Here is a 72,089-nt window from a genome sequence, read left to right on the forward strand (position 1 = left end):
CAATACAGCCCAGCTGGTCTCAAAATTTGATCCTCCTGCCTCAGTCTTCTAAGGTGGGATGGATGATAGCTGGGTGCCACCACACCTGGTGATAGTCGTTTTCTACTTTGCTGATGAATGATATTAAAAGGACATTTGGGGGAAGTTCAGGTGACAAGTACACAGCTAGAAATAATGGAATTGGAAGGGTCTTATCTCTATAATCTCTGTGTATGTTCACTCACCATCCTCTGTCAGAAGAGTTACAGGGTTCCTACAAAACTTTGAAGGAGCATTTGAACCTCTGCATAGACCCATGGTAGCAGTAGAGTTCAATCCTCTGGGTCAGTGAGTTCCAAAGTTTTTATATTGTGCTAGTCTCAGTTCATGGATCCTGCTGTTCATTTATTTGTAAATTGTATGGCTAACCTCTTTATGTTTGTATAGCATGCAAACAAATGGAAAGAGAAAAATGACGAAAATGGAATACTCTGTCTTTTAGAAGTCACTTTTGTTTTATGGTACTTAGGTTTGAACTTAGGGCCTTGTACATGATACACAGGCGCTCTACCACTTGAGCCATGCCTCTAGCCTTTTTGACCTTAGGTAATTTTTCAGATAGGGTCTTGCATTTTTCCCCACCTTAGTCTTGAGCCACAATCCTACCTACACCTCCTGCATAGCTGGGATAACAGGTGTGCACTACTGCACCCAGTTTTTGTTCTTGTTGTGATGGGGTCTCACTATCTTTTTGCCTGGGCTGGTTTTGAACCACATGATCCTTTGAATCTCTGATCTCTGTCTCCTCATTATCTGGGATTGCAGGTTTGAGTTACCACTCCCCATCCTAGAAATCATTTAAAAAATAGTAGAATATAATTGATTAGGGTAGACATAAATCTATCACTCAAGTAGTCTTATAACATTGGATGCTTCAGGCTGGTGTTTGAGCAGATGGGATTAGTGTTGTTTTAAGTTTGTAATGACTGATAGGGAGTTTGCAATAGGAGTAAAGGTGCCGGCCTAATCCTTACTTGTTCACTTGAGATTGTAGTGTTCTTAATCTGTAGTTGGATGTATGAATCATTTTAATCCATATGACAATTTTATGATGCTTGACTGTTTTATGATACATAATCAAAGTAACAAGGCATGTGTAAACTACAATTTGTCATAATACTATAAAAAGATATAAAAAAGGGCAGGTAGTACTATCACATTTTCCACATGTTAGAACTATGTTTTCCTGAGAGCACTTAACCTATCCTTTTGATATATGGTCCAAGGGAAGATACCTATACTAGTATGGTTGATAAAGATAAATATACCTTGGAATACTAATATTAATTTTCCCACCATTTAATTAATTAATCCTTTTGGACACATCTTGATGATTGCATACCAATTTTGGAGACTATTACTCAGTGCTACAGAGTGTCAGTTACATTGGTAATACTTGAACTTCTAAAAGAAATAAAATCATGTATTTATGCCAAAAGAAGGAACAGGGATAGAGGGTGAGATTTTGAAATGTATATGTCTCTGCATAATGCATAAGTTTATTTTGCTATTCATGAATTTCAGATCTGACTTTTGAAAAGATGCATCGTTTCTGTTTTGTGTTTGTCTTAAAAGACTGGTTACACTGCTGCTTACAACCAGCAATGAATTGACTTCTGCTGTGTTTCCAAAGGGAGGCAAGGTAAAAATTTGAGGAGTATTGTAGTTTAAAATATGTTTTAAAAACCTGGTTTCTAGAAGCTATGCAGCTTATGATTTCAAAAGTTTATAAAAGCTCTCCAGGAATCAAAAAGCCAGTAAATATCAATAACTCTGTGATAGAATTATAATACCTGTGCTGGCACGCAAGGCACCAGTCCATGGTAGGAAATGCTAAATACTTGTTGGATAAAAGAAGGAATAGGTTGTATTAATGAAAACTAATTAGTAAATTTCTGAAAATATGTGGCAGTCTAAGAAATTAAGTAAGATTAATTTTAGTTGAAGAAATATTGGCCAATGATGAGAAGTCTTTTTTGAGTAATTGAGAAAATGTAGGCTAAAGTATAAAACTTTTTAAACCATGAGACAGAAGATATAATTGTGTGTTAAAGCTAAACAATCAAGACAAACCACATTCTGTGAAGCAATGTCATATGACAAGATTAATGCATCTTTTTAGAAAAATGGAAGAAATAGAAAATACATGCATTTTATTTTATATAATAGATTTTTATGTGCATCAAACTGTTTCTTATACTGTTCTTGCAAAGTATTTTCAATTTTGCAGACTTCTAGAATTTGAATTTCTCATGTTGAAGTTAGATTAGAAGTATGTTTGTGGGGTGAGAAGAATGGAGTGGAGTTAGAGATCAACAGGCAGGAGGTGGCTAGTGGGTATGGCTTTATCTTTCATCCAGCAATGTAAACTAGTACAACCACTCTGGAAAAAAATTTGGAGGCTTCTTAAAAATCTAAACGTTGATCTACCAAGTGATCCAGCATTACCACTCTTGGGGATATACCCAAAAAGAATGTGACACAGGTTACTCCAGAGGCACCTGCACAGCCATGTTTATTGCAGCACTAGTCACAATAGCCAAGTTATGGAAACAGCCAAGATGCCCCACTACTGACAAATGGATTAAGAAAATCTGGTATTTATGCACAATGGAATTTTATGCAGCCATGAAGAAGAATGAAATGTTATCATTTGCAGGTAAATGGATGGAACTAGAGAACATCATTCTGAGTGAGGTTAGCCTGGCCCAAAAGACCAAAAATTGTATGTTCTCCCTTATATGTGGACATTAGATCAAGGCAAACACAGCAAGGGGATTGGACTTTGATCACATGATAAAGCGAGAACATACAAGGAAGGTATGAGGATAGGTAAAACATCCAAAAAACTAGATAGCATTTGTTGCCCTCAATGCAGAGAAACTAAAGCAGCTACTTTAAAGCAGCTGAGGCCAATAGGAGAAGGGGACCAGGAACTAAAGAAAAGGTTAGTTTAAGAAGAATTAACTTAGAAGGTAACACACATGCACAGGAAATTAATGTGAGTCAACTCCCTGTATAGCTATCCTTATCTCAACTAGCAGAAACACTTGGTCCTTCCTATTATTGCATATACTCTCTCTTCAACAAAACTAGAGATAAGGGCAAAATAGTTTCTACCTGGTAGCGAGGGGTTGGGGGCGTAAGGCGGGGGGAAGGGGGGAGAAATGACCCAAACATTGTATGCACACATGAATATAATAAAAAAAAAGAAAAGAAAACCACAGGACTTCTCAGAGTTCTGAGATGACAAAGTGAGCTCCATTTGTACATTGAATAACTTACCTGTTTTTACTAGTACATATGCTCACTCATTCATTCACACATTTAGCATTAATGAATCTATCCAACCATAAATTCATTTGGGTAGCATTTATTTTGTGTCCTTTGTGTTACAGATGCTGCATCAGACCTTGGGGAATCATAGAGTGATTATATAGGGTCTCTGAACTCAAAGGACCTACAGTATAATGGCTGATTGCTGCAAGGGGAGATCAATTACAGAACCTTGTTCTATATTGTGTTGTTATGTGAATTGGATCTCTTTATAATCAAGTTTTTGCAAACTGGCTGAAATGAAGCATATCTATTTAAAGTCAACTACAAAATAGTTCATTGGCAGGTAGGAGAGTTTGTTTTCTTTTTCTTTTTCTTTTTTTTTTTTTATTTTTGAGGCAAAGTCTCACTGGCAAAGGCTGGCCTGGAACCCATGTTCTTCCTACCTTAGTCTCCTGAGGGCTGGAATCGCAGGTGTGTGCCAGGTCAGAATATTTTGTTATACATTTGTTTAGTTACTTTTTAATTATTTCAATCCACAAATTGCCCATATTTAATGCATTCACATCTACAGAGATTTTTTTTACCACTGACTTTCACACATGCATTCTTCTCAGTGTATTTATTTAAATTATTCATTAAAATATATTGCACATTAGCAGAAGTGCAGATAATGGCAGGATTATTTGAGGGTTTGCTGTATTCTTCTCTGTTAAATCTTTACTAAAGTATTTGTATATGAGGAAGTTCTGTTTGGTGAGACATTTCCATAGTTCAGTCACAGTTTCTTAAATTTTTAAGTTCTCGTAAAATGTAGTTTAAGTCTTTAAATATTATGTATGATTCTTTATGACATCTAATTCCTTCCCTCTTTCACCCTAGGGTATAACTATAAATAGCCATAACATTTAGCCCTGGCTATTGAGCAAGCATGAAGAAATTTAGCTCCAAATGGGAGTCATTGCTTCACATTTCATGATTCTGCATGCAATCTATGTTTTAAAATGGCTCTTTTATTATTATAAATATACCTCTTTCTGCCTAATTATGACATCCTCAAGAACAATTATTGCCAATTGAATTCATGACACTTTAAAATAAGTAGCTCCTATGGTCTGAAATGAGTGAAATAGTAATTATATGTAGATGGGATAATAAAAAACTTTTTAAAGTTCAGTTCAGCCTCTATTGATCAGTCGTGTAGGGATTATTATGACTTTATTATTAATGCTGGTTGATAAAAGTTCATCTTGAGATGTAAAATTTAGAAAAATAGAATCAAGTTATATTTTTATTCTAAAGATATTATTAAAAGAGAAAATTAAAAGTATATTTGAAAGGAAGCCCTTAAATCTTACTATTTAAATAGTGGAGTTCTATTCATATTGTATTCTGCCATTGTTTTAAGAAATTTTAAGATGGATTGTAAACATTGGCTTGTGAAATCTTTGCCTCCTGTACTAGTGAAATTAGAGAAGCACAAACAGAACTAGTATGAGGATTAAATGAGAAACATGAAAAGCATGCTGACTTCAGCAAATGTTGATGGAATGAATGATTGCATGATAAAAAAAATGAGGTAAACTTTTAACTCTGCTGTGTGAGCTTAATTGATAGTGGGAGATCAAGGGTCTAAATCAGTGATAATTACAATGACAGGCAAGACTTGGTTCCAACACTTCATTAAACTTCTATTTTTATGGGGATTTCTTCATTTCCACTGGAATGAACAAGTCAGTATGCATGACTTATTCTGCAATGAACTTCGATTAATTTTTCTAAGTACATTAAAAATGAGTTGCATCCTTCTCTTAATCCGAGAAACCCCTATACCTACACTGAGAAGTCCTCTGATGCACATGTAAGAAGGCAGGATAATGGGCATGAAGCACAATCATCTATATGTATACATAAAATACATTTTTGCTTGTCAGTAATAACTCGGAACTGCCTACAGCATTCATTGTACCTCTTAAAAGTCAGGTATTGTATTGAATTCAAAAATTCTCTTATGCTGAGCAGGGAAAGGGAAAAAAAAATCAAACACTTTCTGAATTGGGCCCAAATATCCAAGGTTAATTTTCTGAGAAAGCTGCAGTGGCTAGATAAGGCCATCCCCTGCAAATTAGTTTTGCCTGCCTGGATTACAGCTAAATTTATGCAGCTTGCCTTATCCTTTCGGAAGCGTCTCTGAAGTGTCGTAATTAACTGGCACACATAAAGTGAGCACATTTTCTGCTTGGTGGCGGCCATTCCTCATTTCATCTCAGTTCTAACCCAAATGGAAAGGTAGTTTCTTATTTTTACTGTTAAAAACACACATGAATGCACTCGTGTGTGTGCAGATGCACACACACACACAAATACACCCTCCAATACTTTACCAGAAGCCTTTGAAAACAATCATAAAACAGCTTCAGAACAGAGTCTGGAAATTTAAAGGACCAAAGAATACTGCTGAGAGAGCAGAGGGAAATTTTTGCACAAAACTGAAATAAAGAGAATAGGTACCCTTTATGAAGTGGCTGGGCTTTTTTTTTTTTTTAACTACAAGACGTCTTGTTTCCATATTTCTTGGTCTAAGTGGTAACTTAAAATGGATCAGGAAATGGTGAAAACTATATATTGAACATCTCTTTCCTTTGTATTTTTATTGTTGTTTCTTTTTGTTTTTTATCTCTTATTTTTAAATGTTAATACTTCCATTAAAATTCTCCCTCAAAGAAACCCCAAAGGAAACTGTAACTAGACACCTTTCTCAGATTTGTGTGTGTGATTGGGGTGTCTGTGTGTGTGTGTCTGTGTGTGTGATTGTGTGTGTGTGTCTCTGTGTGTGCATGTGTGATTGTGTGTGTGTGTGTGTGTGTATTTTGCCTGAACAACTTTTTTTCTAAATACAGGCTGAGGCAGTCAGTTTATTGGACATCAGTATAAGCTTTTATCAGAGTTGTCCTTGGCATCATGTGTGACTGTGGACAGCTCCTAGAAAATATACTAGATAGTCTACTGCTCCTTGTTTAGCATTCTTCATTAAGGAGTATTTTGTTTTAGAATACAAAACATTGGGTTTTCTGCCTTCAGAAGGTGAGGAGTTCAACATTGAGAGTGACACCAGATCAGTCATAATCCATAATCTTGAGGATTCAGGAGAGATTTTCTGTCTTCTACCCCATTCTCTGTTCCCAGATTTTCTTTGGCTTCAGTTGTTATTAGGAGGATTAAGTGAGTTAATACGTTTAAAGTGTTCAGAACTGTGCCTGGCACATAGCGAGTGTTCAGTAAATGTTAGCTGCCATTATCCAGCTCTCAGCAGGATGCAGCTCTAAACTTGGCTTCTGACTGAGTTCTCTCTTACTCATTCAAATAGCAGTTAATTCTTTCCTGGATGAGTTCTCATTTTTAGCAGGTGAACTCTTATCAAAATTTCATTTCTCTTGTTTCTTGAAACGTCTTAGACTTTCTAAATCAGAAATAAAACACTTAGTGACCTTTCAAGTGATTTTTTTTTTCCTTTCAATCTTCCTTTTTCTTCCCACAGTAAGTCCTACCCTCTTTTTTGATGTCTGCCATGTTGCCTTCTAGGACTTTTCCTTTATTATTTATCATTCTCATAACCCTTTTGATTCTCCTGTCTAGAAATGTTTCTTTCAAGTAATTACCCATGAGAAACAGACATGTGCATATGGCATGCACTTAGTGGTGCCTGAAGAAGGATGTTATCTAACTACAGAAGTCAGTAGGGTTTAGAATATGCTTTCCTTCTTTGATTATTACTTCCTGTGGAAAATGGCCATACTGAGATTGACTTTATGTGAAATAGATTTTTCACTTTCCCAATTCTATTACACACTTAAAGGACAGCCAACACTTTGTATAATTCATCACTGAAATCTACAGATTGATAGTCTACTCTATTTACATTCAAGATGCTTTCCTAGGGCTGGTGGAGTAGCTCACATGGTAGAGTGCCTGCCTAGCAAGTATGAGTCCCTGGGTTCAAGCCCTAGTGCCACCAAAAAAAAAAAAAAAAAAATAGAAAAAAGAAAGAAAGCTGCTTTCCTAGAGTCTGCAGAATTTTCTAGGAAAGAATATGCCTGTATTCTTTTGGGGAGGGATGGGGTGTGTGGAAGGGGTAGGGGCAGGCATCACCTTTTGATAACAGAAGTGAAGAAGTAAATCAGACAAAATGTTTCACCATAGGAAGTATTTCAGTTATTTAGGAGAACTGAGTTTTGATCCTGGTTCTAATTCAAACCATTAATTACCTAAGTGATTGGAAAGTAAATGAAATAGGATCATCACTAAGACTGAGACTAAATAGGATGCTCACTTTGAGGATACTCCAAATGCCATTCTCTCCAATGTCTTGGAAGTAGGTTTCAAGTCACTTGGCATAGACGTTGCTGTTGAATAGTATTTGAATGACTTGTCATTCAAAGGTAGAGTCTTGAGGCATCCACAGTTGTGAGACTAAGACACTATCTGATGTTTATTGACTTTACTATGGCAGCTGCTCCTTGATACTTCTTTATGATTATGAACACTAGGCATGGGTTAACTCAGAGCTGAGGAACCGTATTTCAACCTCTGCTCCTGGGAAGGCCTGGGGTGGGCAGAGTACAGCTTTATCATAACACCATGAAGCATCAACAGTGGCACTAACAGGATTGTTTCTTTCTCCCACTGGGGGAAGGGGATGGACTTCTTTTAGATTTTTTTTTAATGTATTTACCATATTTTTATTATAAGGCCCAAACAATTTTATTTCCAAAAATATTTAATAATGAAACATTCTTATATCTAAAATACATGAAATTAAAAATATACACATAAACATATGCAAATATGTTATATATAGTGATGCTATTATATTAAAAAATAAGATGAGGAAGTGATCACAGCAGTTAATGATTTCCTGATGATTTGATTCTCAGACATCCAACTTTCTAAGACAAACATTCAAATGTACAAATAAGAGAAATAATTGGTGAAATTAGTAATGGAAATATGATCATTTTAGTACTTTATTTAATGATTTGCATTGTTCCCTGGTAGTTTTAGGATAAAAACTCAACTATTTAACCTTTGATATGGGATTTTTGGCAATGTGATGACTCCTTATAGTTCTAGTAACCTGTTACCACTTTTTTCACTGATTTACCTACTCTGAATATTATGCTATATGCCATATGCTAAATTCATTTTTCCTTGATGGCTAGATTTTGAATAATAAGATTTTTCTTATTTAACTCATTAAATGATAACACAACTTAAATTTATTCATTGTAAACAAATATGGGTTTTTTATTTTCAAATGATGCATGTTTATTGTTTAAAATTTGAAAAATAATTTTAAAAAACCCATATAAATATTAAAAAAATTATAAGAATATTTTAAAATATTCTTTGCTGTAGTTTTACTACTTTAAATATTTAGTGTGTAACTTCAGTTACTTTATGACTAAAATTGGTTTTTGGCTCTATCTTAGATGTTTTATAATCCACATATAACAATGCCATATAAAGAGCCCAGACCAAATCTTACTTCATATATTCTCAGCTCAAACATCAAAAGACAATGAAAAAATGTGACAATTATGCATAGAGTCTTACATTTACTGGGTACATTAGCATAGTGGAATGATGACCTAGATTGATCTACAGCAAGATTTATGTATGATATCTCAAGTCAGTGATCACTAACAAATTTTAAGCAATGCAGAATTCTACTATCCATACAAGAAGTGGATCTCAATTGCTTCTCTACAAAATCTTATTAACACTTATAGGTAGGAATGAGAAGAGGAATAATCCAGTGATGTATCTTGAAGGTTGTATGACCCCCTTGACTTGAATCAGGATCTTACCTGAGCAGAGAAAGAATATATCTTAATCAAATAGCTCTCATCTTACTTTAAAAGTATTTCCATAATGTTTGCTTCAAAGAACCACCATTGCTTTTTTGTATTTGAAAATATAGATTTAAGCTAATTTCTTAGAATTATGCTGCAAGCTTTCATGTGAAACAAATTCTGACTCTCAGTCATATTAAAACACATTTTAATATAAGTTGTCTGCTCATATTTCTTGCTTGGAAAAATGTCTTATCATGGGCTGGGATTGTAGCTTGAAACTTGCATAGCATGTGAAGCCCTGGGTTCTATCCCTAGCACCATTAGAAAAACAACCACCACCACCAACAAAACTCAAAATACCAAATTTGGTCATTTGTGGGTTGACTTGAATACTGGTTTCAGATTTGCTTGATTTTTAGTTGACAAAACTAAAGCTCTCTGAAAACTGAGTGAAAATTTCCAACAGAGGTCATACCCTGTGAATCCTAGGAATACATTTTTAAAAAATCTATAAAAATTTTAGTCAGTTTGTTTAAAGTGTATTAAATTTAATAAAGCCAGGACTGATTGAAACCAGAAAGCAAAGACCTATATTTTAGAAACCTGAAGAAAGAAAAAAAGTTAATTATTTACATAAATAATCCAGGATGGATTAATTTTTTGTGATACTGGTGATACAACTCAGGGCCTCATAATATACTACTGAGCTACACCTTTACCCCTATTAATGACATTTAACACCAATAATGACAACAATGACAAGATCACCACTACCTGTGGCAAAGATTGAGAATTAGTTTTTGTGTTCTCTAGAATTAGATACAACTGACTACAGTCAGTGGTTTAGAAAAACAATGATGCTTAAAAACCTCCAGTTGTTGTGAGCAATGCTGGTGGCAAGGGATCTTGCTGTGTTCCCCTCAGCAGTTGCCCTTCAGTAGTGACCCTGCTAGAAACTGCTCCTTCCAGTGGTGGCTCTCATGTCTGGGGTTCAGCATCCAATGGTTGCTTTCAGTGGCGGGGTACATTCAAGTAGAGCTTTGATTATGACTTCCTGGTCTCTCACTCTTTAGACAATCTGTGGTTTATCTTGAATGTTCCTCCTTGTCCTTGTGGTACTTAACTACTTGTTAAGTCTATTTACCCACATACTTCTCTCCCCTCCCCACCACAGGCTGGGTGCTGCTTCATGCTTTGGAAACATCACCACTCAATGACCCGGGGAGGGAGGGAATTCAGTGCAGTATTCTGATGACTCAGAATCATCTAAAGCTTGTGTTTGTGCCCGTTTCCAGAGTCAGGGGTCTTGCTCTGTTTATGACGTAATCACTTACCTCTTCCCTTTTCTGTCCTCCTGCTTAGATAATACCTTGCTCTAGTTCCTGGCTCCTTGACCAATTTATGATCCCTAAATTCTGTGTTGAAACCCCGTGAAATGTTCTTGCCCTTTCTTGTTCTTATTATCCTTCTTTTAGGGTGAAGACTTCTTTGTCTGATCCTCAGAACATAGGGAGAATTCCACCATGTGTTTAGATCCAGGCCTTCCTTTTATAAGTAGTTATTCCCTAAGGCAGAGAAAAGCAGGAATATTACTAATGACTGAGGGTTTTGGAGCCTTTTTTCCATTGCAATACATGAGGTTTGCTTTATGTTTTTATAACCATCAGAACTTTTCACAGTGTTCCCAGAGAGAGCATGTTATCCTAAAGGTAAATTCTCTTTCTGTGTTTCTGAAATAGAAAATATCCAGAGGCTTTCACAGTTAATTCTCGAGGTAGCTTAGGTGTTCTAACCCTCTGTCCTCTGAAATCTCAGCAGTAAGGTCATATCCTCCAAGCCCTGGGTCTTGGGTAGGCACTCTGTTCTTGCAGAATGAGAAGATGGATAATACCATTCATACGAATGATGGCGTCTCCTTTTAGAAGCATGTTATTTCACTTAACTGAAACACGGAGGGCTAGACAGTTTCTAAACTCTGCTATAAAAGAATTGGAAACAATCTTTCCATTTTTTAATGTATAGATATATTTCTTCAGGGATATACTGGGTCAAAATGTAAATTAAATTCCCTGAGAAAAGTTCTCCAAGTTAAATATGCAAATATACCCTAATTAAGACCATGCATTACATATGAATATGCCCTTCCCTGTAACAGAATTTGTTTCTGTTGTTAGATATTTCCATGTATTAAATATTTATCCTTGCTTTGATAAGTTAACATGTTACCAGATTTTTGACCCTTTCTTTTACAAGTTTTTAAACTAACCTTAATAGTGTGAAACCTGCATGATTTGATCACCTAAGCTATATTTGATTGAAAAGAAGTTTTAGTTACATGTAAGCTATTAGTGTTCAAAATATGCACTGGGTGACATGAAATATTAATAAATGAATAACATGGAAGATGAATAGCAAAAATTATATAAATATATGAATTTGAAAACAACAGTAATCAGGATTACAGGGCTGTTAAGTTCAAGGATGGTGGCTTTATATATTCTACAGGTGTTTTGAAAGGGTCATACAAAGCAAAAATTCATGCCAGAAAGTAATGCTGTAGTGAAAATCATGAAATTGTGTAAGCATTATTAACAGCACATGGGAAGGGTATGGATTTAAAAAATAAAATAGAGGCTTGAGTTCCAATTCTTATTTCTTACTTTTCACTATATCTGGGTCTTTGGGAAATTTTCTTACTTTAGTAATTTCTCATTTTTCCTAATTTTATTAAATGAGACTAATACTGATAATATTTATGTCACAAGTTATTGTGAAGCAAAAATATATAAAAGTGCTTTATAAACTAAAGCATCTCACACATACATCCTATATATAAATATATATAGCATCCTATACATCCTGTATATAAATAGTTTTACTTATTTATGCATTCATTTTGTTATTTGCAAAGAGGTGGTCTAGGCAGGTGGAGACTACAATGGAATATTGAATACAATAGAAAGCTATCCCTAGCACAAAGAGCTTGCATTTAGCTCAAGGCAAGCATGTTAAGGCTAAGTTTTGCTTTGTATTAGAATTCATTAGAGTTTATTTCTTAGCTTAGTTCCTCTAAGCTTGAGGAAAGGTTTAAAAGTTGAAGATAGTTGTGTTGTGCTTACTTAGCCAAATTCTGACACGAAATATTCCTCAATGTTTACCCTTCAGTTGATTTGGCTTATGTAGATAAGGGGGAGATAAGGATTGGATTTGGGTATTTATAAATTAAGATTGTAGAGCCATGGAGAAGTATTAACTAGAGCTGTTTATTTCTTTGCTTCTGTATATAAACTGTAGTTAAGAAATTACTGCTTTAAAATATGGTATCTTAAAAAAAGACTTAGTGGTGACAACACAGTGTTCTCCAGTTCTTTAAGATTTGTTTGAAAACCTCTCAAAAAATCACCATTAATGTAATTGAGAAATACTGATGATGTCATGGAGTGGTTGACTGTTATCAACAATGTGTGTTATTAGCATTGCTGGGATCACATTTTTTATTATTCCCTCTTTGAACAGAGAAGGGATTTTTGATTGCCTTCATGAACAGAATGAAGTAGAAGTGATTTCTAAGCCTAGGTGGGACATGTTGTTATGAGGAGTACAGCTCCTTCAGATTCAGCATGCTGGAGAGACTATGGAGATAGCATGCAGAGACAGAGACACCTTGAAGAGGAAGATAGCCTTGAAACAGGGTTGTAAAACATGGTAAACTGTCAATTAAAAGCTGTAACCTCAGACAGAGCTGTGAGGAATTGCCCATTAGAGCCATGAAAAAGTTTGGGACCAAGATGAAAGGCACCATGCAGAGATAAGCACCCATTCCTGCCTTCCTTTGTCTCCACTTGTAAATAAACTTTCCAAAGCAGGCCTCCCCCACTGGCTGCTCTTATCTAAACCTTAGGTCTCTAATCCACTACTAGCCCTACTTTATGGGAGAGCACATTCCTTGTAACCTGATACCCTGCACTGCCTTTTAAATATCCTGTGAATCCTTTGTTCGGGGCTCAGACACTGGTACACGTCTGGGCCCGCTAGCGTAAAAATTAAAATCTGAGTTCTCCACTCCTCTGAGTGTTGCTTGGTTTCTCCTCTGACAATATTGCCACAACAAATGGAGGCCCCAGCGAGATTCCAACCGACTGGCCCCTTGTGCCACTAGCTGGCGGCTGGGCTGCATCAGAGTAGGGAGGGACACAGGACTGAATGAGGTGGCACGCCACCCGATGGTATTCCGGGTTCTCCTTCACCCTGGTGCCCCAACTCTCTGAGCAGTCTTGACCCGGCTTGGACTCCAAGGAGAAGTGGACCAACTCATCTGGCAGTCTTGTCTGGACTTGGTAAGCACCACCCCCGGGAAATCAGTCCTAAGTCAGGTCCTGTCCCACTGGACGGAAGGGGAGCTTGATCCACTCCCAGGAACCTCCGAGAGGAGTTCCACAGGTCTGCAGTCAGGTCCCGTCCTACTGGATGGAAGGGGAGCTTAATCCACTCCCAGGAACCTCCAAGAGCAGTTCCACAGGTCAGGCACTTCTCCCAGAGGGGGGGAAGGAAGGTGTTATAACTTTGGTGTGAATGTGTGTGTGTGTGTGTGTGTGTGTGTGTGTGAATTTGTTTAAAGCATGGGCAAAATTTAATTTGCTCCTGGAATTCCAGCTCATTTTATGCACGCTTAAATTGACAGTTTTTCTGGCATGCTTAATTTATAAAACTTTTTGTGTGTGCATGTAAACATCTTAAAAATGGTTCTTAAATTGATACTATAAGGTTAATATGATATTCAAGGAAAAAAAACAGGATATTTGTTTTAAAGATCTTTGTTATAAACTGCTTAGACCTTTACATTTAAATATGTAAACACCTTAAGGACGATTCTTATTGTAGAGTAAACATAAAAGTTATTACTCTGTTTTACTGCTACCTTAAACAACAACAACAACAAAAAAAAAAAAAACAAGCTTTCAAACTTATTTCAGTCAGGCCTCACTAGGTTGCAGACACTCAGGGGTTAACACTCTGGCTTAGCTAGGAAGAAAAAAAAAGAGGCTACAGTCTGCAACAAAGTCCTGGAATTTAGGTAGTTAAAATGCCCTTAGCCTGTTTCATTCTGTCATAAATAAAATCTGGGATATGATTTCTTATCAACATCTGAGCCATGGTTCTTGGCCACTATGTTTCCTAACTTCACACTTAGTCCCCATAAATATTTACCTGTGTTCTCTGGTGATTTTTGTCAGGGTTTTAACTACTAAGGTAACTGAGTCATGTTCATTTAAGAGTTGGTTTATGTTGGGGTTAACAATGAGGACAGCCATGTTAGGACTAGACCCCCCCCCCCTTGCAGCTGGCTCACCTTTGTCATCCTGGATATATGCCAGGAACAGCTGGGCAGACAGTGACTTTCCTGGTACTTTTCCACTAGCCCCCTATGTCTAGCCCAAGCCTATATGGCAATGGGCTCTTGCTGTCTTGCTGGGGTCCCCCTCCACAAGGCTCCTGCCTAAATAATAAACCCTGTACCAGTGTTTCAGCTGTCTCTGTGCCTATCCCATGCCTCTTATTTTCTAACAGTTATGTAAAACTTTCTAGATGACCTCATGATTAAACAACTGTTGTCTTAGATGATTCTAATACAGTTTGTACCCTATGCTAATTTGTGACTGGGCTGTTTGGGTTTGCTAAAACTGTTCTTTCCCCCTACAACTGATAAAAATCTAAAGTTTTACTTCAAGAGCAACAACTAAATTAATATGTGTATTAACCTCTATAGAGTTGTGATGCTGTTGCTGGTTCCTGTGTATTAAGTATATTTGTATTTTCAAGTATATCAAGTCTTCTACAATACAAAATTTAGATAAACATGGTAACAAAAAGCTAGTGGTACTGATGTACTGTTCTGTTGGTTGCTAAATTGTCCATCAAAATTTTAACCATGGCTCTTCTAAGTTTTTGTCATTTCAGTTCTGATCCTCCTGGGACATTTATAATCAAGTCCATAAAAATGACTAATGAGTGCCTATGTGTCAACCAAGGTAACTACTTAGACATCTGCTTTTGTTAGATTTTGTTTTGTATTGTCCTTGTCTAAAAGTGCACTGCCTAAGAGCCATTCCTTCTAAGCCTCTTTGTTGCTTAAATTTGGCCAAAAAGGGTCTAGTTGGCACTGACTCCCACCTGATCTGCTCATTATTCCCTCCCAACATGGGACTGAAACCAAACAAACAGAATCCATGAAAAAGCAGCCAATCAAGAAAGATCTTCAGTCTGCAGCCATACCACCCTGAATGCACCTGATCTTGTCTGATCTTGGAAGCTAAACAGGGTCAGGCCTGGTTAGTACTTGGATGGAAGACAGATCTTCAGAAGAGACTGTTCGGAGACTAACAATTTGGAGACAAAGGGGGGAATGCCATCAAAGTTCCAATGGAGTCATTGGTGCCAGACCTCTCAAAGATAACCAAGGCCAAGGGGATTAAAGAAATGGTTCTTATGCATGTGTGGCTATCTGACATTAAAGCTTTTCCAGACACAAACTCACATTTTTAGACAGGGTCTTCTACTTAAATAGAGACAAAATAACTATTTTTACTGGATCTAAACATGTCCTTTAATACTTAAAGATGGTGTTTTTAACTTTAAAAAAAAAGTTTTCTTGGACATATATACTGACAGTATATTGTTGCCAAGGTAATTCTACTCAGTTAAAAAAAAAAAAAGGAGAGATATGATATATAAAAAAATTAAAAAGAAACTACTCCAACCCAGTTGTATGGGTCCCCATCTAGTAATGTTGGCAGCTCTTAGGACTGTTGAAGTTACAGGAGTCACTCCCGGGACTCATCACTCCTGGATAAAAGGACAGCCTCCCCTGCAGAGCCCAACGTCTGACAGGCTCTCCATGATTCAACTAATACCCAATACCCCTCAGATTAAGGTTCCAGAGAACTTCACAACAACATGCCATCACTGTTGAGATCTCCAGCTCTGCCCCAGCCACATCCTGGAAGCTGGTTGGTCAACGCACAGCAGAAGCCTGAGGATTCATTCACCAGGACACAGTTGTATCCTCTTCTCTGTCACCCATACCTTATCCTGCTGATTAGCATTGTGCAATCTGTTTACACGAGGACTGGCTGTCACTGCTCCCCAAGATTGAAATGTAAACCAGAGATTACTGCTGGCCTTCTGTTACCTCCTCATAGTAGGAAGCCTTACTGCTGTTTGGTGTCATCTGTAGCCCAGACTCCAGTCTCAGGCATGAGGTCTCTGATGTGTTATTGCCTTCTGACTCTGCTACATTCTGAGGTTGTCCAATTGGGAGGCTGGGATGACTGCTCAGCCTGCATAAGGCCGCCTTCCTTCCAGGGAAAACTGAGGTATGCCTTCACCTTTTATCAGTATCTGTCACCCGTGTGCAGCATATCAATCTCTGAATGCACCAGGAGAGGGATGATTTACTATAAAGAAAGCTGATAGCCTAACTGGGTTACAAAAAAACAAAGGCATTATAGGGCATATGGATTGCTGGGAGAAAGACAGGGACACCTTAAAGTCATAAAACAGTGGAGGAAATAAACCTCCTTGTGCCACCCTACCCTTCTATACCACTCCCATATCAGTTTACTAAAGGGAGAGCCACAGATCTAGAGAGGCCACCCAGAGGTGATTACCTAGGTGGACCTGGGCCAATAAAAGACATTGATCTGCCATCACCATGACCCCCATTAAGGCTTCCTTCTAGGACAGGAAACCTTAACTTGGAATCTCAACTGTACAGCTACTGCCATTCGATGTACAGTTGACAGGCTATGGTGCACCAGCCTGGGATTCTTCCTTGTCTGAGGGACCCTTGCTTACCAGTACTTGCCAGCTGACTGGAAGGGCATTTGCACATTAGCACTCCTCACCCCAGATAAACATAGTGCCTAACAATCAGACACCCCCACCTTTAATGGCTCATGTGCGGTCGAAGAGAGCTACCCAATTTGTACCTTTATTAATCGGACTGGGGATAATGACTGGGAAAGGAACAGGCATAGGAGGGACTGCCTCATCAGCCGCCTACTATAATCAATTATCTGTGGACCTAACAAATGACATAGATCAAGTGGCTAGGTCTATAGTGACCATGCAGGACCAGCTAAACTCGCTAGCATCAGTGATCCTCCAAAATGAGAGCAGGTTGGATTTACTCACTGCCAAGAAGAAGGGCTTTGACTTTTCTCAAATACAGAGTGTTGTTTATGTAAAGCAGATAGAAAGTCAGAGATACAGCTGACTCCATTATCTGGCCTTTCCTTATGCTTCCATTGGCACTTATGTTTGGTATGTGCCTTCTTAACGCCATAACTAACTTCATTAGCTTGCAATTGGAGGTGATAAAGTTACAGCTCCTGGTAACACAATATAGGTCTTTGGGACAAAAAAAACCTTATAAGATTTCTAAAGTCTAGTGTTGATGCTTGTCCACAAGTGGAAAAAGCATCAAAAGGGGGGAATGAAGAGGAAGATAGCCTTGAAACAGGGTTGTAAAACATGGTAAACTGTCAATTAAAAGCTGTAACCTCAGACAGAGCTGTGAGGAATTGCCCATTAGAGCCATGAAAAAGTTTGGGACCAAGATGAAAGGCACCATGCAGAGATAAGCACCCATTCCTGCCTTCCTTTGTCTCCACTTGTAAATAAACTTTCCAAAGCAGGCCTCCCCCGCTGGCTGCTCTTATCTAAACCTTAGGTCTCTAATCCACTACTAGCCCTACTTTATGGGAGAGCACATTCCTTGTAACCTGATACCCTGCACTGCCTTTTAAATATCCTGTGAATCCTTTGTTCGGGGCTCAGACACTGGTACACGTCTGGGCCCGCTAGCGTAAAAATTAAAATCTGAGTTCTCCACTCCTCTGAGTGTTGCTTGGTTTCTCCTCTGACAATATTGCCACAACAACCTGAAGACCTCAGCTGTGCACGTCCTATGTGTTTGAGTTCTTGAGTGCTGAGCCTTTGCGGGATTACAGCCTCCAGCCTTCAAGTGTTCCCAGAAATCACTTAGTGGAGCACAGAATAGTTCACCCTGATTGAGCAGTGCCCAGTTTTTAGCTTCATGGATGTTGTTGTTTTGAGGCAGTAGCCCGCATGGCCTTCTACTTACCTATTTAGGCTTAAGCACTATTGATACAAGCTATGCAGATGCTATTTGCTTATACTGTTTTCATTAACTTTGCATAGACACTGTATTATGAATACCTCGAGGACATTTTCATGTGGGACTTATTCTATGTAACTCTATGCATTGGATACACTGCTATTTCTTTGGTAGTATTCTTTAATACATTGGATTAGGCAGTGTGGTTCTCTGTATCCAGTTTACCTCCTTTATGCAGAAGTTTTGCTGGGTTATTTTATTAGGGTGATTTGGGCTGCAAGTAATAGAAAACCAATCCTAGTGAAAGTGGCTGAACAAAAAGGCATATATTACCTCATCTGATTAGAAGCGTAGGAGAGTATGTCCTTTATACTTGGCTCTGACAACCTTGGCACATTTATCAGAGCTTAGATTAGCCTCTTCAGGGTCACTAAAGGCTCTTGAGATTCTAAATACCACATTCAGACAAGAAGACATCCAACTCAATAACTAATTTCATCCTGTACATCTCTTTTATGTTTTGAAAGACCTACATTTGGCTTTCCTTAATCAGACATTAGTCAAGGTCAGTCAAATGATCTTGGAACTGACTTTAGTAGTCAGGCAATACCATCAGAGAGCTCCAGGATTCTATTAGCTATCATTTTATAATACAGAAGTGGTATCCTAAAAGCTAGGGAGCACATGAAGGGAAGATCAGACTGTGTTAAGTTTAATCACTTTTAGATCTGAAAAGATTTTCACATCTTAAGTGCTAGAAATGCAAAAATTAGCATGAGTGTAAACTGGAAACAGATTCTGCTGACTCTGGGGTGCTGAAATCAACTACTTGCTCTCTTAGTTATAAAATTCTTCTCTAGATTATGAAGCAAATTTAGAATACTCTGTCAGGGCTTATAAAATCTAGTTAATGATCCAGCTGCAATCTATGTTTGTGAAGCAATTACGACCAACAGAGATGTTATTTCTCAAAACTGCTTGTTGTGACATGACTTTTACTTATTAGTTAAGTATTTTTCAACCATGAGAAGATTGAGAATTAAGTGGTAAGAGTTTTAAGAAAATCACACCATGGTGTTTGCATGCATATTTAATGTTTTATATAATTATATTTTTTAAGGAATTTGGTTTAGTAGAATTACAAGTCAGATTTGTTCTTCCCATTGAAAATATAAAATTGTCAATTTTGACTTGTGTTTTATGTTAAAATTTTACTAGGTTTAGATACAATGTTGAAACACTTATGAGAACATATGATTCTTCAGTGTTTAATTTGTTAAATATAATAGAGTTATTTCAGAACTTGAAGAGTTTGTGTTGTGGAGTAAAATAACTTAGGTCCTTTAAAATTTAAATACATTTACATAAATATAATTGAAAATATTTGAAGTGGTTTAAGTTTATAAATGGTTCCAAACATTAACCTAAGGAACTTTAAAACCAATTATTAAAACTTGCTAGCCTATTAATATAATTATTATAAACTCTACAAGCTGCAGGCTTAAAGAGAACTGGTGTATTATAAATGTGACTTTAATAAGATAAAATTTAATTTTTTAAAATCAAAGTAAATTTGGAAATTTTTTCCCCCAGACACAAAATTTGCCCTTAAACTCACCAAGAAATTCATATTTAATAGCCAAGACTTTATTTACACATTCGTTCCTAAATCAAGAACTGTAAATATAATGTGTCCCCAATGATAAATTTAGTCCTATCATTTAGGCAACTACAGAAACCTGGGGAGGGCCTTCCCTAATCTCCTGGTATCCGAGCTCATGTTAATAAAAATCAGCCTACCCATCATAGACAAAATTATGCCATGTTTGCTAAAAGATAAAGATCTCACTTAACAAGGAAATTATTAATTTGTGTTTCCTGGGATAAGCACTGGGACCTCTATATAGACCTTTAATATATTATTCCCCTGGATAAAACAAAAACAAATAAAATTCTTGTGTGCTTTAAGGGATAACTATTTTAACTTTCAAATATACTTTATTTATATTCTTTCAAATAACAGTTTGAAATTTTCTTATTTAGATCTTACAGTTTCTTTTCTGCAATCTGCTAAGTATCCTCAGGTTTTATCTTCCCTGAGTATTACATGAATCTCTCATCTCTGTTGACACAAAGTAATTCATGATCAGGGTCTTTGGAATGTGCTAATGCAAAACATAGGCTATAAGCATACTCCTTTAAGGAACTGGGATTTGAGGAATTTCAGCTCTGGGATAGTGAACACTTTCCTTCTTTCTTTCTGAAAAATATTTCTAATAAACAGCAAAGTCTTATTTCTGAATTCTGAGTCTGTGGTCTATTTGCAAGAAGATTGGACAAGTTTGAGTTCTAATGGAAAGGCCAAACTATCTGCCATAATCTTTCAAATGGATACATTTTCACCTTTGACATTATTTGAATGCAAGTATACAAGGTCTTGATGATATCCTTTGAAAAATATTAGTGATTGGGACAGTTAAATTCCTATTTCCTTGAAGAAGTGATAAACAATGTTTATAGTAAATGTATGTTTTATTATTTCTGTTTTTTTATTTATTCATATGTACATACATTGTTTGGGCCATTTCTCCTCCCTGCCTACTGCCACTTCCCCCTCTCCAATTTTGTTAAAAAGAAGACATAAGCAATCATAAGAAAGACATAGCCTTTTTGCTAGTTTTAGTTAAGGATAGCTATATGGAGAGATTCTTAGCATTGAGTGTTTTGTTATTTCTAATGGAGCAACTAGACCACATATTGCATTATAGTGAAAGAGATGCTCAAGTAATTGTTGGTAGAATTACTTGATATGATAAATGGGAAATGAATTGAAAAGAAACACTGAATGTTGGGTTTCATGCCCTTAATTAATGATGTGATTTAGACCAAAATAATTTATTTCCTTTGAATTGTGTACCCATTAATCCAATAAATTTTTCTTGAGTACATGTAAAGTACAAAAGATCATAGTTTCAATTTTATGATCTAGGTGGGACATAGAATCTATGAATTTGAAGATATAATTAGCTCTGAAATTGAATGTGATAGCTGTCACATAAGCTCTCTAGGTACATAGTATATAGGAATTTCAGGGAAGGAAAATATCTTAAGCTGTGATAAATGATGGTTTATAGTCTAAGTTTTTGAATACTTGGTAACTGCCTACTAAGCATATCCATTTGGATCTGACATCAGTTGCTCAAGTATTTAGCTCAAAAATTCTGTATAATAGACAACTCCAGAGCTGAGTAACTTAAACAATATACATTTAATTATCACTTATTTATACAGTGTTCATTATCAGGCAAGCAGTGTTTTTATTGTTTAACTGAATAAGTGAATAAAGGAATGAAAAGGATATCTTATTTGAATGGATCCTAAAAGATGTTGGAACTAGGAATGCTTAAAAAGTCATCTGAGTTACAGAATTGTGTGAACATTGATGCATGCAAGACACATGGGATTCGTGGAATGGTCTAAGTAGAAAGGTGGTCTAAAAGGCTAGGAGTACGTCTGCAATAGTGGACCACCAAAAGTTTCAGTGTGAAAATTCTTGGTAAAGTCCTTATCTATTATAAGAAAGTTATTCTGGTGGTAGTGTGAAATACAAATTAAAGGGATAAGACTAATTACAGAGATAATTAAGTAAACAAAACAAAACAAAAACTTATCATGACACCTGAATTAAAACTGTGGCTATGGGAATGAGAAGGGAAAAAAAGAGTACAATGTACAAGAAAATTGAGTCTTAATAGTTTTAGAAAGAGTGAAATATCCATGAAGCTATAATCCTGGGTGGTTAGGAGGAAAGGTGTCATTTACACTGGATTAGGATATCACAGGTTTGGGACTAAATATTTTGTGTTTGATGATGGTGGTTATAGTAGGCATCTTTTACAATCTACACCTGATATTCCCTCCCATGCATTGAGTATGGGCTGGATTTACTGAGTTGTCTCTAATGAATTGACTAAAGCAGAAGAAATAGGATATCAGTTCTGAGATTAGGTTGCAAAAATAATGTATACTTCCAATATGTGTGCTCTAGTTTATGCTTGGATTGCTTGCTCTTGGAAAAGCTAGCTGCCATGAAAAGCCTGTGTTGTGGTAAGGGACCAAAATATGTCAACAAACACATGAGTAAACTTGGAAGCATTTTTCTCCTTCCCCAATTAAGCTTTCAGATGAGATCACAGTCTTAGCTGTCATAGTCTTAGTTGAATACTGTCTCATGAGAGATATTGAGCCAGAGTCACCCAGTTAAGCCACAACCAGATCCCAGATACATAAGAACGGTAAGGTAATGCATGCTTATTGTTTCAAATTGTTAAGTCTTAGAAAAATTGGTTGTAATCAATACATAGTATAGCAGTACATTTAAATGACACTGTTTATTTAAATTTTTCATAGGTTTGATATTATATGCCTGGAGAGGAGAGTTGAAGCCTTCATTACACATACATACACACATACAAACACACACAAATGAGCCAAAAGAATATTCTATTTAAGATGAAATCTAAGCAAAAATATAGTTACAAAAATGATATGACCAACAATGCTAAATAATAAATATAAGTTCAGCATAGAGAAAAAATTTAATATTTTTCTTCAGATTTTCCAAATAAAACATTTATAAAGGATTGCTATAGCAATTGAACAAGATAAGAAATTCTCCAATCAAATATTATCAAACTAACATGGATGCAAGTATTAGCTCCATGACAAACCAGCATAATTCACATAACTTAGGTTGCCAGTTTCATTGAGCCATATTAGTAATATGAAACTAAGAAAATCGTAAGTATTATCTATTTATTGAAATCTAGAAGGGGTATTTTTCACCAAGCTTCATAAAAAGTATATTTTGTAAAAACAGGTAATTTTAGACATGAATAAAGGATTGATTATTCTTTGAGGTATTTTCTGTTTGACTTTTATTGATCATAAATAATGTCTGATCAGACCAAAAAACATCTTCAATTGGTCTATCAGGGAAATTCAGTATATGAGAGCTCAATGGAAATGTATGAACTTGAATCAGGGCTCTCCATTCCATAGCTTGAGACAATACTTTGTTGTAGAAATTTGAACAATCCCTTTTAAATGTCAGTTAATTAATAATTTCAATTCTTTTTCTAATTCAACATAATATTTTAATGTCTTCTCTATGGGTTACCTAACACTACAGGGCTGAACATAGGCTTAAATCCATGAATTCAGTTATTTTCACTTTATATCTCCCATATATTTTATGCAAACAGCACTCTTTTAGTTGATGTGTTTTCTTCTCTCAGATGTTTATGAACTCTGTGCAAGATTTAATTACCATTAAACTGAAAGGATCACACATTTCATTTCATGCTGATATTCTCAAACAATAAACACCATTGGGTGCTTCTATGTGTGGAACTTTTTTTTCATTGTTTAGTAGCCTACAGTCATCTTTTCAAGCCAGTGTAATCTGTTAAAGTTTTATACTAAGAGATTAATAAAATATAAGCTCAAATCAAATAAACCAAGCTGAAAGAAAACCTTTCCTGGCTATCCTAAACTATAAAAGAAAAATTGCTCAGATATAGAATTGATGAATCAAATCCTGTGTACCAATGATATATATCTAAGGCAAGTAGATACCAATAATCATTGGACTCTGTAATACTTAGAAAAGTTGCACCTGGATCATAGCTGGGTAGCAATAGGTACTATGGCTGGGAATCTTCTGTGAGTTTTCACTATGAGCCTGCTTAGAAATTTGGAATGAAATCTCATCACTAGGAAACAATATACAAAGTCCTAGCTGCCAATTGGGTAAATATATTGGAGCTGTGCAATCATGCCAAATCTTTTGAAAGCAAAATTTTTAGTTTCAACACATTTTCTCTTTTAAGACTGTCTGAATTCAGTGAATATTTTTATTTTTTTTAGAAAAGTAAATCAACCTCATTTTCTCCACTAATTTATTTACCTCAGGTGGAGTAAAAGAAACACCTAACGTCTTGACTCTAAGTTGGAAGATAGATGTTAAGATTCTTAATCTATTGGCTTTCTGATTCCATAATCTCTGGCCTGTGGTCAGAAGAGGTATCTCTCCCACCCACATGACTCCAAATCCTCTAGACACTTGTAAAGCATAAGCAATATTTAATAACCAAATATGGAAATAAATATGTGAATAATGTACTAGTTGTCTTCTTAATACCTGTCCCGTATTATTTGATGAAAAGTAGATCTTGAAAGTGAGAGAGATAGGGTCTGTTGTTGTTGCTATTTGTTTTTTTGAGACAGGGTCTTGCTGTGTAGTCCAGGCTAGTTTCGAACTTTCAATTCTCCTGCTTCAGCCTCTGGAGTGCTGGGATTCAGGCATATGCCATCATGCCCAGCATGAGATAGAGTGTTTAGATGGTTAAAGTATTCTAAGTGTTGAAGTTTAAAGGAGAAAAAAATTTGAGCATGCTAGACAGACAGTAGATAGTTAGGGCCACTACCCATATGCCTTCTTTGTGCAAATTAGAAAAGATACTCTTTATGGCAGACTAGTTCTATGGGTTTATGGCTTGAAAAACAGATGGTGTGTTTGTATACATTTTTTACAAAAGTGTCTTTTCTTCTGTACAGATCAGTCCCATGCCAGTATACGTGGCTTAGCAAGAAGAATGTAGACTGAATTATAGTCTCACTTCCCTCCTGGGAAGTCAGTACTCTATCCAACTGTTTATCATAGTCCTGTAGATGGGAGAGGAGAGTTTCATTTTAGAGGGATGGAAGAGTTAACATCTTGTATCAGTCTTCAATGCTGTAACAATTAAGGCTGTTTGGTTGCAAGTAACACAAATTGACATCAATTAATGTTGGGAAGAACCAGCATTTAAGAAGACATGAAACAGGTTGATTCTCTTCACAGGATAAAGTAGGCAGAAATAATGGGTGTTTTTTGTTTTTTCCTTTATTGTTGTGCTGGGTGGGGTACATTGTGGAACTTACAAAGCCTCTTACAATGTATCAAATGTGTCATACTTGAATTCTCCCCCTCTACCTTCTCCTTTATCCTCTCTCCCCCAGTTCCTTGGGATAGTTTCAACAGGTATCATTTTTTGTATTTACATACATGTGTACTCAGTTTTTGCATGGTATTCACCCTCCTACCCCCTTTCTCCATTATGCCCCCACACATTGGTGCCAGCCTTCTCCCCTGGGCAGGACCTATTCTGCCCTTCTGTTCTCTGATTTTGTAGAAGAAAAAAGAGAATAGATGAAAGAAAAATATGATATTTTAGCTTATTTGAGGTAAAGGTAGCTGCACAGCTGTGATATTTCCATGTATGTATGTATTATAACCCGAATTGGTTTATTGGAAGTCTTTTTTGTACTAGAGCAGTGCTTCTTAGTTTTCATAGAACTTTATAATATTCCTGGAAACTTTTAAAAGTCCTGATGCTGAGGCCATACTCCAGACCAGTATCTCTTGGGTAAACACAGGTATCAGTAGTCTTAAAAATTCCCCAAGTGAATCATATTTTGTAATTTCATGTTTATATAATGAAAGATTGTTGATTTCAGTCCTTATGTCATTATTCTTAAGATTTGAAAATTCTGAGTTTGGGCTAGAAGAGATTCTGGTTGCCAGGGTTTGATTTTCATACCTATTACCCCTTAGCCAGAAGAGGGAAAAGTATCTTGAACCACAGTTTACCATATCATGTAAAGAAATAAAAGTAGGCTCCTGTAGCAAAATCACGTACACAGAACCAACTGATGTCTCTTATAATCATCTTTGCAGTTAAATATTATGTTGAACAAGAAAGAAGAATAATTCACTTAAGACATTTTCCTCTTTCCAGTGGTTATGGTGGAGATTTATTTGTTTCTATAGTTAGGATGTTCAGTATTGGCATAGAAAACAGCAATATCAATTTTTAGAAATAACACATGAATCTCAATGTTTCCTGGTCACTCCATCTTTTCTTTAGTGAAAGCAACTCTGTGCTTGAAACTGAGACAACACAAGAATTGGCAATGTGATATTTCAGGTCTGATTAGAGAAAGGAAACACCAGATGATTTATGCATTATTTCAGGTCACCGTTATATCATTTCCCCCAAATCCTTCTCATTTTAATCTCTTTATCATCAAAATCTTTAAAACACAATAGTCAAAAATCATTAAAGGAGAGATTTAAAAAGTTGGTGTTTTCTATTTTTCTTTCATGGTTCCATGTAAAATCTTTCTCCTGGTGCCTTGTAAAATCCCACAAGCATTTGGAAATTCTAACTTGTGAGTGCCCAGCAGGACTCTTCTCTTTTTCTGCATACTCCTACTTCACACTAATTTGACATCAAAAGGCTAAATTAAAATAAGCTCTACATAGCAAATAGGGAAAGGATGTCACTAATTTATTATTAACCACAAAATAAGCTGTAAATACAAAACCCCTCCAGGAGGGTCCCTGGAAGTCTTGCTTTGAGAATAAAAAAAGGAAGGCAGGATGTGAGGCATTCTCCAACATAAATAGCTGGACAAAGGAAACCCAGGAAGCACCTGCTTTAGATTCTTCCAGAAGAGCTCTGTCTGGGAGAACAAAGGAAAAAGAGCTGGGCAGGGTTAAGAATTCCTCACGCCTCAAACTGGCTTTCCTAGAAAAACTCATCTTAGCTTTGTGTGGATTTCGCTCTCTCCAACTAACACTTGTTTTGAATGTTATCAGTCACTGAGTTAGGAATCATAGGCTTTTCAACAACTTTGTAAGTTGTGGCAATCTTTAGGGGAGGAGTAGCAACACAATTGAAGTGACATGATCTCCTTCTCAGGCTTATGGTGTGCTTTGTATTTCTGTGTTTTACTTCTCCGGAGATTAACAGAGAAATGTGATATAATTGTGCATAACCACAAGTAATGTGACATTTACATGACCAACTAATGGGTATAATAAAGTAAAATCCCTCTCACCCTAAAAAATAAATTAAAAATGGTAATGAAAAATAATTTCTGAATTTCAAGGAGTCAAAATTAAGGTAAAGATGTATAACATAAAGCAATAAACTTTTAAGAAGTAGCAGATAAGGAAGGAGAAAGAAGACTCTGGTGAGGTATAACCTAGTCTCTAACTTCTAAGCCTAATCTTTTTCTTTTTTTTTAATTGTGGAAGAGCAAAAAAACTCTACATAATGAAATTCAAAAATATTTTACTAACCCAATTGGAGAGAAGTGACTTTTGAAGTGAGTAGGCAGCTTGGGGGAAAAAGTGGGGGGAACATTTGAAAGTTAAGAAAAATAATAATAAAAAAAAGACATTTGAAAAGAAGACAGCTTTCTCTACCACTGAAAAGTCAGTGTTCATTAGCAGAGCCAAAAGGTCTGTGATTGGAGAAAGAGCTGAAACTGATGAGAGTGGGTGAGGTAACTTGCTATGAGCATGGCCTGGGTATGAATATTTCTGACATATCAGAAGAATAAAATAAGCTCAGAAACTAGTCAAGGCTGAATACCCTTCTAATAGAATGCTACTCCACATCCATGCCTGTGGACATCAGGAAATAGACAAGTGTGAGGAAGTGGAAAGATGGGTTATTAGAGGAGAAAAGGTACAGGAGGATTCATCCATATGATATTAGAGAAAGTAGAAATTCTAAATAAAGATGCCAATGTTAAGTATAAGCAGGTTGAAAAGTAAAGGCATGGAGACCATATCAGTTATGTTTTGCTGTGGAAATAACTTAGTGGTTATTTTAGCAAGCATTTATTTACAGTTCACAGTTCTGAAAGTTTACAAATTGTCCTGTGTTCAGCTGGGCAGTTTTTCTGGTTTTGCCTCGACTCAGTTCTGAGTCTTTGGTCAGCTGTAGGAACATCTGGAGTTGAATGGACTCAGACAGCTTCAGTGGGACTACTCATCCCAATTCCCTCTGGTCTCTCATCCCCCAGCAGCAAGTCCAAGCTTGTTTCCATTGTATATGGACAGAGATCAAGAGAAGAAGCAGAATGCACAAGCTTTCTTTATTTTCTTCAGTTTTTCTATTGAGGTATGATTGACAAAAATTGTATATATTTAAGGCATACAACGTGATGTTTTGATATACAGATGCATTATGAAATGATAACCACAATCGAACTAATTTACGTACCCATCACCACACATGGCCACCATTTATCTTATTTTTATTTCTTTGGAGGGTGAGACCATTTAAGATTCTTAGCAAATTTTTAGTGTAGTATGTTACTTTTAGCTATAGTCACTATGTTGCATATAGATAGCCAGAAATTATAACTAAAGGTTGTAACAACAGCTTTCCATTTACCACACCCTCCTGGCCTTGGTACCTACTCTTCTACTCTGTTTGCATAAGTATGACTTTTTGAGATTATGTGAGTGATATTATGCAGTATTTCCATTCCTGTGCCTCTTACTTCATTTTATATACTGACCACCAAGTTAACGTTCTTGCAAACGGCAGGAATTACATTTAAAAACTTTTAAAAGTTTTAGTAATATTCTTTTACTAAATATACATGTATACACATATATATTCTTTATTCATTCATTCATTCACAGGCAGCTTCTATATCTTGAATAATGTTGCAATGGACATGGATGTGCAGTTATCTCTTAAAACACTGGCTTCATTTCCTTTAGATATATACCCTGAAATGATTTCCTGGCTCATGTGGTATTTCCTTTTTTGATTTTTTTGAGGTGTTTTCCATAATGGCTGTACTAATTTACACTCTCACCAATAATGTACTAGGGTTCTAGCTTTCTACATCCTCATCAATATTTGTTATTGGTTATCCTTTTGAAAGTAACTATCCTGAACAGAGTGAAATGATACTTCATTGGGTTTTGATTTGCTTTTCCATGATGATCAGTAATGTTAAGTTTTCACATATCTGTTGGCCATTTGTTTGTCTTCTTTAAAAAATGTTTATTCAGGATTGGGTAATTTATTTTTGCTAAAGTGATTTCTATGAGTTCCTTATACAGTTTATTACTAACTCCTTATCAGATATGTGCATTGAAATATTTCTAACATTGCATAAGTTGTCTTTTCATTATGTTGATTGTTTTTTAGCTTGATCTAGTCTATTTTTTTGATCCAGTTTATCTTATTTATTTATTTATTTTGTCTATGCTTTTAGTCTTTAGGATCTGAAATTGGGATTAGAGAGGCAGGTCTGGCACCAGATAGACATGTTTTCTGTAATGTCTGTGGTCAGGGAGGATTCATCCTGGAATATTGTAGACTTGGGCTACAACTGAATTTCAAAGACACTCAGGGTCTATAACCAGTTCACAGATTGACTTCAGGGTCCACAGCCAAAGGGGAACATGTGGACCTGCTACCAGAGAAACAGAAAGGCATTGTTGAGTCCCTACATAGGCAGAACAGAGAGCAGGGTGAACTAAGTCACAGTGCCATTTCAGGATCCAGAGTTGGGAGCGAGGTAGGCAGGTCTGCAACCAGAATTACTGCTGGGCGTGTTTCACGTGAAGTCCCTGTGCAAGCAGGACTGGCTGGACTGTGGTAGAGCAGGGCCACAGCTGGGTCACAGGCCCACTTCCTGATCTGCAGATGTGTCCACAGTTGACACACCTGCACAAATATAACATATTCCTTTGACTATAAAGTCACAAGGTTTGACTGAAGTTAAGTGATGGGAAATAGATTCCATCTGTTCTTGGGAGGAGCTGAAATACAGTTTAATGCAAACATATTATCCCAAAAATTGAAAAATCAAAGCCATCGTCATCAAAGGGAATATTACCCAATCTGTATGAAAATTCAGGAAACAAAACAAAAATTCCCGAGATAAAATATAAACTCTGCGAAACAATAGAATGATAAGAAAAAAGAGATTGAAAAACAAGGGAAATATAATGAGTACTACAACAGAAAATTCCATTGCAGATCTGATAAATTAAAAAGAGAAATATAGAGCAAATAGGATAAATGAAATAATTGATAGAGAAAAAAGATCATAAAAAGAGAGGAAATAAAAAATAACATAGTAAGCAAGGATAGAAATAGTTATAGATATAATGGAGCAATAAAGATAAAATATAAGAATAATTGGTATTCCCAAAATAGAGAAGTCACAAATGAAACAGAAGTAGGTGCAGTTATAATGGAACTATCCCTGCATGCTCTTTCAGTCTTTTCATAGCAGTCAAAGTCGAGGATCATGAAAACACATAAGATTTGTAAAGAAAGAGAACTGTGATCAATTAATGTTAACTATATACAATGATCTATCTATCTATCTATCTATCTATCTATCTATCTATCTATCTATATATATGGAGATGTCACAATGAAATTCCCTGCATAATCATCATACACAAACAAATTTTTTTTTAATGAAGGACAGGAAAGTAAAACAGGTCCTGTCTGCGGGGTTGTTACCAGTGGGAAGGAGGAGGGCATAAGGAAAGGATGAAGGAGGCTGAATATGGTAGAAGTACTGTGTATTCATGTATGAAAATGGAACTATGGAACAGTGAGACCTGTTGAAACTGTTCTAAGATGAAGGGAAAGGGGGGATAGGAGAGGGGTAAAGGAAGTGAATTTAAGATATAATGTAAGCACTTTTCTAAATGTCACAATGAACCACCAGAACAACTATAATATGCTAATAAATGAATAAAAGGAAAAAAACCCAAATCTCCCACAAGACTCCTTGGCCCACCTTCATAGAAAATATTCACTGCAAGGAATTCTGGGAAATGTATTTCAGGTTAGCTAAGTTTACATAACTAAAGCCACCACATGCTTTGAGTTATTGTTTAAGATCAGCAGAGAAAGTTCACTTAAAGAGTTAATCTTTTAAAATCACTGACCAAATGAATTAGATTCAGAGATCCTGTTTTCTGCTTCTAAAATAAGTGATGTACCTAAAGCTGTATTTTTCATTGCATAATTATTTTGAATTAGTAGATTTTGAGCTGCCCTGGGAACAGTCTATAGCCTGTAATAAAATTACCATATGAATGAGGTCATGATTGTACTGCTCTCCCATGTCAGTTAACATTGTGTGTACAAAATGCAGACCCCATAGGGCTTGACTTTCTAGTATCTGAAAGGTGTAAAAATACAAATACATAATCTCTGAATGTGTGAAAATTGTGACTAGATACTATGATATAAAGATGAAAGGAAAAGAATGATGAATGACAGTTCTGGTTTTTCATTTCTCTTGAAAGCATTAGATTTGAGGTTAAAGGAGACACAGGTAGTCCTTTCACTTGCTCATGATTCTTTTCACTTAGATAGTGCTTAAGAATCACCTTTAGAGATGTACAATATTTACTCTCATCTATAACCCAACATATAAGGGAAACAGAATGCTAACATTTATTACATAGTTTCTTGTTGGTAATTTTTTTTGTAATTTATCTAACAAATAACAGGCCAGTGTCAGCTTATGTCCTCCCAATTGATCCTCCATATCCCCTGCCTGGTTTCTCTGTTTATGCTGGTTTTGTTCCACATGAACTTCATCTGCTCAGAATAATTTCAACCTTTACTTATGAAAGGCTTTGGTAAGGCTTGTTTGCTTTTCTATATGAGAAAATGACTATTGATGGCCTGAAAAATCTAGCAGTGACTGGTTTATGAAGTGCCTGTTCCAGAGAGCAGATCTCTGTCAGCCATCTTAAAACATATTTAAAGAGCAGAAGTTAATAGAAAAAAATAACAGTGCATAATAAATAAAATTTTAAGCAAAAAAGGAAACTTCTTGAAACTAGAATCTCACTTGTGTGGTAAAAAAGTGAAAAGTTGTCACATAATAAATTGTCAGTCCTGTATCCATGCCTTCACTTCTTGCTGAGTACTTGGGAAGTTATGCTAACTCATTCTCTAGATTTTTATTTTATTTGCATAATCCCCCTAGACCTAGACCACAAGGTCTTTTAGCTAGTGTACAACAGTGCAATCATATAAAAAGATACAATAAGTGATTAAGGAAATAAGAATTATGAAACGGCATAGCAAAAAAATAAAGGGAGGGGTAAAAGTAGTTCATAGATATGTGCATGCAAAACCATACTATTTCTAAAGTCCTTACTGGAAAAAGACAATCTAACCAGTAACGTCGTCATATGGTTCATGAAGAATGACATTCAAGACACCATTGTAGAAGGTGTTACTGTGAAATGTTCAATGTAAAGATACATGTGGGAATAATATGTGTGACAGCTTGGTTGGAGCATCTAGGAATTAGTGTCTTAACCTCACAACAAAGTCTATAGATACATAAAGAGCACATATATTCTTGAGAACTTCCAGGTATGATGGATTTCTCCATCCTGGCTATTCCAGGATACTCACTGTGGTAAGGGGCTGCTATGCCCAACTAGTGCTTTGCATGTGATAAACTCACTGAAATGTTTATAGACTGGTAGGCTGACAGTGAATGGGTTGGGGAGGGCATTGAACAAAAAGTGGGATTAAGGTTCTTTTGATTAATATTCTAATTATATATTCTTTTATTTATTTATTTTTTTTGTTTTATTATTCATATGTACATACAATGCTTGGGTCATTTCTCCCCCCTGCTCCCACCCCCTCTTTTACCACCCACTCTGCCCCCTCCCTTTTCCCCCCACCCCCTCGATACCCGGCAGAAACTATTTTGCCCTTATCTCTAATTTTGTTGAAGAGAGAGTATAAGCAATAATAGGAAGGAACAAGGGTTTTTGCTGGTTGAGATAAGGATAGCTATACAGGGAGTTGACTCACATTAATTTCCTGTGCATGTATGTTACCTTCTAGGTTAATTCTTTTTGATCAAGCTTTTCTCTAGTTCCTGGTCCCCTTTTCCTATTGGCCTCAGTTGCTTTTAAGGTATCTGCTTTAGTTTCACTGTGTTAAGGGCAAAATATGCTAGCTAATTATTTGGTGTCTTACCTATCCTCACCCCTCCCTTGTGTGCTCTTGCTTTTATCATGTGCTCAAAGTCCAATCCCCTTGTTGTGTTTGCCCTTGTTCTAATCCAGTCACCAAGTTCCTGTTTGGGGAGATATGCACTATCTTTTACAGGTTGGCATGGTCAGGAACAAGAAAGTTTATACCTTTTCCCAGAGGACACATTTGAGAAGTAGCATATGGTATTTTTATAATTTTACATGATATTTCACTTGGATACTGTTAGCCTAACCTTAGCAATGTGACCATATCTAACTGCAAGGATGGTTGAGAAATGCAGTCTTTATTCCAAGTAGTCATATGTCCTCTTGAATAGTTGGAGAGTTTTTACTAAGGGAAAAAAAAGTAATTGATATTTGAAGATTACTGGTGGCCACTGTCACAGGGGATAAATTAAAAAATTTTGTTTGGTTTCATTAGGTTTGAAATAGTAATTGTATTTAATTAGATAAGGGAAGAGAGCATGAGGTATTCAACTAGGAAAAATGATGTGGCTGGAGAACACAGATTCGTCATATAGAGATGTTATTTAAAATCACAAACTTAGTAAGATTAATTTGAGAACTACTGTATAATTAGTGAAGAAGAAGACCCAGGACATATGCTGAGTTGTGAGACAATGCTAATCATTAGAGTTTGAGAAGAAGAGAAGGATTCACACCAAGGATCAGTGAAGACTGGTAAAGTGTGGTATACAAGGAAACCTGTGAGAAGTGGTGTCCAGTAGTTGAATGAAAAAATTGTTTCAAGAAAGAGAAAGTAGTCAATGTTGTCATCTGCTATCAATAAGTTGGGTATGGTGGAAACAGGAAGTGACTATTGGGTTTAATAAAATGGAGGTCATATATGATCAAGAAAACAGTGAATTCAATGAAAGAAAAGAAAAACTATGATTTTAGTGAAGTAAAGAGAAGTGAGGGAGAGGACTTTGAAGTCATAAAATCCTGCTCGGAACAAAAAAAAAAATCTGTGGTAACTAATGGACAGTATCATTAAATGGGATATAGGAGATATTACACCATACTAGTATTGTGACTGGAGTAATATAGACAAATAAGAAAATTTGAGGATGTGATTATATTGATAATTATAGAAGCTATGTTCTTGAAAAAAATAGCTGATTATGTGCACTAGAGGAAGGGTCATTCTTAGATAAGAGAAGGGAAGGAGAAGAGAAAATTCTTCAACAGTAGTCAGAGTAAAATGAGTAGGTTGTAGATTAAATATGATGGTAAGAATATGTAGATAGTTCCCTTTTGCTTGGCCATAAGTTTTTTAGTGAAATTAGAAACAAAGTCATTGGCCAAGAAGAAGTTTGGAAAAAGAGTATTGCAGGTTGATTAGCAGGAAATATCTGAGCTTACAACAAATATACAGAAGGCTATAGGAAGACATGGACTAAAAGGAGACAATTAATCCAGCTTGCTAGTCTCAGTTTCCTGAATACAGGTATGAAATTATAGTGAAGTTATTTTTATCTATAATTAGAATTTTTCTGGAGAAATAGAAGTAAGGGATAAAGAGATGAAAGAATTTTACAAAGAGGAAAGGTATTGCTATGTTCTTATAAAGTTTAATCTGAGCAAGAAGGGGAAAGAGAGGAAATAAGGAGAGTTATGTACAGTAAAAAGTGGTATGTAAGGCACAATAATGGTTTCTCAAAACATTCATACCCTGACCCTCAGAACCTATGGACATCATATGAAGCAAAAAGGACTTTGTGCGTAATTATAATTATAGGCTGTGAGATGGGAACATTTTTCTGGATTATTTGGGGGGACCCAATCTAGTTACATGAGACCTTAAAAGTAGAGAAACTTCTGTAGCTGAAAGTGAAAGAGAGCTCAGGCAGATAATCTGAGGGATCTGAAGCATGAGAAGGGCTCAATTTATTAATCCAGGAAATATGAGCAATGTGGGGGACTTTTAAAATCTGAGAGCAAACCCAGCTGACAGTCAGCAAAGAACCTGGGACCTAAGTCTCAGAACTGTATGGAAAGCAATTCTGCCAGCAATCTGAATAAGCTTGGAAATGGGAACATCCCCAGAGCCTTCAGAAAGGAAAACACCTAGAGTTGGGTTTTGTGAGAAAGGGTCTTGTAAGCTGAGCCACACTGTGTTTGGATTTCTGCCTTACAGAAACTGAGATGATAAATGGGTATTATTTTAGGTACCCACTACACTTCTGGAACTTTGTTAGATGAACAATAGAAAACTAATAGAAATAGGAACTGTCAGCTGTGGTTTTATTGGGGATAAAGATGGATGTGAGGGTACTAACGAAAATAGCTGTAAAGATAGGAGACTTTGGTCAGAAAGTGGGACACTACAAATTGAAAATTTTCTGGTTGTACACTTATGTGTGGAAAATGTTGATTGAGATGGAGTAGAATGCTTGATTACTGGAAGTGAGGAATGGGTAAGTAATCTTATATAGGTGATTACATGTTAAGTGAGGTAGTAATCTAGGTGCTAAAATGTTAAAAAAATGAGTTAGTGACAAGGGGTTCGTTACAGGAGCACGAGGGATAGCAGTGGTGTGTGTGTGGTTTAATGGAATGGTCTTCAAGGAAGATGGAGCCTTCAAGGAAAAAAAATAAAATGCCAATTGCTAGAAAAAACAAGAACAAACTTGTACGCAGATACTTCTGAGAGGTATAGCATGGAAATGTGGAAGGACAAAAATATGATTTGGAAGCTAAAAGAGAAATAGTTTGTTCATGGGCAGCCAGGTTTCAGTTATGAGGGTGAAGGGAAAGTTAGAGAAGAAAGGAAAGCAATAGCCCAGTGGCAGAATTTGAAATATAAGTATGGGCACAAATTTGGTCAGTGTAGAGAGTATACCCATTTGTTTGTGAATGAGGGACTTGTGACTGAAACAAGTAAGGCTTGGTCAGATGCAAGTCCTTGATAGTCCTTTGGAAAAAGTTGGGCAATCATTCTGATTACATTATTTTTCTTAGAATTGGTTTTTCACGTCATGAACCCTTGTATAGTGTTCATGGAAATACAAATCAGTATCATATGATCCTTCAATACCACTCCAGGATATGTATGTTTGTCTGTATGTATACAAATAGTACTTAATATATGTATATATGGTATTATATATATGTACGAGCATATACACAATGGAATATTATTCAGTTTTAAAAAGAAAAAAATGCTGTCATTTGTGACAATATGGATGTACCTGCGGAACATTGTACTAAATGAAATAAGACTGACACAGAAAGACAAATGCCTGGACTATAAGCACATGATAAAAGCGAGAGCACACAAGGGAGGGGTGAGGATAGGTAAGACACCTAAAAAATTAGCTAGCATTTATTGCTCTCAATGCAGAGAAACTAAAGCAGAAACCTTAAAAGCAACTGAGACCAATAGGAAAAGGGGAACAGGTACTAGAGAAAAGGTTAGATCAAAAAGAATTAACCTAGAAGGTAACACCCACGTACAGGAAATTAATGTGAGTCAATGCCCTGTATAGCTAACCTTATCTCAACCAGCAAAAACCCTTGTTCCTTCCTATTATTGCTTATACTCTCACTTCAACAAAATTAGAAATAAGGGCAAAATAGTTTCTGCTGGGTATTGAGGGGGGAGAGAGGGAGGGGGCGGAGTGGGTGGTAAGGGAGGGGGTGGGGGCAGGGGTGAGAAATGAACCAAGCCTTGTATGCACATATGAATAATAAAAGAAAAAGGAAAATAAATAAATAAATAAATGGATAAATGAACAACAACAACAAAAAAAAGAAAGACAAATGCCATGTGATCTCACTCATATGTGGAATCTAAAAAAAGTTGAATTCATAGAAACAGAGAATAGAATGATGATTATCAGAAGCAGGGGAGAGGGATACTGGGGAGATGTTAGTTGAGGAGTACAAAGTTTCAGTTAGGATGAATAAGTCCTGGAGGTCTATTGCATAGCATGGTGATCACAGCTAATAAATAATACAGCACGTGATACTATCTAGCCAAGTTGACCTTCAATATTCTCACCATAAAAATGCTAAAATTGTGAGGTGGATGGATTATTAGTTTAATGCTTGCTTAATACATTCACAGTGCATATGTACACAAAACATCATGTACATCATAAAAATATACAATTCTCACTTGTCAATTATACTTTAATAGAGCTGGGGGAAAAATTGTTCTTTTAGGCAGCCTAGTGCTGAGTGGGGCAGTGGACAGCCTGGCAGAATCTGTTTCATTGCAGCATGTGTGACTTCAGAGGGCCTGTTTAAAGATGGTGGTAGCAGTTATACTGCTGTTTGAGAGCTTGAGAAATCAACATTTCAGGAATGCCACTGACCTGACTTAGGCACAAGAAATTAGGCTCCTTTCAACTCCCATGTCTTTTTGACTAATCAGAAATGAAAGTCTTACCTTGCAATTTTGCACACAATGAAGAAATAATATTTTAACATTTATATGACTTTTTTTGGAAGCTGTTGTTTTTTAAATACAAAGGATCTGTACTTAGAGCCAGTTATTTTTTTAATGATATGTTCATCCTTTACTGATTTTCTGAGATTAAGATAGATTAATCACTCATGCTTCCTGTCCTAAAAAGAAAGTTTTATTTTGGACTTAAGAAAACCTATTTTCTAAAGATGACTTGTCCTTTGTTGTAAAGAAGCTGAGTGGGGAAGGCTACAACTTAATATTACTAGACATTAATTATCTAAAAGGGGAGTGCTTAAAAGCTTATAAGAGCTTATTATTTGATATATAAGTTCCAGAGACAGTTTCTCTCTTGGAATATCACAGCCTCTGTTTCAAAGGTGATGAATAACTCCACAAGAGTGTAGTTGGGGAAGAAAGAAGAGATAAAATCCTTTTTCACCAGCAAATCCTGGGTCTGAAATCACTGTATATTACTTTCCCCAAAACTGACGAATCATAATATAACAGGTACATAATTTAAATAGTACAGAATCTTATGTGATGAGAGTAAGATGATGTGGTTTTAAAGGTATATAATTTGGACAGGCTACTGAATACTGTCACAGAATATTGAATATCAGCAGAATGTACTCTTTTTATTCTATAAATTCATATTAATATTAATAAAGATCACTCAAGAAAACATAATTTGTGAGCAAAAATTAGCTGAGTTGTTGGAAATAAGACATGACTGCAAAATTGGACACAGTGTCTGGCCATCATAATCAAAGAGGCCACATCACGGGAGGTATTTGATGTTGGTCTTTTCCAGCAGAGTAGATGCTCACTAATAAGGTAGATAAGCTAAGTGCATCAGGGCCATCTTTGAGACGTTCTGTTTGTTTGCCATGTATCTGGTGAGGAAAGTGTTTTCCACTTCCTTTTGCCATGGGATGAAGTAATAGTCATTTACTGCCCCAGAAATAACCTCATGCCATTACTTTACTTCTCAAATGATGTACCTAGCTTACTACTTTTACCCACATTTCATTTGGAACCATAAGTTCAGGTCCATTAATAATAAATTCTTCTTAACCTTTTCTAAAGGACAAGGGTGAAACTCTCCTGACAGCTGGATTGATTTCCATACTTGAATATTTTTCCATTGATCAGTCTCTTCAGAGAGCCTTTCAAGTAAAGACCAAGTGTTTTGATTCTACTTCTTTTTGTTTCAACACTTGACCTCTAACATTTGGTTCTATTAGGATTAAGTATGTTCTCTGGCACAGATATATAATGTTTGAAATTCACAAAATCTTGGAAAGATGTTTATAAAGAAGAACATCCAAGGGTATGCACCATAGATAACATGGCGCATACTTCAACAGGTTGAATTTTGTAAGAAAAGATATTTTATTTAGGTTTTAGGAGAAAAGAGATTTTGAGGCAGAGCGATACATACACAGAGAGAGCAATCTTTACTTAATTAGGATTTTTCATGCCTTGGACACTCTCTTCAACATATAAACTAAGTTTCTGGTCCATATAGTTTATTCCTTATCTTTTTACTCTCTTCAAGGTTGAGCAGCCCAACCGTGACAGGCTGGAGTGAAGTCAGTACAAGAATCTACCTTGCCTACATTGTGCTTGTCAGTCTATCTTTGGATAAATAGTTATCTGACCATGAGCAATTTCTAACCCATTTGGAGGAGAGAGTAAAATGTACAGTAAGTAGACTTTGGATGAGCTGGAACATCCTGTTTCAACTGGTGATGTGGTAAATTGTTTTTCTGCTTCAATTCAGCCGAGATTTTTCTGGAGCCGATAATGGAACTGTAAGGATGCCAGATTTTCTGTGCCACCCTATCATATTCTCTCAGGAGGGCAGACTGACACTTAGTTTTTATTAATGGCCCAATTACAAGCCCACAGTCAAGACTCTTTACATATCTACACTGTGCCCATTATGCTTTCAAGCAGCTCAGACAAGTAAAGAAGGACAAAATTTGCAAGTTACTTGATAAGACACAAATTCAACCTATTGATACTTCTGAGTAATAATTTGACAAGTCATAAGAGCCTTAGATTTATTCTTTCTTAAGAAAACTTCATAGTAAGAAAACTGGAATAAGTCTTTCTGAAGACGACAAAGTAGCACAGTAGGAGTCCTATGGAACTACTTGCTTTTACTGAGAAGGGTCTTAAAATTATGTCCCAATTTACTAGAAATCATGCAGTAGTTTTAGCAAGATTATAGATTAAGGATAATTTCCTGACTTTCTAAGCATTTCAATAACTTTTTTTCTAAAAGTGAAAAATGTGTTTTAATGTTCTATAGCATTTGGAGCTACAGGATTATCACTGTTTGCTGCTATAATAAATTGAACTACATATTAAAGATGACTCAGGCCGTGTATCTAGGAACAACACCAAATTGGATGAGATGAAAGTCTGTCTTGCCACAGCAAGTGTTTGCAATGCAAAGAAATACCTGTCCCATTGTGCTAAAACAGCCTTGCTCTGGATGTGTTCATTATGCTCTGGAATAGTTCTTTTCAACAATTCAGGTTATTTCATAATTACAATGATTTCCAATGATAGGCACTTAGGAATCTTTAAAATATACATCATATACTGTAAGAATGCCAGTCATGCCCCTAACCATTTTATAACCCTCTGACTTACATTACCAAGGTTGACTGACTCATTCATCAAGGGTTTATTGGGTATTCACAAGTCCAGATACTGTTCTAGGTATTGGAGATAAAATGAAGAGAAGTAAATCAGGTCCCTGTCCTCCAGGACTTACAGTCCCTAAGGGAAGACAGGTCAAAGTATTCATCCCACTAAATAAGTGACTAGAGTGATCATACATCCTAGTTTGCCCAAGATAATTCTATTTAAGCCTTTTGCCTTTGTTTAAGTAATCAACAGGATCCCCCTTTTAGTTTCAACATGTTTCTGGATTAGACAATGATAGTCATCCTAAAAAATGATGACATAAGTGTGTTGATGGAAATGACAATGTTAATGAGAGGGTCTGAGAAGCCTCATGTGAATCCTTTACTTGAGTTATCTGGTCAAGACCAGAGGGGGAAGCTTCTCAGAGCTAGAGGACTGAATAGGGTTGAAAACCACAAGCTCTAACTGGCTGCCTCTGATATCATCAGTGGAGATCCCAGGTAACAGAGGTATTTGTGTTTCCTCAAACTTTTACTGATACTAGATCGGTGTGTTAACTTTAGATGAGTTTTCATACAAGCTAAATATAATTTAATTTTTTAGTTGATAAAGGGAAAAGGACATTTAGAGAAGAAGAGTATAGGCACATTGGCATCAAACTACTCCCTCAATGGCAAATGGAAGTGAGAAGCAATGTAGTACAGTACCAGGGATTGAACCCAGGTCCTGTGCTTGCTAAGTAAGTGCTCTACCACTTGGGGCATATCCCTAATCTGGTGTAAATGCTTTTAAGCCACTAAGAGCTTGGGGTTTCAAATTTAGATGATCTTATTTTTTCCTCTTCTTTTAATTTTATTTTGTCATTTTTACATTTACTTACATGTGTATACATTATTTGGGCCACCTCCACTCTCTCCCGTTTCTGGACAGAACTTGTTCCACCCTCTTGTTCTCTGATTTTGTTGAAGAGAAAACAATAAAAACAGCATTTTTGCCAGTTTGAGATAAAAATAGCTATACAGAGAGATTCTTAGCATTACTTCCATGCACATGTGTATTACAACCCACATTGGTTCAGATGTCAGAAGAGCTTGTCTTTAATAGCAGCTGTCTACTTGCTTTGGACAAGTTGTCCAAAACTTGCTTATCCAAGTTGCACAAACTCTGACACTCATATTTTTCTTTTAATAAGGAAAAGAATTAATGAAAGTGTCCAGAAAAATGCCTGCATATGGGAAACACTGAGTTAATGTTAAATGTCATTGTGTACCCTGACTCGATTACTCTGTACTATTCCCTACTTAAACAGTATTTAAAGAAATATGTTTGGTAGCTAAAGTATTATGCTAGTTAGCCTTCTGTTATTGTAACAAAATTCAGGAATTGTTACAAAATTCCTGAGATAATCAATTTAAAAAGAGGAAAGATTTATTTTGGCTCACATGGTTGGAGGTTTTAGTTCATGGCTGGTTGGCCCATTCCTTTTGGTATAGCTAGTCGTTCTTCAAAAGCTCACTTTTTCACCCCTACTAGTGGGGTTTGAGCTTGCTAAGCAGATGCTCTACCACTTGAGCCAGTCTGCCAGTCCTTTTAGCTTTCAGTTATTTTTCAAATAGGGTCTCGCTTTTATACCTGGGCCAGCCTGAACTTCAACCCTCTTTATTTACACTTCCTGTGTGGCGTACACTAGCTTTTTATTGTTTGAAATGAGGTCTTGCTAGCATTTTGCCTGGGCTGGCCTGGAACCAAGAACCTTCTACTCTCAGCTCCCCCCTCCCCCCACCAAGCAACTAGGATAACAGGTGTGAGCCACCAAGCCTGGCTCTCAAAGTCAACCTCTATACTTTCGAATCCTAATGCTACAAGCTTCCCTAGCAACCAAGTCATGTGGCTCTTTTCTGACTTTTTAAACCAAATTTTTTTCTCTTAGATGAATCAAATTTGTCTTTTTATTCTTTTTATTTCTTTTTTTTTTCACCTCATTACCCAGGCTTTACCTGAAAAAGTAAATCCACAAGCTGGTCCCAAATGTAAGAATCTTTGCCACTGAGGTTGGGGATTTTTTTTTTTAATGTCATAGCTTATTTCTTTTTACTCTAAAACACATGAATAATGATTTTGAATCCATGTATACTATGAAATAAATGATTTTTCTTAAAGGACTCAGATCATCCTAATCAAAGGAAATTACTATAGATAGAAAATAAGGAAGAAGGTAACTGTCAATAGCCTGAAGGAGGCCCTCACCAGACACTTGAACTTCCCAGGTTTCATAACTGTAAAATCTAAATATTTGTTACTTACGCCATCCAGAATGTAGTATTTTTGTTACAAGAAAAAACTCTTGAGCTAATATAGAAGTCTATGAAAATTAATTAGCATCTCTGCTTTACTACTGATTCCGGGAAAGACTAAATGTGATGCCACATTGGTGATGCCACATTGGTTAGGTTTGTTGTGTTCTTGTCTAGGGTCATTTGAAGAATGACAAGCCCAGGCAATGGATGAATAGAAAGAGAAAGGCAGAGTACCTGGCAGAGCACTCGGCTTGGGTTAGAAAGGCTGAGCCTTGTATCTGCTGCTAGGGTTTGTTAGCCCCTAGAAACAGCTTTCTGATAGTTTTGTTTCTTACAAGGTCTTGACTCATTTTTCCTCCCTCTCTCAGAGGTTCTTTGTTAAACTTTAACTGCTCTTATCCCCCTTTCACACCTGGACCCACATCCTGGTGATACACTTTAGGGCAGGTGCTGTCTGGGCCCACATCTTGCTGTATTTGCTCTCTTGCCCTACTTCTATTTTCTGTTGATTTCAGCAGCTGCTTTTTTTCTAGTCCCCTTCCCTGATGGCCTAAGGGCAAGCTAGCTTCTAAACTATCTGTGTTTTGAAGAAGATACAAGAGTCAATCATCTCTCATCAAAAATGAGACCTGAGTTGGGTTTGTTGGCTTGTGCCTGTAATCCTGGTTACTCAAGAGGCGGAGATCAGGAGGATTACAGTTTGAGGCCGGCTCAGGCAGAAAGTTAAGGAGACTCTATCTTCACAAAACAAGCTGGGTATGATGGTACCCACCTATAATGTCAGTTACACCAGAGGCATAGGTAGAATTTTAGTCTGAGGCCAGTGTAGGCAAAAAGTATAAGTACCTATGTGACCAAAAAACTAACGTAAAAAGGAATATGAGCTGGCCTCAAGTAGTAGAACACTTACCTAGTAAGCACAAGCAAAGAGCTGAGTTAAAAAACCCCAGCGTGTCCTCCTCCCCACAAAAAGTGAGAGCTGGAGGCCAGAATTAGGTATTGTTTTCTTTCGGAAGGTAAACAACATGAAATTTGCTAGTAGTACAGCCTGAGTTTTTTGTTTTTATTTGTTTTGTTTTCTGTTTCTTTTTTACTGGAAACCAGAAGCTGAAAGTCAGCAGCAGATGTGTGTCGGTTACTAGCTTCAGGAAAGGCTCCAATCAGTAGCAGCCCTCATGCTGCACAAAGTACAGACATTGATCCAAACCAGATGGATGGTGTTTTCCAATGTGGCAGCTTCCCTAGGCAAGAAGTAGTATGAAAATCAGTATCCAAAGCTGGGAATTGCCAGAGCCTAAATTCTCATTCCTTTCTGGAGACTGCCAATCATCATTGAAATAATGATATAAATATTTATTTATTTGAGATAGGTTCTCCCTATGTAGTCCAGGCTGGCCTCAAACTCTCAATTCTCCTACCTCAGACATTGCAGTGCTGGAATTACAGATGGTGCCACCACACTTGACTAATTTTGACAAAAATTTAGCTTAACATTTGTTGAGAGAATTTTTTTGTTTTTCTTTTGGTGGGACTGGGGTTTAAACTCAGGGCCTCATGCTTGCTAGGTAGGCACTCTTACCACTTGAGCCATTCTGCTAGCCCATGTTGACAGAATTCTTAACCAAGGTAGAAAGTAGGGGTAAATAAGGAAAGCTATCTGTGGTCTAATTCTATGCTTGGAGAGACTGCTGTCCATGATTTCTGAGTAAGCATAAAGGAAACAAATAGTAACATGATATGCATGAAACACTTGTCACTATTTTTACAAAAAGCACACATGATAGTAAAGATGTAGGAAAAAAGCATTACTAATTTTTTAAAAATTCTATTGTACTGGGGGTATATTGTGACATTTACAAAAAAAGAACATTCTTAAAATAGAAATTTATTACAAAAAAGCAGAAAGAAATCTTAGAAAGCATTCGTTTCACATAGCTAATAAGCAAGTGGACATATAGAGCCTCTAAAGGAGAATACAGTGAACACTACTAGTTTGGTGTCTTTATACTGCAATAACCTGTGTGATGTATTTATTTTTTAATTTAATTTTAAAATAAAGTCATGAATGTACCATAATTTAAGGAGTGAAATAATGCCACATGACATATAGAAGTTTTTTTGTTTTCCCCATAGTCCACTCTTTTACAATAATTTTAAGTTAATTTTTCCAGCATTTGAATTCATGTTTCTAAATATGATTCTTAAATTGCTACTTCTAGTTCTTTGTTTTAATTTCATAAATTAAATGAGTTTTCAGAGAGGATGTAAATTAGCTCCTTCTCCCATGACTTCACTGGACCTCTAACACATGTTCCCACTTCTCCTTCTTTATTCCAATTTTGTGATATCATAATTTTGTTTAGATCTATTGTTCTATAATAATTAATGTTTATTTTTTAACATTTAAAATGTATAGTTATTACATTTCCCTGTTTTATTTGTTAAAGTAACAAACATTAAAACAAATGATATTAAACATTTTCTGTAATGTATATAAATAAAAAGGAATAATCAGAAATTAATTTGAAATAAGAAAATGAATTTCATTCTATAACAGGTGAAAATTAACATTCATGATTGCATTATTAATGCTGATAATTTGGTTTATATATATTCAAGTAAGGTCTTTAAAAAGAGAAAGTAATCATTGTATTTCAAATAAATACAATTTTCAAACAGTTGAGGGAATATAAACAATATTCAATTAAAAACAGAGAAAACTCAAGTAAATGCTAAGAAATAAAGCAAAAAGCAAGATGACAATATAGTTCCTATAATATATCATCAAAAGCTTTGATATTAAATATGAATGAATAACTTCAACAGAAATATAAAGTCTCGAATTTGATGAATCAGATAAGAACCGACCATTAGACCTTATCTAAAACAATGTATAGTATATATAATGTTAAACAGTTAAAGGACAAATAAGGATAAATCAACAAATAAAAAGAGGACTATTGGTATCAGAGGAATTAGAAACACCATCCTGAAAGCAGGAGTGAAATAAAAAGGATAAAATAAGAAATCAACAAAATAGAATATAGGATCAAAAGCAGTGTAAATACTCAGTATTGGAAATAGTTCTTGGAGAGTAAGAAACATCCCTACTTATCTTTTTTAAAAGACTACATCGATTAAACGAACAAAATTCTTTTTGAAATAGTATACTTGGATTATTAATAAGGCATAGGATATATTGGGGTTCATAATATTATTCATTATGTGCTTGTTACAAAATGAATGTTGAAATAATTAAGCAATGACTATAAAAAGCACCAATCGTATACTAACAAGGAATGGTAGGAAACAGTGCAAAATGATCCACTCAAACAGCAAACCAGAAAATAAAGTACCTAGGAATAAACTTAATGAACACACAATCTGGACCAACTTAAAGAAAGGTAAACTACTTTACTTAACGATTTATCATGAGGCTTTTCACAAACTAGAAAATATGAGTACAGAAATTCCAAGTCCCAACCAAAATCTCTTTCACTTGATAAAGGAAGCAAGATTTCCTAGGTAATTGTTGAGAAAACATTTTGATTAATAACAAAAACTGTGATAGTTGGTTTGTTTTATGAATTGGAAATTCTGTTTCTGATACATATTCTCCATGCCTCTGTAGCCATGTCTACATATAAGGCAAGACATGTTTATAATCCAGAAAAGAGAAAGAACTATCAAAGACTATACATGAAAGCAGAAGACTCATCCCTCAGAGCAGGGCTTCTGAAACTAATGCATTCATCCAAGTCTTGTTTGATTCTGTAGCTCTGGCTTGGTGCTGAAACTCTGTGTTTCTAAAACTGCCTCAGTGATGCTCCACCTACTTGTGCATGGCTTACACAGGGCCTGGAGTGGTGCTTCTCTAAATGAGGTCCCCAGAACAGCAGCATCATATTAACGTGGAGCTTGTTAGACATGCAGATCTAAGGCTCCACCACAGACATATTGGATTGGAAACTGTGGGGTGGGTCTAGTAATATGTGCATTAATAAGCTCTCCAGGTGATTGTGATGCTCCCAAAAGTCTGAGAACCGTTGATCTACAGCTGCTCCTGCTGCATAGCAAGAGAACATAAAGTCTTTGAGTCTCTCTCTCTCTCTCTCTCTCTCTCTCTCATCTCTTTCCCTCTCTGTTAGACAAGTATTTTTTTTCATTTCTGTCAAAAGTTCTAAAGTCTCTGTGGGTGGGAGTAAGTGAGGACTTATAAGAACACTAGATAAGTTTGATAGAAAATTTTCTTTCTGTTTTTAGAGAAATTAAAACGTTTCTCCTGGAGTGTACCTGTCACCTATACCCCCCATAGAGATCATAGACAGAGCCAAGGGAGTCAGTCATGGAGCTTGGGGTGAAAAATGTTGCTTCAAAGAGGAGCAAAGGAACTCTGCAGAAGTCAAAAGGTGGCCTTTCCAAACGGGAGAAGTAGAGTAGCAGCAGGTGCTGTTTCTGTGGAGGCAGGGGCATGGACATAGAAGCTGATCTGGCTGAATTCCTCAGGAACCATAAAGGTACACCAGAGGCCAGGCCAAAGGTATTCCAGACATTCAGTGCACAGCACAAGCTCAGAGATGGGGCCAGAGTGGAGAAGGGCACAAGGACACAGTGCTTGGTTTTGTGCACCCATTCCAGCTTCTTTTTTAAAAATTGTTATGCTGGGTGGGAGTGAAATGTGGCATTTACAAAGGTTCTTATAATATATCAATACATCACACTTGAATTCACCCTCTCTGCCATTGCCCCTTACTGTTAATTTCTAGAGATTGAGGATAGAGAAATATCTCCCTGAAAAATCACCAACCTGGGAAGGAAAAGGAGGCTGGAAAGAGAACCAAAGAAGTGGACTTAGAATTGAGTGAATATTTACAAAAAGAAGATTGTTTTTAAATAGAACAGAATGTAGTTCTTCTAATTGGGAGTTCACATTTTTCTGCTTTTTTTTTTTTTTAGTAGGATTTGGGGAGTCTAGAACAATAAAGTTCCATTTGCTTTTATGTATTTGAGGTTAGAGTACAAATTTTAACTCTAGTATTTTTGTATAAAATTAGATTGCAGTAAAAATATGTATTCAATTAATGAAGTAAACAAAATTTTTGTTTTATTTTTTGTATAATTTTCCCAATAAAACTGACATCTTTCACTCTTTTTCTGTTTTTTGAACCACAATAAATTGATGTGAAAATTCATTGAGGTATGGGGAGACTAGAAAAAGTCTAATCTTCTTTCTTCATCAGTTCCTGCATCTTAAAAATGGTGATAATGGCAGTGATCACCATGAAGGGTTGTTTTAAGAGTTAAATGAGCCAATAGACTTACTATATTGTGTGACACACAGTTAAATAGTGCTGTGTTAACTAGCTTTTGTTACATTTTTGTCTGCGTGTTTCCAATTTTTTTTACAGCAATTATTTTTTATTTTCAGAAAAAATGTTCTAAGAGTGAAATGCAGTTTATTACAGAAATCTTGATTTAGCATGTGAATTTTAGGTGTTTATGTCTTGGACATTTTAGGAAAAGATAGTGACAAGTTTCTGAATTTTAAATTTTTTCTCGAGTGGAAATGGACAGCTCCTGAGGTTTCTATTTCCTTTTCCCAACAAACTAAATTTGACAATTATGTGCATATACTCTTCTCATTCTCAGACTCTCACAGTGACCCTGTTTTACTTTTGATGGTCATTTGAAGGAAGTTCATTTTAAAGAACTGTACCTTTAATCAGTTAATATGAATGAAATACCTGGCATTAAACAATCTGAACATTTCAATGAACTTGAAGTAATTCAGTAGCTAACTTTTCCACTATCTTTCAATCATAATTAAAAATTACAGTTTTATTTAATTAAAAGAACCTGGCTTTGACCATAGGTCCAATAATATGTGGCTGTTAAAATAAGAGTAGTTGGCATCCTAAGATAATGTGGAGTCTGCATTTGCCATTCAGAGCAGATAATCTTATAGGCCTCCTTCTCTTGTCAGGGACAGGAAATAGATTTTTGATGCTATCTAATATTGATTGAACTGCCACAAAACTGATGGGAAAAGATTTGAAGAGTGCTGTTTTAAATAAGCTTGAAGTGCTCTTTCTACATGGTTTAATCATGCGAGGATGAGAAATCACAATTACAAAGGGAGGGGTTTCATTGACTTTCTTAAAGGCAATCCTTGCACACTAAAACCAAACATATTGATTATCTGAGGTAATTTGGAAGGGTTCTTTTGGAGGTGTGGTGGAGGAGAGATAACATGTAAAGATTGGGAGACCTGCTTTTTGCCTCTCTCTGAGTTAATTTGCATTTAATCTGTGCAGTCCCTGGAACATGATGGCTTTATGCTACCTCTTATCTCCTTATTGATATTTTACTCATAATGGACTTTACAGAATTTTTAACCCAAAAAAAATAAACCATGGGAAAATAGTAGTTATTCAGCCTTAGGGAAAAATTCTTTAAGTTATTCAGATATAAAAATATTTATTTTAACATTGAAAGAATGAGGAAAGTTAATTCAAAGGACTCTAATTGAACTAATATTTCTAGATAACTTCCTTACAGATAGGAGAATAAATAAACCCCAGAATTCAATTGTTTCTTGGCTTAGTGTTTAATAGACTCCTATAGTCTCTTTCCTTAAATAAGTGACCTGATTAGATTTCAGATGTAATTAAGTGGCAATTTTGAGGGCAGTACGTCACAAATATAATTTTACTATAATAAATGTTCACTGAAAATAGCACTTCATCTATAATTGTTCTTTTTAACATTCCTTAAGAACCATGGAATGAGGATTTGTTATTTTTGTCTGTAACATAAATGTATTCATATTCATTCAAGAATTTATATATAAACTGTTTTAAATAATTTCTTATTAGTAGAAAAAACAACCTAATTGATTTGCAATATAAACTGACTACTATAGAATATAAACATTTTATTTTAGAATTTCTGAAATTATAATCTTTAGGGTTTTTTAGCATCTAATATAAGCTTTATAATTTAAAAAACCTATACTCAAAGCTCCATGCTGCAGTCTGTTTACTGGTCACTGTCAGCTCTCATAAACTTACCCATAGGGTACACCATATCCATAGGGGGCAGGCAGGGAAGTCATGGGCAGACTGGAGAGACTTGTTCTCGTGGGCATAATAATAGAAGGTCTTAAAATAAACAACACCCTGTCTTTATTATAAAATTTGTTTTTTGTGCATCATGGATCTTTTAAATTAATTTTGATTTTTCAGAGATACTGAATTTAAATATAAGTTTTTGTGATCATCTCCATTTTTGGTGCCTTCTAAAATTTTGTGCCTAAATGAAGGCCTCATTCATCTCACTCTAATCCTGATCCTACTGACACCCTCATGGCTGTGATTTTATCATTTATTATGTGGGATGATCTTAACCATTTATTTCATTGTTCTGCCTTGCACTTTTATTTCAGAAAGTAACCCACAATTTAAAAACTGTGACTTTCAAAATAAAAGTCCAGCTATAAGAGTAAATTAAATTCTAACTTATATAGGTAATGATGGTGTAACTTTTACAAAGTATTTGTGAAATTTCCTGGCCTTGGGTCATGGTGATATCACTGACCATATGAAAGCCAGAAGACCAGTGTGAGTTAAGAAGCATCTGTATCTTCTAAAGTCAGTGGTTCTTTTTGAAGATGATGCTAAATGTGAGGATTTCACTCAAGTGAAAGCCGAAAGTTTATCTGTACATCGGACTTTGAAGCATGGCTTTTGTTTAGATTGGATTGGATGAGTCCTCTTCTAAATTAGTTTTGCTTATTTCCAAATTCATGTTTTCTTGTGTATTTTTGAAAACCAAAGCAAAAAGTGTTAATATTTTGATTCTGTTTGCAGAAAAACTTCAGATATAGCTAAACAATGCCAATTTTATATCCTATCATTAGTTGCTTCAATAAGTAATTAGTCAACTCCATCGTAAACTTCATTTGCTCCTTCAAATTCATAGAGCCAAAGAAAAGATTTTGAAAATTAAGTTAAAAGTAAAATTGTCTAGGATTATTGTGAATACTTTTGAAACTCAAAAGTTCTGTAGTAAAAATTATTTTTTTTCTGGAAGTAAAAATTATAAGTACAAAGTTTGGTGGGACACAGAATTGTGGTAAACATGGTATTCTATATTTTAACCAATTTAAGAAGTAAATTATTCATTTTCTTAAGCTATATTTAAATAATGAAAATTTCTTAGCTAAAATATATGCACATATTTGAGTATTTAATACCACCTCTTGAAAATTTGTTCTAATTAAACAAATATTTGTTATTCTGAAAGAATAAGTAGGGGCTAGAATAGAGAGGGGGAAAATGTTTCTCTAGCTTAAGTAGAACTTCTTTTGTGCTAATGGGGATTGACCTCAGGGCCTCATGCTTGCCTAGCAAAGGCGCTACCTGCTGAGTCACACCTTTTGCTTTTGGTTTTTCATGTAGGTTCTCCTGCCAATTTTGCCTGGGCTGGTTGTGGATGGTGATGTCTTACCTCTGTTTCTGGAGAGGCTGGGAATACAGAGACATTTTTCTGTTAGTATGGGGGGAAAGAAGAGGAGGATTAGGAGGAAAGATGGAGATTAGGGAAGAAGAGGAAGAGAAGGAAGAGGAGGAGGAGGAGAAATAATAGATTTATAATGAAGAATTGGTTAAAGGCTTTATCACAAGGTTTTCAACTACGTATAATTTTTATTCCACCACCTTCTTCTGACCCTTAGGATATTTGGGAAATTTTTAGTTGTCACAATGAGGAGAGGGCACTACTGGTAGGTCAAGGTCCAGGTATGCTGCTAAACAGTTTACATAACACAAGACACTCCACCTACCTGCCTCCACCTCCCCTTGCAAAGAAACCCCAAAACCATGGAATTATCTGGCTCATGGTATTAATAGTACTGAGGCTGAGAAACCTTCCTTTATCAGAAACTGAATGAAAGATGAGGAAAGGTTAGGACAAATGTTATCAAATCTTTCTTAGAAAGATTACATCAGATGTTTTAGGTTCTGAAGCTTCAAGAGCTGATACTGGCAATCGAAAATTTGAGTGGATTTATAAGTAAGAAAGTGGAAATTCTGATGTCTGATCAAGAACCATTATTTATTTAGAGGCTGTTCCCCCATACATGTTGCTTCACTGATTAGCTCCTTCACATTTCAGTGTTAGTGTGTATGTATAGATAACAGGGTGATTTAAAGCTTATTAAAGATTTATGCAAAGAAAAAAGACATTCAGAAGTGCAAGCATGGAATTCATACTATTCTAATTGTTTATTTCTAAATGAATGATTTTTGCGTCCAAATCAGTGGTTGGTAGGTACTAACTCAGACAAAGTGACAAAAAGTTCTCTTGGCTTGCAGAAGATGTACTTTGAAAATCCATTGTATTTCATGGAAGGTGACACTACCCAAAGAGTGAGAATATAGAGAAATGTTTAATGGAGATAGAACATTTTGTCTCAGGATTTCAACAGTAACCTTAGAACAGGGATTTCCGATACTTTATAAAATACGAAAATATTTTCAATTCTTATATCATGATAGAATCTACTATAATATGAAGTTAAAAAACACATATCATGTGCTCAGATGAATAATGTTCCAGATAAGAGATGATTGACATTATTCTTAAAGGGAGTTATGCTCCCAACATTTCCTCAAGGGAGGAAAAAGCATAGTAATTACTATTTCCTTCATCAAGGTGGAAAACAGTAGTATAAATAAATAGCTTATTTAAATAATGTGTTAACATCTCTGCCTTATGACTTGTTAAGAAATAGAAAGACTGAAACCAGTATAAGGTTTTTATTAATTACCTAGTTCATTTGATATTATCATTGTTGACAGATAAGTCAGATTTCTGGTCTATGGATAGAGATATAAGATTGGAAAAACTTAGAAAACATATTTACAATGCTCCTTTGTCTCCTTGGACAGGCATGAAAATGTTTGCATAAATTCAACATATAATTGGCAAAGCCTCCTTATAAAATTAAAAACTTTGGTAATCAGTGAATAGGGATTGTTATCTGACTCTCCAGATATAACTCTCAATTGGTGCAAAATTGTGTCTTAAGCTACCTCTTTTTAGTCTGTAGTTTGATAACTTGATGATGTATAACAGATGGTATAGATGAATACTTCAGAAAGATGGGAAATAGGGAGACCAATCTATTTCTCATACTGATGGCATTTATAAAGTAGAATTGACCAGGAGATGCACATGTCCCCTTTGTATAGTTATTGCAGGAATGAACAAGTCAGTATCAACCAAGTATATCAAACTAAAGCATTGTAATTGTCCAGGGTAGATATCTTCAAAATTCAAGTAGACAACATTAACTAATCCTATTACCAATTTGGATCAATGTGCTTAATTATGTTTGGACAGATTTTGTGGGCAGGTATTTGGAAAGTTGTGCAGCTTAAAGCCTTTAAAGCAACAAGAATGATGAAGATGTTCTGTTGTTAAGGAGACAGCTATTTACAATTGCTTTAAAGTTTTACATACAAAATAATCTCTGCCATGTTCTGCAATGTCAAAATAAGATATCAGTCAACATATGCGTTATAAACGTCTAGTCAAACACAATGTTTTGCCTCTGCAGTATTAATGAGATTATTAATATAGTAATAATAATTCTATGCATTTACATATGCCCAAATGGCTAATCAAAACTTAATATATTTTTATATATTAATGTTTCAAGTGGAATAAAAAGTTCTCTTAGAATAAATAAAAGGAATAACTTATTTAAATAATATGTCACATTGTCTTCCTTTATAACTTTTTAAGAAATTTCAATTTTTTTATTAAATTTTTCTTTTATTGTGGTATTGGGTTTTGAATTTATGGTTTCACACTAGCTAGGCAGGTGGTGTACTGCTTGAGCCAGCCCTTCAGACCTCAAATATTAATGGTAAAGTAATTGAAAAAATTATTAGGAAATACATATTTTTTTCCTTTCTATTATATCTTGGAATTTTCTTTTCTTTTCAAAAGTTTTGGAAGTCCTTAATGACACAAAAATATTAAATACTACAAACTCTAGTAAAAATTTAATCCCTTTAAAAGGAGTATGCTCATATCTATATCATTATAACATTTATATTAAAATGAGTGCATATTGAAAAAGCAATGCCTTTCTTTTCTTTTTTATCCTGCCAATTAGGGTATTCAATAGCTCTTAAAAGTCTAGTGAAAGCTTTCTGTTTATCAATTCAGGAAGAAAAACACATATCAACACTATTTTCTCTCCTGTGGATGAAGAACCTGTTTTGCAAGGTAACGCCATTGTTAGTAGTAAAATAATTACTTTAGGATTTTGATGGATTTGAAAATAAACTTTAAAAGTCTGAAAAAAAAGATTTCTGTTTATAGTTCAAAAATACTTCAAATAATAAATGAAGTTTTTTCTCTCTTGTCTCACCTATTCTTGAAAAACTATTACAAGAATGATGTAATATAGAAACTCACAATCTATAATTAATAATTTAAATTTTTTTATAAATAGGTAACTTTTGCTAAAAATATTAAATATCAATATTACGAGCCAGAAGTTTTCTTTGTATAAAGATACTACTGTATTTTGTAGCAGTTTTAACAGTCCAAGATTGTTGATGGTAGCTTATTATTGTACAGATTATCACTGACTCCACATTCTCTTTGAAGTTTGGGCTTTGTCCACTTTAATATTATGAAAGAGGCAGTTCATTTAACCCTGTTACACAGAATTTGTGTAGTTAAAGGACACTTTGTTGTCTTTCTGTTGTCATTATTGCTTCATTCTGTCTGTACAGGCTTAGCAGGTTTAGGTTAGATGGCAAAAATGCATGAGTTTAGGTGGTTTTATTTTATTAATTTTTTTATTGTTGTTTGCTGGGTGGGGTACATTGCAGTATTTGTAAAAGTTCTTACAATAGTATCAAATATACCATACTTGAATTCAGCCCCTCCGCTGCTCTACATTGCAGTATTTGCAAAAGTTCTTACAATAGTATCAAATATATCATATTTGAATTCAGCCCCTCCGCTGCTCTCTTTCATCCTCCCCTTCCCTCCATTCCTGGAACAGTTTCAACGGGTATCATTTTTGCATTTATTTACATATGCATTCATTATTTGTGCCCCCGCTCTGCCTCTGGGCAGAACCTTTTCCACCCTCTTTTTCTCCAATTTTGTAGAAGAAAAAACATAAAAGATAATAAGAAAAGCATGGAGTTTTTGCTAGCTGGAGATAAAGATAGCTAAACAGAGAAATTCCTTATGTTGTTTCCATGCATATATGTATTACAACCCACATTGGTTCACCTCTACCAGTCCTCTTCACTCCTCCATAGTCCCCTTCCCATAGTGGTCTGGACCAGTTTAAGATTTCTATATTCATTTCTGTTCAGTGAGCATGTCAACCACCATTCAAGTTTTTGGTTTCCTTCCCTTGCCTTATCCCTCCTCAGCATGGTCATATTACTACATGTGTTTTAGGTCTATAATCTGCATATGAGGGAAAACGTGCACTTTTTGGCCTTCTGAGCCTGACTAACTTGCTTACAAGAAGTGGTTCTTTTTTTTTTTAACGTTTTTTGTATTTATGTAGAAATTCATTTTTAAAGGTTAAATGTAGAACGGTTTCTAATAAAGCTGAATGATAATGCTAATGTTTATAAGAATTCAGAATGATCTTAGGTCAAGTGTTGATCTGTTAGGTGAAATAAAAAAATTGAGAAAGAAAATGAGATTGAATGCTGTTAAGAGTTTTAATAGAATTCTTATTGAAAGAAGATAATTTCTGACAAAACTGTAAGGGTCTTCAATGTGGTCAGATAAACTGCAGTTTTACTCTTGAGTATGGAGGATAAACATAAGAAGACTTCTATACACAACTTTTTAAATGTTTTTTACTTATTTTTTTAAGGTGAAGGAAAAAGCAGAAATCTCCCAGCAAAGCTGACCTTCTGAAATAAATTCAAATTCTTAGCATGCTCTGTTTTAGTGCAATACAGCACAGCTCAGTAGAGCAAGTCAGATGAAAAGTTAGAGGATCAGAAGTTCGATTCTAAACCCTGTACCTAAAGTAAGTGCTACATAATCTTGGGTGTTGGGAATAACATTCTGAAAGCCTGATCACCTTCTCAAGAAGGCTGTGAAAAATTATATCAAGTGATCCCAGTGAAGATGACCTATTAAAATTCTTAGTTTCTAAATGTTAAAATGAAGATATGCAAAGTAAATATTCTTTTTTTTTCATTTTTCTTTTATTATTCATATGTGCGTACAAGGCTTGGTTCATTTCTCCCCCCTGCCCCCACCCCCTCCCTTACCACCCACTCCACCCCCTCCCTTTCCCCCCCATCAATACCCACCAGAAACTATTTTGCCCTTATTTCTAATTTTGTTGTAGAGAGAGTATAAGCAATAATAGGAAGGAACAAGGGTTTTTGCTGGTTGAGATAAGGATAGCTGTACAGGGCATTGACTCACATTGATTTCCTGTGCGTGGGTGTTACCTTCAAGGTTAATTCTTTTTGATCTCACCTTTTCTCTAGTACCTGTTCCCCTTTTCCTATTGGCCTCAGTTGCTTTAAGGTATCTGCTTTAGTTTCTCTGCGTTAAGGGCAACAAATGCTAACTAGTTTTTTAGGTGTCTTACCTATCCTCACCCCTTCCTTGTGTGCTCTCGCTTTTATCATGTGCTGATAGTCCAATCCCCTTGTTGTGTTTGCCCTTGATCTAATGTCCACATATGAGGGAGAACATATGATTTTTGGTCTTTTGGGCCAGGCTAACCTCACTCAGAATGATGTTCTCCAATTCCATCCATTTACCAGCGAATGATAACATTTCGTTCTTCTTCATGGATGCATAGAATTCCATTGTGTATAGATACCACATTTTCTTAATCCATTCGTCAGTGGTGGGGCATCTTGGCTGTTTCCATAACTTGGCTATTGTGAATAGTGCCGCAATAAACATGGATGTACAGGTGCCTCTGGAGTAACCTGTGTCACAGTCTTTTGGGTATATCCCCAAGAGTGGTATTGCTGGATCAAATGGTAGATCGATGTCCAGCTTTTTAAGTAGCCTCCAAATTTTTTTCCAGAGTGATTGTACTAGTCTACATTCCCACCAACAGTGTAAGAGGGTTCCTTTTTCCCCGCATCCTTGCCAACACCTGTTGTTGGTGGTGTGGCTGATGATGGCTATTCTAACAGGGGTGAGGTGGAATCTTAGTGTGGTTTTAATTTGCATTTCCTTTATTGCTAGAGATGGTGAGCATTTTTTCAAGTGTTTTCTGGCCATTTGAATTTCTTCTTTTGAGAAAGTTCTGTTTAGTTCACTTGCCCATTTCTTTATTGGTTCATTAGTTTTGGGAGAATTTAGTTTTTTAAGTTCCCTGTATATTCTGGTTATCAGTCCTTTGTCTGATGTATAGTTGGCAAATATTTTCTCCCACTCTGTAGGTGTTCTCTTCAGTTTAGAGACCATTTCTTTTGATGAACAGAAGCTTTTTAGTTTTATGAGGTCCCATTTATCTATGCTATCTCTTAGTTGCTGTGCTGCTGGGGTTTCATTGAGAAAGTTCTTACCTATACCTACTAACTCCAGAGTATTTCCTACTCTTTCTTGCATCAACTTAAGAGTTTGGGGTCTGATACTAAGATCCTTGATCCATTTTGAGTTAATCTTGGTATAGGGTGATATACATGGATCTAGTTTCAGTTTTTTGCAGACTGCTAACCAGTTTTCCCAGCAGTTTTTGTTGAAGAGGCTGCTATTTCTCCATCGTATATTTTTAGCTCCTTTGTCAAAGATAAGTTGGTTATAGTTGTGTGGCTTCATATCTGGGTCCTCTATTCTGTTCCACTGGTCTTCACGTCTGTTTTTGTGCCAGTACCATGCTGTTTTTATTGTTATTGCTTTGTAATATAGTTTGAAGTCAGGTATTGTGATACCTCCTGCATTGTTCTTTTGACTGAGTATTGCCTTGGCTATTTGTGGCCTCTTGTGTTTCCATATAAATTTAACAGTAGATTTTTCAATCTCTTTAATGAATGTCATTGGAATTTTGATGGGAATTGCATTAAACATGTAGATTACTTTTGGGAGTATCGATATTTTTACTGTTGATTCTATCAATCCATAAGCATGGGAGATCTCTCCACTTTCTATAGTCTTCCTCAATCTCTTTCTTCAGAAGTGTATAGTTTTCCTTGTAGAGGTCTTTCACATCTTTTGTGAGGTTTACACCTAGTATTTGATTTTTTTTGAGGCTATTGTAAATGGAATTGTTTTCATACATTCTTTTTCAGTTTGCTCATTGTTAGTGTATAGAAATGCTAATGATTTTTCTATGTTGATTTTATATCCTGCTACCTGGCTATAGCTCTTGATGATGTCTAGAAGCTTCTGAGAAGAGTTTTTTGGGTCTTTAAGGTATAGGATCATGTCGTCTGCAAATAGGGATATTTTGACAGTTTCTTTACCTATTTGTATTCCTTTTATTCCTTCTTCTTGCCTAATTCGGTTTGCCATTATTTTATTGAGGATTTTTGCATCAATGTTCATTAAGGAGATTGGCCTATAGTTCTCCTTTTTGGAGGTGTCTTTGCCTGGTTTGGGATAAGTGTAATACTGGCTTCATAAAATGTGTTTGGCAGTTTTCCTTCCCTTTCTATTTCGTGGAACAGTTTAAGGAGGGCTGGTATCAGTTCTTCTTTAAAGGTCTGATAGAATTCAGCAGAGAATCCATCAGGTCCTGGACTTTTCTTTTTGGGGAGACTCTTGATTGCTGCTTCAATTTCATTTTGTGTTATAGGTCTATTCAGGTGATTAATTTCCTCTTGGTTCAGTTTTGGATGATCATATGTATCTAGAAATCTGTCCATTTCTTTTAGATTTTCAAATTTATTTGAATATAGGTTCTCAAAGTAGTCTTTGATGATTTCCTGGACTTCCATGGTGTTTGTTGTTATCTCCCCTTTTGCATTCCTAATTCTACTAATTTGGGTTTTTTCTCTCCTCATTTTAGTCAGGTTTGCCAGGGGCCTATTGATCTTGTTTATTTTTTCAAAGAACCAACTTTTTGTTTCATTAATTCTTTGTATGGTTTTTTTGGTTTCTATTTCATTGATTTCAGCTCTTATTTTTATTATTTCTCTCCTTCTATTTGTTTTGGGATTTGCTTGTTCTTGTTTTTCTAGGAGTTTGAGATGTATCATTAGGTCATTGATTTGGGATCTTTCAGTCTTTTTAATATATGCACTCATGGCTATAAACTTTCCTCTCAAGATTGCCTTAGCTGTGTCCCATAGGTTCCGGTAGGTTGTGTTTTCATTTTCATTGACTTCCAGGAACTTTTTAATTTCCTCTTTTATTGCATCGATGATCCATTCTTCATTAAGTAATGAGTTATTTAGTTTCCAGCTGTTTGCATGTTTTTTGTCTTTACTTTTGTTGTTGAGTTCTACTTTTACTGCATTGTGGTCAGATAGTATGCACGGTATTATTTCTATTTTCTTATATTTGCTGAGGCTTGCTTTGTGCTCTAGGATATGATCTATTTTGGAGAAGGTTCCATGGGCTGCTGAGAATAATGTATATTGTGTAGAGGTTGGATGAAATGTTCTGTAGACATCTACTAGGTCCACTTGATCTATTGCATATTTTAGATCTTGGATTTCTTTATGGATTTTTTGTTTTGATGACCTATCTATTGATGATAATGGGGTGTTAAAGTCTCCCACAACGACTGTGTTGGCGTTTATATACGCTTTTAGGTCTTTCAGGGTATGTTTGATCAAATTGGGTGCATTGACATTGGGTGTGTACAGATTGATGATTATTATTTCCTTTTGGTCTATTTCCCCTTTTATTAGTATGGAATGTCCTTCTTTATCTCATTTGATCAATGTAGGTTTGAAATCTACTTTGTCAGAGATACGTATTGCTACTCCTGCTTGTTTTCGGGGGCCATTGGCTTGGTAAATCTTCTTCCAGCCTTTCATCCTAAGCCTATGCCTATTTCTGTCAGTGAGATGGGTCTCCTGTAAGCAACAAATTGTTGGATCTTCCTTTTTCATCCAGTTTGCCAAATGGTGCCTTTTGATGGGTGAATTAAGACCATTAACATTAAGTGTTAGTACTGATAGGTATGTGGTGATTCCTGCCATTTAGTTGTCTTAGTTATTTGAAGGTTTGATTGTGTGTACCTAACTTGATGTTACTCTCTGCTGTCTTGCTTTTTCTTATCCTGTGGTTTGGTGCTGCCTGCCTTTTCATGGCTAAGTTGGTTGTCACTTTCTGTGTGCAGAATCCCTTGCAGAATCTTTTGTAATGGTGGCTTTGTGGTCACATATTGTTTTAGTTTCTGCTTATCATGGAAGACTTTTATTGCTCCATCTATTTTGAATGATAGCTTTGCTGGGTAGAGTATCCTGGGGTTGAAGTTATTTTCATTTAGTGCCTGGAAGATCTCACCCCACCCTCTTCTTGCTTTTAATGTTTCTGTTGAGAAGTCTGCTGTGGTTTTGATGGGTTTACCTTTGTATGTTACTTGTTTTTTCTCTCTTACAGCCTTCAATATTCTTTGCTTAGTTTCTGAACTTGTTGTTTTAATGATGATATGTCGTGGAGTAGTTCTATTTTGATCTGGTCTGTTTGGTGTCCTGGAGGCTTCTTGCATTTGTATGGGAATATCTTTCTCTAGATTTGGGAAATTTTCTGTTATTATTTTGTTGAATATATTATGCATTCCCTTCGCTTGCACTTCTTCTCCTTCTTCGATGCCCATGATTCTCAAGTTTGGTCTTTTGATGGAGTCAGTGAGTTCTTGCATTTTCTTTTCACAGGTCTTGAGTTGTTTAATTAATAGTTCTTCGGTTTTTCCTTTAATTACCATTTCATCTTCAAGTTCTGAGATTCTGTCTTCTGTTTGTTCTATTCTGCTGGATTGGCCTTCCATCTTGTTTTGCAGTTCTGTTTCATTCTTTTTTCTGAGGTTTTCCATATCCTGACAGTTTTCTTCTTTATTGTTGTCTATTTTTGTCCTGAGTTCATTTATCCATTTATTCATTGTGTTCTCTCTTTCACTTTGGTGTTTATACAGTGCTTCTATGGTTTCCTTTATTTCTTCTTTTGCTTTTTCAAATTCTCTATTTTTATTTTCTTGGAATTTCTTGAGTGTCTCCTGTATGTTTTGGTTGACCCTATCCAGTATCATCTCTATAAAATTCTCATTGAGTACTTGTAGTATGTCTTCTTTTAAATTATTCTTGTGGGCTTCATTGGGTCCTTTGGCATAGTTTATCTTCATTTTGTTGGAGTCTGGATCTGAGTTTCTGTTCTCTTCATTCCCCTCTGGTTCCTGTACTAAGTTTTTGCTGTGGGGAAACTGGTTTCCCTGTTTTTTCTGTCTTCCCATCATTGTCCTTGGTGTTGTTACTGTCCCTGTACTGTGTGTAATTAAGTATTTTCTAGCTTGTAATAATAACAATGGTAATATTTAGAATGGAAGAGTGAGCTGAGATGGAAAGCAAGAAGTTAAAGAAAAGGGGTAAACAAATATACAGACAAGAGGGAGAAAGCAGAACAAGGTATCAGACAAGAGAGTTTCAAAGGTATAAACAGGGAGTGTTAGTGTACTAATCAACAGTAAGCTGAACAGACAATAGAGAGACAGAGAGAGGATTGAAAATCAAAGATAAAAAAATAAAAAATAAGTAAATGAAAGTAATATCTATATATAAAAATGAATTAAAATAAAATGGAAAATAGAAAATTAAAAAAAAAAAAACAAAAAAATTTCCAAGTTTATATGCAATGCAGTTTCAGTCTTAATAATTTGGGTGTCTGTCTCAATCTCCAGTCCTGGAGTTGGTGCCTCAGATGTTGTTCTGTAGTTGTCTCATCAAAGGGTATGCATAAAGTAGAACAAAACTACACACTCACACACACACACACACACACACACACACACACACACAAAAGCCCCACCAAGTGTCCCCAGTTCAAATGCAATACAGTTTCAGTAAGTTTTTCAGCTTGCATTTGTAATTCAGTTGTTCTCTGATCAAAGGTAGGGAGAAAAAGAAAAAAAAGTGTCTGGAGACAGTTCTGAGAGTGGTATCTGCAACTGTGGCTTGCCTGCCTGCTGCTCTCAGCCTGTAGCTGGCGGCGTTATTTATGCAGATCTCTGGGGTGAGCTAGCACTCACCTGGCCCTGAAGGCTTAGTTTACTCTGAGTCTCCTGTGCACGAGCCTCTGCAACAAGCTTTCCCACTTTCCAAGCACACTGAGGGAGGTAACACTGTACCTGCTTTCTCAGGCTGGCGTGCTTGTTTACAGCTCATGTGGGATATGGTTGTTCCCCCCTCTCCTATGGAGTTTTCCTCCCACTGCCACTTTTACAAGCTTTCCCACTCCTGATTACTGGGCGGTGCTGCTGCTCCTGCCAGCCGCCTTGTTTGTTTACAGCTCATGTGGGAAGTGGGTCTTCCTCCATCTCCTGTGGAGTTTTCCTTCCTCCACCACTCTCACAGGCTTTCCTGCTCCTGGTTGCTGGGCTCGTGCCCCCGCTCCTGCCGGAGCCTCTCTGGACCAACCACCTTGTTTATTTACAGTTCCAGGAAGGATTCCCTTCCCCCAATCTTCGGTGCTCAGTGCCCCCCAACCTCGTTCCCGCTTGTCTTTATTGTTCTTATTGCTTATTACTCAGTTTCTCTTTTTTCCCTGGGTGGAGGTTGGTCTGTCCAGGGGGCTATGCTGCTCTGGCCCATGGTTGTCTGTGGGAGTACTGCGGTACTGCTAAGCTCACCTTGTCTGCATCTTCCCAAGCCATCTGGGCGCGGGCGACTGGCGGCCTGGGGGCCCTCCTGGTTTCTCCATTTAATGTGAAGTGGAGATGCTCTGCACCGGCTGGAGATGTGGAGGGGTCAAAGTTATGCCTTTTCTCAGTGATTATGCCTGCAAAGTGTGTCTCCAGCGTCTCTCCAAGATTTCACTATAGGAGGGTCGCTTTCTGCTTCCTACCTCTAGCCGCCATCTTGGAATCTTCCTTTATTTTTTATTTTCAATCCTCTCTCTGTCTCTCTAATGCCTGTTCAGCTTACTGTCGATTAGTACACTAATGCTCCCTGTTTATACCTTTGAAACTTTCTTGTCTGATACCTTGTTCTGCTTTCTCCTTCTTGTCTGTTTGTTTTTTTCCCTGTTCTTTAACTTCTTGCTTTCCATCTCTGCTCACCCTTCCATTCTAAATATTACCATTGTTATTACTACAAAACAGAAAATACTTAATTGCACACAGTACAGGGACAGTAACAACACCAAGGACAATGACGGGAAGACAGAAAAAACAGGGAAACCAGTTTCCCCACAGCAAAAAATTAGTATAGGAACCAGAGGGGAATGAAGAAAACAGAAACTCAGATCAAGACTCCAACAAAATGAAGAAAAACTATGCCAAAGGACCCAATGAAGCCCACAAGAATAATTTAAAAGAAGAAATACTACAGGTACTCAATGAGAATTTTAAAGAGATGACACGAGATAGGGTCAACCAAAATGTACAGGAGACACTCAAGAAATTCTGAGACAACAAAAATAGAGAATTTTAAAAAGCAAAAGAAGAAATAAAGGAAACCATAGAAACACTGTGTAAACTCAAAAGTGAAACAGAGAACATGACGAATAAACAGATAAATGAACTCAGGAAAAAAATCGACAAAATTAAAGAGAAAACCACCCAGGATATGGAAAAACCTCAGAAAAAAGAATGGAACAGAACTGGGAAACAAAATGGAAAGCCAATCCAGCAGAATAGAACAAACAGAAGACAGAATCTCAGAACTTGAAGATGAAATGGTAATTAAAGGAAAAACTGAAGAACTATTAATTAAACAACCCAAGACCTGTGAAAAGAAAATGCAAGAACTCACCGACTCCATCAAAAGACCAAACTTGAGAATCATGGGCATCAAAGAAGGAGAAGAGGTGCAAGCGAAGGGAATGCATAATATATTCAACAAAATAATAACAAAAATTTCCCAAATCTAGAGAAAGATATTCTCATACAGATGCAAGAGGCCTCCAGGACACCAAACAGACCAGATCAAAATAGAACATACCATGACATATCATCATTAAAACAACAAGTTCAGAAACTAGGGAAAGAATATTGAAGGCTGTAAGAGAGAAAAAACAAGTAACATACAAAGGTAAACCCATCAAAATCACAGCAGACTTCTCAACAGAAACATTAAAAACAAGAAGAGCGTGGGGTGAGATCTTCCGGGCACTGAATGAAAATAACTTCAACCCCAGGATACTCTACCCAGCAAAGCTATCATTCAAAATAGATGGAGCAATAAAAGTCTTCCATGATAAGCAGAAACTAAAACAATATGTTACCACAAAGCCACCACTACAAAAGATTCTTCAAGGGATTCTGCACACAGAAAGTGAAACCCAACTTAACCATGAAAAGACAGGCAGCACCAAACCACAGGATAAGAAAAAGCAAGACAGCAGAGAGTAACATCAAGTTAGGTACACACAATCAAACCTTCAAATAACTAAGACAACTAAATGACAGGAATCACCACATACCTATCAGTACTAACACTTAATGTTAATGGTCTTAATTCACCCATCAAAAGGCACCATTTGGCAAACTGGATGAAAAAGGAAGATCCAACAATTTGTTGCTTACAGGAGACCCATCTCACTGACAGAAATAGGCATAGGCTTAGGATGAAAGGCTGGAAGATGATTTATCAAGACAGGAGTAGCAATACTTATCTCTGGCAAAGTAGACTTCAAACCTACATTGATCAAATGAGATACAGAAGGACATTCCATACTAATTAAAGGGGAAATAGACCAAAAGGAAATAATAATCATCAACCTATATGCACCCAATGTCAACGCACACAATTTCATCAAACATACCCTGAAAGACCTAAAAGCATATATTAATGCCAACCCAGTGGTTGTGGGGACTTTAACTCCCCATTATCGTCAATAGATAGTTCATCCAAACAAAAAATCAATAAAGAAATCCAAGATCTAAAATATACAATAGATCAAATGGACCTAGTTGATGTCTACTGAACATTTCATCCAACTTCTACACAATATACATTCTTCTCAGCAGCCCATGGAACCATCTCCAAAATAGATCATATCCTAGGGCACAAAGCAAGTCTTAGCAAATATACAAAAACAGAAATTATACCGTGCATACTATCTGATCACAATGCAGTAAAAGTAGAATTCAACAATAAAAGTAAAGACAAAAAACATGAAAACAGCTGGAAACTAAATAACTCATTACTTAATGAACAATAGATCATCGATGAAATAAAAGAGGAAATTAAAAAGTTCCTAGAAGTCAATGAAAATGAAAACACAACTTACAGGAACCTATGGGACATAGCTAAGGCAGTCCTGAGAGGAAAATTTATAGCCATGAGTGCATATATTAAAAAGACTGAATGATCCCAAATCAATGACCTAATGATACATCTCAAGCTGCTAGAAAAACAAGAACAAGCAACTCCCAAAACAAATAGGAGAGAAATAATAAAAATAAGAGCTGAAATCAACAAAACAGAAAACAAAAAAACCATACAAAGAATTAATGAAACAAAAAGTTGGTTCTTTGAAAAAATACATAAGATCGATAGACCCATGGCAAACCTGACTAAAATGAGGAGAGAAAAAAACACAAATTAGTAGAATCATGAATGCAAAAGAGGAGATAACAACTAACACCATGGAAGTCCAGGAAATCATGACAGACTACCTCGAGAAACTATATTCAAATAAATTTGAAAATCTTAAAGAAATGGACAGATTTCTAGATATATATGATCATCCAAAACTGAACCAAGAGGAAATTGATCACCTGAATAGATCTATAGCACAAAGTGAAATTGAAGCAACAATAAAGAGTCTCCCCAAAAAGAAAAGTCCAGGACCTGATGGATTCTCTGCTGAATTCTATCAGACCTTTAAAGAAGAACTGATACCAACCCTCCTTAAACTGTTCCATGAAATAGAAAGGGAAGGAAAACTGCCAAAGACATTTTATGAAACCAGTATTACACTTATCCCAAAACCAGGCAAAGACACCTCCAAAAAGGAGAACTATAGGCCAATCTCCTTAATGAACATTGATGCAAAAATCTTCACCAAAATAATGGCAAACCGAATTCAACAACACATCAAAAAGATGATTCACCATGACCAAGTAGCCTTCATCCCAGGGATGCAGGGGTGGTTCAACATACGAAAATCAATAAACATAATAAACCACATTAACAGAAGCAAAGACAAAAACCACTTGATCATCTCAATAGATGCAGAAAAAGCCTTTGATAAGATCCAACACCATTTCATGATAAAAGCTCTAAGAAAACTAGGAATAGAAGGAAAGTACCTCAACATTATAAAAGCTACATATGACAAACCTACAGCCAGCATTATACTTAATGGGGGAAAACAGAAACCATTCCTTCTAAAATCAGGAATGAAACAAGGATGCCCACTATCTCCACTCCTATTCAATATAGAACTGGAATTCCTAGCCAGAGCAATTAGGCAAGAAGAAGGAATAAAAGGAATACAAATAGGTAAAGAAATTGTCAAAATATCCCTATTTGCAGATGACAAGATCCTATACCTTAAAGACCCAAAAAACTCTACTCAGAAGCTTCTAGACATCATCAATAGCTATAGCAAGGTAGCAGGATATAAAATCAACATAGAAAAATCATTAGCATTTCTATACACTAACAATGAGCAAACTGAAAAAGAATGTATGAAAACAATTCCATTTACAATAGCCTCAAAAAAAATGAAATACCTAGGTGTAAACCCAACAAAAGATGTGAATGATCTCTACAAGGAAAACTATAAACTTCAAGAAAGAGATTGAGGAAGACTATAGAAAGTGGAGAGATCTCCCATGCTCATGGATTGATAGAATCAACATAGTAAAAATGTCGATACTCCCAAAAGTAATCTACATGTTTAATGCAATTCCCATCAAAATTCCAATGACATTCATTAAAGAGATTGAAAAATCTACCATGAAATTTATATGGAAACACAAGAGGCCACAAATAACCAAGGCAATACTCAGTCAAAAGAACAATGCAGGAGATATCACGATACCTGACTTCTAACTATATTACAAAACAATAACAATAAAAACAGCATGGTACTGGCACAAAAACAGACATGAAGACCAGTGGAACAGAATAGAGGACCCAGATATGAAGCCACACAACTATAACCAAGTTGTCTTTGACAAAGGAGCTAAAAATATGCAATGGAGAAATAGCAGCCTCTTCAACAAAAACTGCTGGGAAAACTGGTTAGCAGTCTGCAAAAAACTGAAACTAGATCCATGTATATCACCCTATACCAAGATTAACTCAAAATGGATCAAGGATCTTAATATCAAACCACAAACTCTAAAGTTGATGCAGGAAAGAGTAGGAAATACTCTGGAGTTAGTAGGTATAGGTAAGAATATTCTCAATGAAACCCCAGCAGCACAGCAACTAAGAGATAGCATAGATAAATGGTACCTCACAAAACTAAAAAGCTTCTGTTCATCAAAAGAAATGGTCTCTAAACTGAAGAGAACACCCACAGAGTGGGAGAAAATATTTGCCAGCTATACATCAGACAAAGGACTGATAACCAGAATATATAGGGAACTTAAAAAACTAAATTGTCCCAAAACTAATGAACCAATAAAGAAATGGGCAAGTGAACTAAACAGAACTTTCTCAAAAGAAGAAATTCAAATGGCCAAAAACACATGAAAACATGCTCACCATCTCTAGCAATAAAGGAAATGCAAATTAAAACCATGCTAAGATTCCACCTCACCACTGTTAGAATAGCCATCATTAGCAACACCACGAAAAACAGGTGTTGGAGAGGATGTGGGGAAAAAGGAACCGTCTTACACTATTAGTGGGAATGTAGACTAGTATAACCACTCCGGAAAAAAATTTGGAGGCTACTTAAAAAGCTAAACATTAATCTACCATTTGATCCAGCAATACCACTCTTGGGGATATACCCAAAAGACTGTGACACAGGTTACTCCAGAGGCACCTGCACACCCATGTTTATTGCGGCACTATTCACAATAGCCAAGTTATGGAAACAGCCAAGATGCCCCACCACTGACAATGGATTAAGTAATGTGATATCTATACACAATGGAATTTTATGCAGCCATGAAGAAGAACGAAATGTTATCATTCGCTGGTAAATGGATGGAATTGGAGAACATCATTCTGAGTGAGGTTAGCCTGGCCCAAAAGACCAAAAATCGTATGTTCTCCCTCATATGTGGACAGTAGATCAAGGGCAAACACAACAAGGGGACTGGACTTTGAGCACATGATAAAAGCGAAAGCACACAAGGGAGGGGTGAGGATAGGTAAGACACCTAAAAAATTAGCTAGCATTTGTTGCCCTTAACACAGAGAAACTAAAGCAGATACCTTAAAAGCAACTGAGGCCAATAGGAAAAGGGGACTAGGAACTAGAGAAAAGGTTAGATCAAAAAGAATTAACCTAGAAGGTAACACATATACACAGCAAATTAATGTGAGTCAACTCCCTGTATAGTTATCCTTATCTCAACCAGCAAAAACCCTTGTTCCTTCCTATTATTGCTTATACTCTCTCTACAAGAAAATTAGAAATAAGGGCAAAATAGATTCTGCTGGATATTGAGGGTGTGGGGGTGGGGGGAGAGGGAGGGGGCGGAGTGGGTGGTAAGGGACGGGGTGGGCACAGGGGGGAGAAATGACCCAAGCCTTGTATGCACATATGAATAATAAAATAAAAAAAAAGAGAGAGAACTGAACTCAAAAAAAATATCATTTACTCAAATGTAATTTGTACATGAAATTTGATTAGAATAGATCTCAAGTGCTTTCAACACACACACACACACACACAAACATACGTGGTAACTATCAGAGGTGATTCACATATATTTTTATTTATTTATTTTTATTTTATCATTTTTACATTTACTCACATGTATACATTGGGCCACCAACAACCCCCCCCACACACACCACTTCTGGGAAGAGACTGTTGTGCCCTTTTGTTTTCTAATTTTGTTGAAGAGAACACATAAGAGATAATAAGAAAGACATAGTGTTTTTGCTAGTTTGAGATAAAGATAGCTGTACAGAGAAATTTCTAGTGATGCTGCTTCCATGCACATGTATATTGCAACCCACGTTGTTTCTTTTCTACCAGACCTCTTCACTACTTGCTGGTTCTTCCCCCCACTCCTCTGAAGTTTTCCTCCCACCTCCGCTTTCACAAGCTTTCCTGCTCCTGATTACTGGGCGGTGCTGCTGCTCCTGCTGGCCTCCATGTTTATTTACAGTTCACGTGGGAAGTGGGTCTTCCCTCCTCTCCTGTGGAGTTTTCCTCCCTCAGCCACTCTCACAAGCTTCCCCACTCCTGGTTGCTGGGTGCGTGCCTCCGCTCCCGCTAGAGGCTCTCTGACCCGCCTGGCTTGTTTATTTACAGTCTCAGGAAGGATTCCCTTCCCCCAATCTTCAGTGCTCAGGGTGCCCCACCCTCTTTCCAGTGTGTCTTAACTGTTCTTATTGCTTATTACTCAGTTTCTCTTTTTTTCCTCGGGTGGAGGTCAGTCTGTCCAGGGGACTATGCTGCTCTGGCCCAGGCTTGTCTGTGGGGGTACCATGGTACCATGAAGCTCACCTGGTCCACGTCTTCCCAAGCCGTATGGGCGCCGGCCACTGGAGGCCCCGGGGGCCCTCCTCGTTTCTCTGTTTAGCGTGAGGTGGAGATTCTCTGCGCTGGCTGGAGATGTGGAGGGGTCAAAGTTATGCCTTTTCTCAGTGATTATGCCTGCAAAGTGTGTCTCTGGTGTCTCTCCAAGATTTCACTATAGGAGGGTCGCTTTCTGCTTCCTACCTCTAGCCTCCATCTTGGAATCCCCCTTAAATATTCTTTAATTTGAAAACTTTTGTAGCATGCAAACAGAAATATAAATATTTTCTAAAAAATATCAAAGTTTAGGACTAGTGTAGAAATAAAGGATGATGGGGCAGGCATTCTTTCTATTAGTTACAAATTCAGATTTGAAGTGAGGTTGTCATAAGCTTTAATCCCAGCACTGCTTTTGACTTAATCTCTAGCCTCACATCAAGATAGTGACTATGACAGCCCTCAGGCTCACAGAGGTAATGTCAGTCTTAATTAATGTCTATGAAACTGTTTAAGAGCCTAGAGTAGCAGAGTTATGAAAAGGGAAGGCAGTGTTGTTCTGTAACAAGTGACTGCATATTGCCTTGCATTGCACTAATGCGACAATATGTATTATTCCACTATCAGTGATAGGTATAACAGAACTGCTCTCTAATATGATTAGCACATTTACAGTTTTCATGTTAGTGAATTCACAGAATGTAAATGCTTCCATTGGCCTTGTCTATGTGCAAAGGTATCAAGCTATTATATGACATAACACTACAGTCTTTTCTTTTACTACTGTTACTTTTTCCTGAGTGAATGTTCTATAATTGTTAATGGAACAAAATAACTAGAATATGATTCCTATTTGAAAATCTGTAACAATCATGGCTCTACATGGACACAACTGACTTGCCAGTTCAGTTAGAATTCTCCTATGTGAATGCAGTATACTTTTTTGGCCGTAAGACTATGGTATACTTACATACTTACAGCCTCTGTTCCAAATGGGAACATGTTCTCTAGTAGGTATCCAAAAGATCAAAATTAGTTGAAAACTGTGTATCTAAAAGTTGACCAGTCATAGCACTTAAACACTCAATTTGTTATCCCCATGAACCCCAGGAGAGTTTTATCCACTATAAAGTATTTATATTTTTAGGAATTTTGTAAAACTAAAATCCAACAATGCATGTGAGCTATAATTTATAACAAGAAAATAAATTATTCATTAGGTCAGAAGGAAGGACCAACAGGATTTCAAATATATCCGGAATCTGTTTCCTTTTCACCAGCTCCATTGTTACCACCCTGCTGTCGATCACCACACTCTCTTTTCTCATTCTTGAAATTGACTCCTAAGTGGTTTCCTGGTTTCTTTCCTTAGCACTGTGGGCAGAGTAATTTTAGGTATGTTTTATCTCTCTCTCTCTCTCTCTCTCTCTGTGTGTGTGTGTGTGTGTGTGTATGTTCCAGGGGGTTTGAAGTAAGATCTCATGCTTACTATGTAGGTACAATACCATTTGAGCTATATTCTCAGTCCTTTTTTGCTTTAGTTATTTTTCAGATAGAGTCTTGTATTTTTTTTGCCTGTGTCAGGTCCAGACCAAGCTCCTCCTATATATGCCTCCTAAAGAACTGGGAATACAGATGTGTAGTACCATATTCAGCTTATATTGTTGAAGTGGAGGTCTCACTAACATTTTGCCAATGGTTGTCCTTGAACTGTGATCCTCTCAATCATTTCCTAGTAGCTGGGATTATAGCCATGTGCCATCATGGCTGTCTCTACATCTTGGATAAATTTTTTGGATTTTTCTTTTGTCTTCATTATGTTTGCATTTCACTTTTGGAAGTTTCCACTAATGCATCTTCAGTTCACTGATTCTTTACTTAGCTGTGCCCAGTCTGCAGATGAGTCTGGTAAAGGCGTTTCTCATTTTAATTTATGGCATCTGTGGTTTAGAATCTCTCTGGACTCACCTGTCTCTTTAGATTCAGAGAAACAGTCTGGTTCCCTCATGGATACAAGAAAAAAAATATTGATCTTCATTTTGTTCAGTTTTTTCTTAGCTCTTTGCACATCAGTGCTAAAAATGTATATAAAATTAAAATCTGTTTTAGATTCATATTATATTAAAATTAATATTCAATTAATTAAAATTAAAATTTATGTAAAATTATGTCACTAGAAGTGACACTCAATTCACTCAGAGAATTGGTATACTTCTATAATAGGCTATCAAACCTATTCTAGTTCTACTCACGCTGCCACCAACTCCCAATACCCTTGTGCTGCACAGCTTTCCTTTCTTTCCCATAGTACTCCCTTTAACCTACTACCTAGCACAATGATGTAGCATGTCATTGTGGTTGTTTATGACTGACATGGCTGTAAATGCAGAGCTTCAAGAGGGCAGGGCTCTGGTTTCTTTGTTGAAAGAACACTGAAAACAGTAAGACCTAGAAAAGACTGTGGCACATAGTACAATGTCAATCTTTCTTGAATTACTAAGTTCTTCTCTTACAACTTAAACATCCTGTGAAGCTAGACACATATACTGAGTTAGATGGTTCATCTAAATTTGACTCAGCATGATTTTATAGCCTTTTTACTTCCTTCTAAGGTGCTTAGTAAAAGATTCATCAGAATGAGTTAGCAACTTTTGATAGACACTTGCTTCATCCCCAAAGATTCCAATTT

At 36.2% G+C, this 72,089-nt stretch overlaps 1 long non-coding RNA gene across 1 annotated transcript; it reads left to right on the forward strand.

The window, feature by feature from the left end:
* Positions 1 to 39,213: 39,213 nt before the first annotated feature.
* Positions 39,214 to 55,681, forward strand: LOC141417302 (uncharacterized). The gene is made up of 3 exons (XR_012441829.1): positions 39,214 to 39,352; positions 53,843 to 53,902; positions 55,533 to 55,681. It is a non-coding gene; the product is annotated as an uncharacterized lncRNA (long non-coding RNA).
* Positions 55,682 to 72,089: the final 16,408 nt, after the last annotated feature.

The sequence above is a fragment of the Castor canadensis genome, chromosome 2, assembly GCF_047511655.1.
Source record: "Castor canadensis chromosome 2, mCasCan1.hap1v2, whole genome shotgun sequence".
NCBI lineage: Eukaryota > Metazoa > Chordata > Mammalia > Rodentia > Castoridae > Castor > Castor canadensis.